Source organism: Ammodytes marinus (assembly GCF_949987685.1).
Source record: "Ammodytes marinus genome assembly, chromosome: 9".
In the NCBI taxonomy this organism is placed as follows: Eukaryota; Metazoa; Chordata; class Actinopteri; order Uranoscopiformes; family Ammodytidae; genus Ammodytes; species Ammodytes marinus.
Window position 1 is genome coordinate 7,587,390 of NC_137213.1, and position 71,622 is coordinate 7,659,011.

The 71,622-nt window shown below is 40.8% G+C and overlaps 7 protein-coding genes across 7 annotated transcripts in view; 4 read left to right on the forward strand and 3 right to left on the reverse strand.

The window, feature by feature from the left end:
- Window positions 1–1,271: 1,271 nt before the first annotated feature.
- Window positions 1,272–10,228, forward strand: hhatla (hedgehog acyltransferase like, a). Its single transcript, XM_080033473.1, has 13 exons — window positions 1,272–1,427; window positions 2,970–3,089; window positions 4,462–4,529; window positions 4,691–4,804; window positions 5,259–5,279; window positions 5,491–5,685; window positions 6,150–6,359; window positions 7,101–7,272; window positions 7,698–7,842; window positions 7,961–7,996; window positions 8,424–8,625; window positions 8,749–8,890; window positions 9,202–10,228. The coding sequence occupies exons 2-13, from the start codon at window positions 2,984–2,986 to the stop codon at window positions 9,342–9,344; spliced, it is 1,554 nt and encodes a 517-aa protein (XP_079889599.1). The 5' UTR covers window positions 1,272–1,427; window positions 2,970–2,983; the 3' UTR covers window positions 9,345–10,228.
- Window positions 10,229–13,788: 3,560 nt separating this feature from the next.
- Window positions 13,789–19,184, forward strand: LOC307255914 (kelch-like protein 40a; the record flags this gene model as incomplete). The annotated part of the gene is made up of 6 exons (XM_080034744.1): window positions 13,789–14,910; window positions 15,026–15,186; window positions 15,482–15,589; window positions 16,138–16,323; window positions 16,661–16,810; window positions 18,911–19,184. The coding sequence occupies 6 exons, from the start codon at window positions 13,789–13,791 to the stop codon at window positions 19,020–19,022; spliced, it is 1,839 nt and encodes a 612-aa protein (XP_079890870.1). The 3' UTR covers window positions 19,023–19,184.
- A 2,685-nt stretch (window positions 19,185–21,869) lies between these two features.
- Window positions 21,870–41,919, reverse strand: LOC307255867 (vasoactive intestinal polypeptide receptor-like; the record flags this gene model as incomplete). Its single annotated transcript, XM_080034679.1, has 13 exons — window positions 41,785–41,919; window positions 40,095–40,188; window positions 37,775–37,888; window positions 31,877–31,983; window positions 31,648–31,745; window positions 30,298–30,427; window positions 26,771–26,924; window positions 25,766–25,826; window positions 24,356–24,422; window positions 24,175–24,266; window positions 23,830–23,959; window positions 22,206–22,247; window positions 21,870–22,061 (listed from the first exon to the last, which is right to left on the reverse strand). Exons 1-13 carry the CDS (start codon window positions 41,842–41,844, stop codon window positions 21,870–21,872), a joined length of 1,341 nt encoding a protein of 446 aa, XP_079890805.1. The 5' UTR covers window positions 41,845–41,919.
- A 5,922-nt stretch (window positions 41,920–47,841) lies between these two features.
- mul3 (mitochondrial E3 ubiquitin protein ligase 3) lies at window positions 47,842–50,469 on the forward strand. Its single transcript, XM_080034628.1, has 5 exons — window positions 47,842–47,935; window positions 48,061–48,185; window positions 48,297–48,384; window positions 48,497–48,617; window positions 49,020–50,469. The coding sequence occupies exons 2-5, from the start codon at window positions 48,069–48,071 to the stop codon at window positions 49,510–49,512; spliced, it is 819 nt and encodes a 272-aa protein (XP_079890754.1). The 5' UTR covers window positions 47,842–47,935; window positions 48,061–48,068; the 3' UTR covers window positions 49,513–50,469.
- Window positions 50,470–50,567: 98 nt separating this feature from the next.
- Window positions 50,568–57,004, reverse strand: eif2b5 (eukaryotic translation initiation factor 2B, subunit 5 epsilon). The gene is made up of 16 exons (XM_080034745.1): window positions 56,822–57,004; window positions 56,444–56,568; window positions 56,173–56,358; window positions 55,616–55,793; window positions 55,447–55,527; window positions 54,864–54,941; window positions 54,443–54,755; window positions 54,191–54,336; window positions 53,321–53,462; window positions 53,132–53,233; window positions 52,940–53,041; window positions 52,559–52,649; window positions 52,343–52,466; window positions 52,121–52,246; window positions 51,862–51,972; window positions 50,568–50,845 (listed from the first exon to the last, which is right to left on the reverse strand). Exons 1-16 carry the CDS (start codon window positions 56,978–56,980, stop codon window positions 50,783–50,785), a joined length of 2,127 nt encoding a protein of 708 aa, XP_079890871.1. The 5' UTR covers window positions 56,981–57,004; the 3' UTR covers window positions 50,568–50,782.
- A 1,663-nt stretch (window positions 57,005–58,667) lies between these two features.
- Window positions 58,668–64,572, reverse strand: LOC307255029 (crystallin J1A-like). Its single transcript, XM_080033628.1, has 10 exons — window positions 64,505–64,572; window positions 63,194–63,260; window positions 61,679–61,855; window positions 60,756–60,854; window positions 60,576–60,668; window positions 60,334–60,490; window positions 59,615–59,730; window positions 59,265–59,342; window positions 59,022–59,161; window positions 58,668–58,927 (listed from the first exon to the last, which is right to left on the reverse strand). Exons 2-10 carry the CDS (start codon window positions 63,258–63,260, stop codon window positions 58,829–58,831), a joined length of 1,026 nt encoding a protein of 341 aa, XP_079889754.1. The 5' UTR covers window positions 64,505–64,572; the 3' UTR covers window positions 58,668–58,828.
- Window positions 64,573–67,956: 3,384 nt separating this feature from the next.
- casq1a (calsequestrin 1a) overlaps window positions 67,957–71,622 on the forward strand; it is a 9,079-nt gene continuing 5,413 nt past the window's right edge. Inside the window, exon 1 of the mRNA XM_080034465.1 lies at window positions 67,957–68,329. Within this exon, the coding sequence (XP_079890591.1) occupies window positions 68,093–68,329 (237 nt within the window). The 5' untranslated portion in view covers window positions 67,957–68,092. The remainder of the gene's footprint in view (window positions 68,330–71,622) is intronic.

Sequence of the window (71,622 nt, forward strand, 5' to 3'; positions counted from 1 at the left end):
ATAAAACACGGCGCAGTGCAATGCTGAATTAAGTTAAAACGCTAGTCCAAGACTGTTGTTCAATCACCTTAGAAACACAAAAGCCTTGCACAAGCGAAGCAGCAATTCACCCGGTGAAACTCAGTGACGGTTGGTAATGGTCACAGTGACACCTCGACGCCCGCAGCGCAAAAAAACTCTGGTTTGACGGCTAAAATGACAAAAGGAGATATCCCTGTTGGGGGGAAAGGCTCCTACGATCTGATTGCATTTCTCGAGCCTGAATACACAGAGCCATGTCGGCAAACTGACTGCGCAACTAAAGAATATGTCCATTGAGCATCCTCCCCCGTTAGTTTCAGTCTACAGCCGAAAAAGTTACAATCACCTCCTAAGGATGGACATCGTTTCAAGCCTCTCATTGTTATGATCAGGGCTTTGATGCAAATTCTGAAGTCTGAACATTACGGTGGGAGCTGTGGTGCACTTTTTTTTAGAGCAACTCAACCTGCACTGCACTGCAAAAAAATATAAAAAAGGCAATAAGTCGATCTTTTTGTAGATTCATCCCCATATAAGTCAAGGTACAAATCAATGAGTGGTTCACAATTAAATTCTTAGTAAAATGTTAATTTTACTCTTAGATTTTAAGGTTTTACTATTTCTTTATCTATTAGTGTTGCTTTTTAGTTGTAGGCTATGTTAGAGGAGAACATTTGGGAGTTCATGTATGCAATGTTGGAAGAATTGGCAAAATAAATAAACAAAACTGCAAAAGCCTCTTTCGGTATTCGGTTTCGGCTATTCGGCCAACTGTTTAATTTTATTCGGTTTCGGGCCAAGAATTTTCATTTCGGTGCATCCCTACTAATAAAAAACATAGGCCTACTTGTGAAAATTACATTTCATTTCTTACAAGTCTGAAAAAATACTAAGAAATTCTACACACTGCACCTTTAATTTGATAAATTTTGTGATATATAGGCTACACCTTTCTGAAGTCTAATCGATTAAATTGTTTTTTGTCTGGAGAATCATCAGAGGTATAGCTTATGGCATGTCACCCTGGCGGTGTGGCTGCTGCTATTAATTTCTGCAGCTGCTTTCCTCCAAATGTTTTGCCCATTGTCACTAGTGTTTTTTGTGCTCCGGGAAGATCTGACGGGCTCCGCGTGGACCACCCCTCACTGCGGTACAGTAGTGAAGGATAAATATATCCCCCCTCCTCCTCCTTCTCCCCCGCCTCCTACTCTCTTCGTTGGGTCCGCAACATCCTGACGGGCCGAGGCTGGTGATCGCAGGCAGCGGCAAAGCCCCCACAAGACGGATGAATTAGAAAACAAGCTGTTACCACCGCCACCCCCTTTTCTTTTATTTATTTTGCTGAAGTGGAGAGTCTGCCTGTAAACACTGCCGCCCTCATCTTGACAGTGTGAAGCGGATACAAGGTTAGTAAAAACATGTCTCTATTATTTGCACATAGGCTTAAATATCAGAGCGAACATGACAATCAATAAAAATAATAAAAATGCAGGAGGCCTGTGTGTTACCGGCTCTAAATGCATGGAGTTTCACTGTTGGTGACAACAGTGAAACTCATTTTGTATGCAGGGCGCCTTGCTGGGGGTTCTGCTTAGCCATGGTTACATCTTGGCATGGACAACATTTTTTTGTCCAACTCCTTCTAAACTTCAAATAACAGTGTGCAGCATGAGCCTGAAACACACAACTAGGCTACATAATCATAATACATAATCAGGTACAGGTACGTTATTTTCCATTGGAAAGTAACTGTCTAGCTTTTTCTTACTCCGATGCACCATTCTTGGGCATTCCGTCAGTGCTAATTATTCTGTGAAGTGAGTCCCCCCAGCGCCTCTCTCAGATCACATAGCACTGCAGCTGCCCTGCTGTACAGCAGAGCAACTGCACAGGCTATAATAGGAAGGAGAGGTAGGGTTGCGCAGCTGACGATGCTGATTCTGAGCTCTGCAGTCCTATTTAAGTCCCTGTCCTGTCGATCCTTAAGGCTTAATAGTAAAATGCCACCTCTTGAAAACACCTTGGTCTGTATCTTGCATGAAAAACTTTGGGATTGGTGTTGGCACAGGGTATATTATTTTAACCACCATAATGTGTGTATGTGTTTGTTTTATCAGCCCTTCAACTGTGAGTCCAATTGACTGTGATGTAAAATGATTAAGTCCTGCTTGTGAATCTACAGTTTAATTATTAAAATGAATATAGGCCTACATGAGATTCAAAACATGTATGTGCTTCACTGAATTAGTCCATTTATCGTGAAGCCCAAACAGTTATAGTAATACAGTATTTGACAAAGCTGTCAAATAACCCATTAATTGAAATGTATAAAACAAATTCTGGTTCAGGATGTAAAATCCTCTATTCCAGACTCAAACACTGAATAACAACAAAAGTAATAACTATAATATACAAGTTTGAAATCACAACAATTTCATGAATCCCATTTATTACTTCAATAATAAATTAACAAGATGTATCTATTCTTGAAAAGGTTAACTGAAGGGGATCTCACCTCTTCTTCTGGAAGCTCGTTCCATGCTTTTACCCCACACATTGTTTCTCTTTTCACACAAACATGTTTTTGGGTATTGATTTAAAGAATACCCTCTTGGATTTTACCTTTTCTTCCAAAAGTGGAAGAAAGTCTCAACAGTCTTATCAATTCATGGACAAGCTTTTAAACCTAAGTCATGTCTCCTTTGTATCCACCCATATCTTACATCTGACTATAAAAAACATTTTATTCATATTAATTAATAACATCAGAACATCCACCATAAACAGTGCTTCAATGAACCCTAAACCCTCTTGCTGACTTTTCACAATCCTCCTTGCCTGGTTTTAGATGTGCCGGTTTTTGTCTCCCCACTCATGCTGTTTTGCTTTCGCTTGGTTCTAATATTGGGTCTATTGACTGATTGCTTTTCAACCCGTTGGACTTCCAGCATACAGATTGACTATGGGGATCAAGGCTGCCCTCCCCAGATATGAGCTGTATCTCTACACAGCTGTACTCGCCGTGGCCGTGATATGGGCAGGCAGTTGGATAGTTGAAGCTTCAAGTGGTGAGTGCACAAAATGTCAAGAGATGTCCAAAGCACATACCACGCTGTCAGTGTAACTCAGAGAGGGTTAAAAAAGCAATATGCTGACGACTGTCAAAGTTCACAAAAATCCGTTCGTATCTCTTGTTTTCGAAGTGAATTGGCATTTTCCGAGTGGCTGCTCCAGAGATTTTTTTCACTTCATGATTAAAAAAAGACTCTTTTCTACTCAACACTACCAGTCCATATACATCTTAATGAATAATCATGTAGCCTATATTTACCAAAGGGAAATATTTTTCTTAAAATTTGCTCAGAGAAACAAGCCCCTTTGCCTATAACACTGCTCTATTTAAACCTTCGCAGAACAAAGTGCATGAATCAGAGTCAAAGCAACCCTCCCCTCACCCCTAAGGAATTCCTGCACGTTTCTATTAATATGAAGACAATTTGAAGATGATCTAATTACTTGCATGGTCTTTCGCGATGAAGTTATTTCAGATTAAGATTCCGTTACAGTGAGCCAAGGAATCCCAAAAACATTTTATCCTGAGAAAAATGTACCAAATGTGTGCATGTATTCAGACAGTCACATGCTGAAACCATCCTCCTCACACACTGATCTGAAGGGACTGTAGTGTAAGCTGTTGAGTGGTACAGTCTGTCACAAACATGTGCAGTCAGAATGGCCTGGCCAGAGTCATGTCCTCATTTTGTCCCGTTTCTCTTTCTTCAACACTCTGTGTCTCTTGAAATGGTCATTTTTGGCAAGACTGCTCAGGTCTGCATGCTACAGTAGCACTGTACTGTATACTAGTAATAGAAGCCTGGCTGTGTTCCCAGAAGTAAGAGGCTTTCCCCTGACTGACCCATTACATTTTGAGATCCTTTTTTCACAGCCATTAGTGTAATCAGGTGAAGCCGGAAGGGAGCTACTGTCCTGGCGCTTGCAAGTCATATGTGTTGCTGTGTATGGAATGTCTCAACATCACTGCCACAATTCTGATTATTACCCCACCTATTTAACATATTTGTGTTAGCCTTTCATTCAGGTTATCAATGAGTCGCAATGAGTACATTATGTACTTTTTGGATGATATCAAATGGACTGAATTTGATAACCTTGAATTCATTGTGAACAATCCAACAATCACACCAAATGTGTATGAACACAGACACGTACAAGACCCTTTTCTCAGAATCATTATTTCATAAATCCTCACAGTTCATAGACCCCCCAAAATAAAGCTGACTAAAGTCTTGACTTGAACATGTTGCGATACATTTAAAATGAATGTTTAATTTATGGTCTTATTGATAAATCACTCTCTCAAATGCACAGTTTCTTGCATTTTGTTTGGTGAAAATCCTGTATGTTTCCTTCTGTGTTCAGAGAATGTAGACAGAAAGGCGTTTAAAGAAAGTGTGAAGCCAGGATGGCATTACTTTGGCAGGAAAATGGTAAGTTGTTCATGTAAAGTCCCTTAATGTGTCTATAATGTATCTATCTGTAATGCGTGTGTGTACAACTGTATTGTACATATTATGTTCTATAATTTGATTCACTGATGCAAGATGTTAAAACAGACCGTTTGTTACTAATACATCTTCCTTTGCCACAGGATGTTGCAGACTTCGAATGGATGATGTGGTTCTCTACATTCCGCAATCATATCCTTTTTGCTCTCACCGGTCATGTTATCTTTGCCAAGATATTCTCCCTGATAGCGCCAAAGGTGCGTGCATGTGTGTGAATGCTCACGAGCAAGCACTGTAATCTCGCATTGTGTGTTTGTGTATTTTTGTTTTTGTCTAAGTGTGTTTTCGCACTTTGTGAATGAACACAAGCTTTGCTGCAACCAAGGCCATGAATGACATTGCATTGAAACGTGCTATATGCACATTAAATGCAAGGCTACATTGTACTGATTTGAACAATCAGAAAAGTAAACAAATCAGTGCAATTGCATTCTACTCTATTGAGCAAAATAAAATACTTTAATTTTTACCCCAAGGTCTAAGACCTAGTGACTTGACGCATGAGCATGAGTTGCATTATCTTGGACTGTGGTGCTGTCTGTTGACTGTTAAGTGCACCAGTGATTCTCTCTTGTGAGTACTTTGACATATTTAAAACAGTTCAATATGTTTTAAACATGTTTTCTGTCTTGTTCCATGCTCACAATGAAGATGGGTATTGATGGATGTAAGGTAACATTAATAAACTTGTGATTTTCATAAAATCTTTCATGTGTTTCATGTAAACCATTCGTACATGGATAGTAGATCTTAAAGTATATCCATTGTTGTAGATACAATGGATATATCAGCTTTGTTCAGCTAACTATGCTCTTTGTGTGTTAAATCATCAAAAGTAAAAAGATCATAACGTCACACTAACGGTGGCCCATTTTCACCACAGCACAGATCCTTGATCTTTGGTGTGTACGGTGGTTTGGCAGTCCTGATCACGATGGGCTGGACCTTCATGGCTCTGGTTCTGTCTCACTGCATCATCCTCTACAGCGTCGGCATGTTCAAGAGCAAATTGATGTGCTTTGCTGCCGGCCTGACAACACTGGCCTCCATCAAGCTGGAGCCGTATAACTCCTGGCAGGTGAGTGGGTGGTTCCACAGTTTAGATGCTGAAACACTCAATGTTCCAACGCCTGATTTACAACAGCCTGTGAGATTCAGCGCTTGTTGTTCAACTCTATACTATGGTAAAATATAAATGATATACATGTAGACATCTTTAAATCACAAATTACTTTTGGTGAACACATTCATCAAAGTAGCTTGGAAAAAATATGTTAAAATGTATGGTGTTATAATGCATGTACTATGACATATATTTAAATGAAATTGAAAATAATAATGTAATATACTTTATTATGTAGAGGATGTATAGTGTAATGTAGTCTTAGATATCTACTAAATATTCCACTACTCCTAATACAATTCTAATAAAAGGTGTATTATTGTAAAATGCTTGTTTCAATGGGCAACCGTCAAGCCAAACACTCGGTGGTCTATAATGTCGATATTTGAGGCTCAGATTAACTCTGCCTCCCTATTCAGGAAGCCCTGGTGACTGGCTCTTTCGACCTGCAAGACATCCTGTTCTACGGAGGCGTGGGCTTCAGCATCATGCGCTGCATGAGCTTTGCATTGGAGAACTGTGAGAAAAAAGATGGCAGCTACACATTCTCTGACCTGCTGAAATACAACTTCTACCTCCCCTTCTTCTTCTTTGGACCTATCATGACCTTCGACAAGTACCATGCCCAGGTGATTGACAGTTTTAAAATATCTCAGTTTAGCGTACAATTGGTTTTAGGTTAGCATATTCAAATTTCTTCTCGCCCCGAATACAAGGCTGACTTCTGCTACAGCAAATTCTCCTCCAAACTCCGTATAGGGACTTTACCAATCACCATTCTCCATAAAGTAACACACTAACTATGCCTAAGTACCTGATACAAGCCCACTTCAAAAATACTGAACCATCCCTTTGAGCCATCACTCCTTTTCACCTTTATTTATACAGGCAAGTCATTAACAACAAGTTCGTATTTACAATGGTGGCCTGACAAGCGACAAAAGCCACTTAGGGGAAGGGGAGCAGGGCTGAGAGATTAAATATATTATAAATAAATACAATTTAAAATAACAAAAAATGCAATTTAATGTAACTAAAATTGACCATGATAACACAGACATTGTACTAAAAAGTTCCTAAAGGCTCATGTAATAACCACACGTTAATAGACACACTTGTAGTTTGTGTGTGTTCTATTATATATAATAATAATTGTTGGGACTAACCTACTAAACCCAAGGTTTCCTAGTACTTTAACTTCTATTACTTACTAATAACCATTTACTGCGCCAAATACTCAACAATATCACTCCAACTAATATATTTATAATTAATGACTTAATATATACTAACATATATTATACGCTGGGATGGCCATATAATATTACAAACCGATGGTGCCTGTTAACGTAATGTTTCTAATTGCACAGGCAAACAACACCCAGCTGACCCGCAAGGAACGAGAGATGTGGAACATCACCACCAGGGCCTTGCTGCATCTGGGAGCCATTCTGGCAGTGGATGTCTTCTTCCACTACCTCTACATCCTGACAATCCCCAATGACATGAAGCTGGTCACCAAGCTTTCTGACTGGTGTCTGGGTGAGTTTAGATATACAGTATGCTATTATGATGGGCCTCGTGCAGTCCATTCTGAATACTACTTGTTGTTTTGTAATATCAATGCTGATAGTTGACTTTTTCCCGTCATCAATCAGTATCAACTCTTCAATTTATAAACTGTAGAAATACAAGTTTTTACTGTATCCCCTTAAATGGATTTCCTTTCAGTGTGGACATGTGACATTAAAAGCTTTGAGAACATTTTATATTCGATACAGGGCTTATATCTAGTATTGGCTTTTCATCATTTTTACTCTATTTTCAAAATTGTTGCACAGTCCAAGGATATGGAACGTGAAAATCTATTACTTTGGTTGAAATTTGTATATCAATGTTTCTCAACAAGTAGCACAAGTGTACTTATTGGAAACTAAATGTGTAACTCCATTGTTTCCACTTTGAAGCTGGTCTGGCTTATTCCAACCTGGTGTATGACTGGCTGAAAGCAGCCGTGATGTTCGGTGTCATCAACACTGTGGCTACACTGGACCACCTGGACCCTCCTCAGCCTCCCAAGTGTATCACCATGCTCTATGTCTTCGCTGAGACGTACGTGTGTGACTTGCTCTTGTGGGCAATCTGAAGAACTCAACTGTGTAGCCTATTTTCTTGACCATACTGAATTATTAAATGATATGTTAAAATGGAACATTTCTGTCCTTTTCAGGCACTTTGACAGAGGCATCAATGACTGGCTGTGCAAGTGAGTGTTTGAACTGAATGTCTAGGCTTTAATGGTCACCTATTGTGCAAAATGCACATTTTCTTTCAACATTAATATGGGTCCCTGGTGTGACACCATAAGGGGAGAAGCCACGTCTTTACCAAACTAACTTAGCACTACCTCCACCTGTGATAAGCACACTCCCAGATACTTTTTGGAAGGCGGGGCTTAAAAAGACAAGCCCTACTACGAAGCGTTTCAGAAAGAGGCTGAAGAGAGGAGATTAAGCAAAGGGCACTGTGAGAAATATAAAGAGTTTTTGGACACTACACCATGAAAACGGTTTATATTAGAAACCCAAATTACTATTTTGATCCTGAAAATGAGCATAATATGTTACCTTTAAATGACACAACATGATCATTTTAATTATTCATTAAGTTTAATGTGAGTTGCATGTTTGCAGGTATGTGTATGACTATATTGGTGGAGATCACGATAAAATCTTCAAGGAGCTGCTGGCAACCATCTGCACCTTCGCTGTCACCACCCTGTGGCTGGGCCCATGTGAGATTGTCTATATCTGGTCCTTTTTCAACTGCTTTGGCCTCAACTTTGAGCTGTGGGTGGCCAAGTTATTCTCAATCCCACCATTTTCCACCATAGAGGTGAGAAACATTAAGATAAAAGCACTCCTTTTGCATTATTTTAGCCCGCCATCAATACATGTAATTATGCTGTGTGTAATTATATGGGCTATCGCTTAATGCATCTGTGTCTTCTGTACGTAGCGTCTTCTGGGTGAAGGCATGTCACGAAGGATCCGTGGTTTGTTCAATGCTGCCAACTTCTGGACCATTGTCCTCTACAATGTCCTCGCCCTGAACAGTTTGGATTTTGCCAAACTGGTGGGAAGACGGCTGATTTACAAAGGTGGGTGACAACAAGGGTATATTATGTAAAATAAAAAATGTGTCTTTTTTTTCTGCCTGTTCTAATCCTAACGAGAACAACACAGTCAGACATCAAAAGCAACAGAATCTCAAGGCGCACCATCCTCCAGATATGTTTCACTCACAACTTTACGTCATCTTTGTTGCTTTCTTTCACATAGATAAAACAATCTTAGCCACAGCGCGCCGGCAAACAGACAGGATTATACCATGAAAACATTTGACCTTTAATTATTTTCCCTTTTCTCCCTTCACATCTCATTACTTTGCCTCTGTGTGTTTTCCTCCCAGGTTTCCCTCTGTCCAGCCTGTCTGTGTTACTCGTGACCTACTGTGGCGTGCAGCTGATAAAGGAAAGGGAGAGAAGACAGGCCCTGCTCGACGAACCGGAGCCAGTGAAGCCAGTAGAAGGTGGCAAAGAAAAAGCAGAATAATCAGACCGAAAGACTGACTTTCATAGACTTCCTGGACAACAGCCCCCCCCCCTCACATTGTTCCATCCTCGGCCTTGCGAACATCACAGAAACCAGAGTGTAACAGCCAGTCATCACCTGTATTGTTCACAAGCCTGTGTTTTTTGCTTTTGTTTGCCAGAAGCGAGGCACTGTTTTGAACTGTGAAATATCCTCAAGTGCACTTGCTGTAGATAATCGCCACGTCCTTTGGCACAAACCCACCAATGGTGCATTTTGTATTTGTATTTTATCTGGGGAAAAAAAGATTGTTTAGCAAAGGATAGGCCTGCCAGATATTTTATGATGCTATAACTACAAGTATATATAAGGAAAAACTACTTTCTCTGTTCAATTGTCTTCTGTGTTCATTTATTATTTTCTCAAATTTGGACATTCTTCCTTAAAAAAAAAGTCAGAGTCAATATTTCTTTTTGTCAGATTGTGACTTCATTTTGACTTCGACACATAAGATCCTTATCCTCACAATGTTTAACCACACTGAAAGGGTTGAAATCAGGGTGCAACATATGAAGTGCAATAAAGAAAGTAAACAAAGGGTGCTGTGATAATAATGTATATTTGCTTGAGCAAAATACTAGTCACTATAGTATGTATAGATGGTCTATTTTAAAGTTGACTGAGATTGTATCAGCTCTGTATAAGCTCTTCTAATGATGAAAAACTGAATGTAGGCCAAACGTCCAGACAGCTTCGCTCCACCACCGTTTTATCTACAGTAGATTTCTGTCGTGACATTTCGGTATCTTCCTTCCGCCCTCTTCCACATGATCCAGGCCCCCAGTTCACTTTGAAAGGCAATAGGCCTAGCAGGGAATATGGGTCACTGTTATCCTGCCTGTCACCAAAACCTGCTGTATGTCTTCAGCTTGGCAGGCAGAGAGAAGAAGTCTATGCAGATTGCGATGCCTTTTCTCATTGTAGGGTTTTGATTCAAATGTGGTCATTTCAGCCATTTAACTTGAAATAAAGTTTGGTTTCAACCAAGATGGTTACAAATACAGCTGTACGTTTGTTTTGTGACAGCCTCTAGAAGAGGTTAACATGGATGAACTGTTCTAAGTACGGTCTGAATTAAAACCCTCAAAACTATTTCCTTTTTTAAAATAATTTTAAATGTTTTGGTGAGTTTATAGAGTTGGGTTTCAGTGAAACAATGTCATCTGTCACCACAAGATGGCCCTGTTTGATCAAAGCTGATCATAAAACATGGGTGATTGAAAACCATGCCCCTCAAACCCATGTAGATACTGGGCTCGATTCTCCAGAAAGGTGGGGAAATGTACACCTTTTACACAAAAGACATGTTCTGCAGTCTAAATCGCATACTTTTCATTTTTTACCATACTACATGCTGCAGCTCTCCATGAAAATATGTAGTTTGCATGGGTTATGCATACAATTGAGACATACTATGACCGTCGGAGTCATATGACATCATTATCCGTTGCATTGCTGGTCGTTCTCTCAGTCGATATAAAGTAAAGTATGCTGGTTTGACTGTATTTGACATCATGAGTTGGGACACATCCAAACATTTTTTGTGTCATAAAAGCAAGGAAGTATGGGGATTGGAATGCACACCATACTGTAAGTGTTGATAATAAAAATGAATGTTGGCTGCATTCCATTTGGTTCAATGTTGCTGAGCTGTCAAGTGTCCCTGGGACAATTATTTTGCACGGAGCCAACGTTTATGTTATTAGTAAGACTGTGGTTTTCCCCCTGTGACTAGTCAAAATGCTTGCTGTGAAAAGGGACTGTTCTAATTGGTGCATGTTGTTTGCTGACATGTTATTTCCAGGATAACTTCCAATCTTAACCCGAGCAGAGAGCTAATCTGCAAGTTCATAACATGTAACCTGACAGAGGTATTTACATTATTGTAAATTAAATAAAAAAGGTGCCACACTCTTTTATACCCTTATTTTTATTTTTATTAGTCGCCAAAAAGGATATCTAACCCTATAGATACAAAATACGTGGACAAAATGCCATTTAATTATGAAATCCTAGTAGATACAAAGGATCTGATTTACTTCTGATTGTGAGAGCACACAGTATCAATTCATTCAATTTATGTGATTCATTTATGTCACCTCCCTTCAGTTGGACAATTAACTCTTTCACTTACCATTAATCACAACATTGCAAAGAGTTTTGCCCGAGGTGAGAAAAACCAGGGAATTACAATTTGATTCAAATAAACAACATCATCAAAATGACACGTAACATAATATAATCCATGTCTATGTACACAAAGGTTGTGGGTTTCATCTGACACATAGGCTGTTTCCCCACTACATATAGCTGCTTTTTTAATTTCAGATGGGTCAAGGGGACCTTTCAATTTCAGCCAACAGGTGACAGTGTTGCACATATCTCTGGGACCGTATCTCTGGATCAAGTGATTAAAAGAAGTCACACATATCACACTTATGTGAAGCGTGTATGTCCTACTAACCTCATTATTCCCATATATAATGAATGGTGTTAACACTTTGACTTGTTATCTGTAATTTACCCTTTTAGATATTTTAAAAAATATAGGGGAGACTAGCCTAAGTTGTGCGGTTGGGGAAGTGTGCCATCCCTTGTTTCTAGAAAACCATAGAAGAAATTGGAAATGTGACCACATATTTAAGAAGAGCCATCCATTTGACTCATCCTGTAAAGAAGGGAGACACAAGGAATAAGATATAAGCACATTTAAGCTTAAAAAACTGTTTTTTGCCTTTCAAAGTAAAATTTCCATGATCATGGCTTTTTGATTATTGTGTCTGAATAATTATAGACATGTTTGAAAACATTTGACACATGTTTTAGTGCTTTAGTATGCTACACTTTGTGTCTATACAGTTAGCACAATGTCAGCCCTAAACTGCTGCATCATGCCTATTATCCAAAATTCTGGGGTTGGGGTGATTTGTGCCAAAGAGCCTATGTGAGTTATAAGTAAGTAAGTAAGTAAAATATATTTATAAAAGCACATTTATGACAGTTTGCACTGTCCAAAGTGCTGTACATAGTGCATTCAGTAGATAAACAATGAAGCTAAAATAACAATAACAAAAATAAAAGACATAAAGCCCATACATCCACAAATATAAACAAAGATAGTAGTGCAGAGGTAAGATATTTAATGGGGAGGAAAAACCAGGGTGTAAAGATGGGTTTTGAGCCTTGATTTAAAGGCAGAAATGGAGGGGGAATCACATTTGTCAGGTGGCAGTCACAAGCACGGAGCAACTAGTGCGAAGTACATTTCTGAGAGTTGTGCCAGTGGCATGGCTGTATACGCTGGTCACCAAAAAGAAAGTGATTGTCTACAGTAGCTCAGAAGAGACTGACATCTCCATTCCACTTAACGACCCCACTGATGAGAGTTCAGATGGCCAGAAAGATGATAATGGTGACTTTGTCATTGTGAGCTTTGCAGGCAAACCACCTAGATCTGCTAGGCCTTGTTTAAGAAAATTTACCTTCAATCTTTGTAAAATATTTACTTTAAATAAACCTTAAATAAGTAATTGTCTTATGGATTTGTCTTGCATTACAGTTTATGAGATATATATCAATGGCACAATTTACCCCATGGTATTCTCTCTTGTGGCACAACTTATACCACACCGGGGGCAAGTTGTGCCACAAGACAACTTTTTTTCCGAAAGCTATATTTCTTAAACAGTTTATTCCAGATCCAAAGTTTTTATTGCCAGGGATGCACAACATCCTGAAATATATGTACATACTTGAGTTGGAGACATAACTGTCAAGGCCTCACTTTAAATTCACTTTGAGTAAAAAGTTGCACAACTTAGGCCACTCTCCCCTAGTAAGGTATACATTTATGTTGAATTAAATGTGTTGGAACTGAAATTTTCATTAATGTTGCATACATATATGTTTATAAATGTAAGCAGGACTCTGGCTATTCAAATGGATGGGCATATAGAGTTTGTCACACATTATACAATAACTAGAAGCACGTCAAGTGACGTGAAATACACATTTAGTGAAGTGTGTCATTTGCTGTGTTTGTATCATGAGTAAAATATCAAAATAAGAAGAGACCATCATGCTGCCTATTGAGATTTCCTGCTGGATTTAACACCCCCATGCTTAGTCATTCAGCTGTTTGTGGGGGTCTGTGTGGTGCACTAGAAAAGTCCCCTCCCTTGTCCACCAAAATGGATCCCTCAGCTTTGTGACAGCCCTGTCTATAAATACCTCTCACTTAAAGAGTGACTGACAGCCAAAGACAGCTGCAGCCAACCAGCCAATCTACCAGTGGTGACGATCAACAGCAATCTGAGCAGCCCGGTGAATGCTGACAGTCCTGCTCTGTGTTGGGGAGTAAGCACCGTGCGCACGGATCCCAGCCAGGACAAGGAGACCCAACAAAATGGCTGCCATGACTATAGACCCTGTGGAGCAGCCTCGGATGTACCAGCAGACTCTGCTTCAGGACGGACTGTGTGACCTTTTGGAGAATGACAAGTTTGTGGACTGCGTCCTCAAAATTAAGGACAAGGAGTTCCCCTGCCACCGCTTGGTTTTAGCAGCCAGCAGCCCCTTCTTCAAGGCCATGTTCCTGTCCGAACTGGAGGAGAGCAAGAAGCGCGAAATTGTCCTCAAAGACGTCAAGCCAAGTGTCATGGGGATGATCCTGCGGTATCTATACACCTCTGACATTAATCTGACAGAACAGAATGTCCAGGATATCTTCATGATAGCTAACATGTACCAGATTCCCTCCATCTTCTCTGTATGCGTGACCTACCTCCAGGAGAAGCTGGTGCTGGGAAACTGTTTGGCTATCTTCAGGCTCGGGCTGCTGCTGGATTGTCCCAGACTCGCCGTTATCGCTAAGGAGTTTATCTGTGAGCGCTACCAGGTTGTGGTCAGGGACCAGGACTTCCTGCAGCTGGGCCCAAGTGAGCTGGCCATCATCATCACCTCGGACGAACTCAACGTCGACAAGGAGGAGCAGGTGTTCGAATCCCTGATGGACTGGATCAAACATGACGAGAAAACCCGTATTAAGGACCTTCCGGAGCTGTTACACTGCGTCCGCTTCAGGCTCATGGCTTTGGATTACTTCAAAGAGAAAGTAGAGCGTCACCAGTACATCCGCTTCAGCCAGGAACTCAAGAAGGACCTGGATCTGGTCAAAGAAGCTCACAGAGGGCGTCTCCCAAAGCCCAGGAAGCCCGGCGGCGAAGGGGCGAAGGGGGGTGAAGGAAATGAAGAGGAGGAGGAGGATGACGAAGGGTACCTTCCGGGTATACTCAACAACAACCCTCGCTTTGGAATGTTCGAGATGGACCTGATACTTATGATTAGTGACACAGGTACTGTGGGCTATGAGCCTGTAAAAAATGAATGTTTCGTGGTCTCAGAGTCTACAGACATTCCCAAGAACCACTGCAGCCTGGCGACCAAGCAGAACCAGGTGTTTGTTGTCGGAGGACTTATCTATAACGAGGAGGACAAAGATGAACCATTCAGCTCTTACTTCCTACAGGTAGCGTATGAGTCACAAAGACCATGAAACCATGTCACTTCTCTCTTTCTGTAAAACACAAAATATTGAATTCTTGTGCCACTTACTAGTTGTCTGGCGTTTTTCTCGTCTCCAGTTCGACCCAGTAAGTTCAGAATGGTTAGGGATGCCCTCGCCATCCAACCCCCGCTGTCTGTTTGGCCTGACCGAGGCTGAGAACTCCATCTTTGTGGTGGGAGGAAAGGAACTGAAGGAAGGCGAGCACGTCCTGGACTCAGTTATGATCTATGACAGACAGTAAGTGTGGATACCAAATTAAATATGGAACTTTGTACACAAGATCTAAATGAAAACGCTCTGCTATTTCAAGGGAATTATTTTAAACTCATCCATTTGTTCCTTAATCAAGCCTCCTTTCAAAAAGTCAGTGATGTTCATTAAAAAGAAAAAAATCAACACATTTGGAGATACTGGCTGTTCTTTAAACAGCAAAGTGACCTAAAGAATTCTGTCTGTCGATGCACCGTCCTAATTCATACAGTCTGTTTATCATGATTCATGATATATGCACATCCTCTTTCTTTGTTCACAGGTCGTTTAAATGGGGGGAGTCCGATCCTCTGCCCTATGGAGTATATGGCCATGGAACTGTATCACACAAAGGTCTTGTCTATGTAATTGGAGGAAAGTCTGAAAGCAAGTAAGTGGCACAACAAATAAAATAGATGGTTAACCATTTAATTACAGCCCAGGATTCTATTTTGGGGAAAAAAGTTCCTGTATGAACCTTTACAATATAAAATATATAGTGTTGTCACACTGCCAACCAAAACCTTAAAGGTATAATTTATTCAAATTTGTTGTAACTAACTGCTTTTTGTATCACTTTGTCACAGAGAAATCATTTGACATGATTATAGAGCTAAACCAATTATTATCAAAAGGGTATCTCCAGCGATTTAGTTATGCATTTTGTAAAGTTGGGTGGTCAAAATTGAAGTAGTAGAGGCCAAGTTTTCCTGTCTTTAACTCTCAAGTTTGTGCTCCAAAAACACTGGTTCCTACACTTCCGATGATGCAACTCTTAAGCCTTTTTCTTAAGAAACTCTCTCCCTCCTAAACACACATTTCTTGACTATGTCACCAGACCAGGGTTATTATGTCCACACAAAAATAACATTATACAATTGTGTTTACGGGCTACATATACTCCCTGTGAAGAGTAAACTGAATTTTGGTTTTATGCAGGAAATGCATGAGAAGAGTCTGTGTCTACAACCCCACTAAGTTTGAGTGGAAGGACCTGGCTCCTCTGAAGACTGCCCGCTCCTTGTTTGGTATTACCGTCCACAAAGACCAGATCTACGTGGTGACTGGAGTCACGGATGAAGGCCTCACCAGCACTGTGGAGGTCTATGACATTGCCACCAACATGTGAGACAACAGTTTTTTTTTATATGACCCACTTTATCTTGTTGATATGAGGTGAGGCATCTGTCCACAGAAGTGAAATTACTCATGGAGCGGGAAAAGCAGATCATTAGCTCATAAAGTGGCACTCTTTAGACTGCTGTAGGTGTCATGCAGTAAAATAGCAGCTACACCATCATCACATCCCTCGTGTGTGTGTGTGTGTGTGTGTGTGTGTGTGTGTGTGTGTGTGTGTGTGTGTGTGTGTGTGTGTGTGTGTGTGTGTGTGTGTGTGTGTGTGTGTGTGTGTGTGTGTGTGTGTGTGTGTGTGTGTGTGTGTTATTGTCCTGCTGTGCTCCAGGTGGTCTGAGTTTACAGAGTTCCCTCAGGAGCGCAGTTCTCTCAGTGTGCTGTCTACGGGAGGTTTCCTGTACGCTATCGGGGGCTTCACCATGATGCCAAGTGAAACCAGTGAGAAGCCCGTGCCAACAGAAATGACTGACATCTGGAGGTGAGATCCCCATTCATTCACTCCATTTAGTTTTTATACATACTGTTTTGTTGGTTCAAGAGTTTTACTTACAATTTACATGTTTCACACACCCAATGATTTAGCCACTTTCAATGTTTGAAATAAACAGAACAATTGAAACATAACAAAAAAAAAATCTCATGCCACACTCAGATTAATACGACATGATCCTTTCATAGACTTTGTCCAAACAAATTAACTTTATTTTGTTTTTGTCACGCATATCAGTAGGGGAGAGTGGGGTAAAGCTAGACACTTTTTACATTTGCTCCCCTCTAAGCGAGCTAAAATGATTTATCAGTCAAATGTACACATTTCACATTAATTCAGGATGTTTCCTAGCAATGGAAATGATCAGAATGGCAGTATGGCAGTGAAAATATGATTGTTTAAAAAAAGTTGTCTTGTGTCTCACTTTACCCCAGTTTAGGGGTAAACTGAGACAGACCAGATAAATCAAGGGGGTAAACTGATCCACCTACTTTTTCCACTCTGAAACTACCATAACAACACATGTTGTGACAGTTAGAATCCAGACAGCTAGCTTGAAACCACATATTCCAGAACTAATGTCTGACTAGTAACAGAATCATGGGGTTTGGTCAATTAAGCAAAATTAAAATCTAAACACTTGAAAGTAACTCTTATCAAATACAACATATAATTCATAATGTTTTAATGAACATTCAAATGACAGATAGAACCAGTTAGATTAAAACACAGTCTGGGCGTCAGAACACAGGACCCTTAGAGCCAGAAAGTGTCTGGGGAACATAGCAAAGGACAATCAGAACCAGCTAGCACAGCCTGGGACTCAGAACAAAGGACTAGACCCACCTGTCATTTTCCATCTTTTGAGTCTTTGATTTATATGTTTCTGCATTTGTTTTATTGGGATCATTCATTGAATAAAGACATATTACTTAGAGTCCATTGATGTTAAAGGTCACTTTCCTGTCCCCCATATACATATCTGCCAAACCATGCCCTTGCTGACAACCCTTCAACCATTCAACCCCCACCTCCGGCCCGCATTGTCTCTTTTCAAACTAGTCTCCTTGCTACCTTAAATATAATGGATTCATTAAAAGAGGGCACAGACACTTTCTCACTTTGCCCCTCAGCATTTGTCTCACTTTACCCCACTGCCACAATTTGAGAAAAAACTACCTCTCTTAGCAATTCATGCTAATCTTCAGTTAGCATCATCACATGGTTTGTTGATAGTTCATCAACATGTATGATATAAATGTTTCTACCTGAATCAATTTGCTATGGCACAACAATTGATGAAGACGAAAACAAGAAAATGTACTTTTACTTGCTAAACAAATATTTTTGTGAAAAAAAACATGCTTACAACCGCACAATGAGGTCCTATCCTTCATGGCCAAGGGGAAATGGGAGTGGCTTGAAAACATAATGCTCACATGACCAAAAATGTGTTCCGTTGCTTAGATACAGGGGGTGTCTCACGTTACCCAATGTCTCACATTACCTCGTTCTCCCCTAAAAGCATACATTATTAATCAACTACTAATAACTACAAGGATAAGTTTGGTTATGTAATATGTATTTTTCACATTAAAATCAACAACTGATTAACTAAAATAAGTGTTGCTTGTTGGCCAAATATATAACGTATTGCTATCATAGAACAGTGTATTAATCTGCAACTGAAAATTGAACATAGAATATGACCAGACTCATAATGTATTATTGTGGCTCCATTCAGGTTAGGTGTTTAAGTTTAAGGGTCCTGGTGCTGTGCATGTTGACTCACTGTGATATCATATACCTAAACTGGAACTGAACTATCATCAGTAATGGTAATTTCCTGCTACAGCAGTTCAATATTCATGCTATGAAAAAGGATTATTTTTATACATAAACACTCGAGTCCATTTGGGTTTAAAATGGAGGAAAAAATCATACACTTATCCATTTCTTCTTCCAAAGAGACATTTTTATGTCAAATCATTATCAAATGTAAAATTAGCATTTTGTATTTGTTATGACTCTATTCTATCTCATGATGCCATTACTGCCCCAACACTAACATATTAATGTTTCCCACAGGTATGATGAGGCAGATAAGTGCTGGAATGGAATTTTGCGAGAAATCAGCTATGCAGAGGGATCCACTATTCTACCAGTGCGTCTCAACACTCTGCGCCTCACCAAGTTATAACTGAACTGAGCTGCTGGTGCCATGATTAGTTCAACCGTGTAACATTAGAATGGAAGTAAATGAGTGTTCTCATAACGGACATTAGCCCACAATTGTCTGAGAGTACAGAATGTTTCAGGGTAGAGATTGAATTTGGTGTCGGAGGATAGAAAAGAGCTATGAAGACAGCATTTTTGTTGCAATTGTGTTATCTTATGTTTTACAGCAGGGGGAGACAGATACAAGCAAAGTCCAAGTGTAGAGGTGAAGGCATGAGTTAGAAAATCACACCAAATTTATTTTATAAAGAGCAAAAATGTTGATTTGTACATCTGTTTTTTTTGTTATATTATGTTATGAATATTCTTTATTACATGTGTCCTTTATTTAATGCAGCAATAAAGATAAAGGTTGATTGTATTACGTTGAGTCTCACTTTCACTTGGTATGACACAGGGGGCCTGTCCACAGTGCAAATGGCTTTATTCATCTTTCTCTGACATCTTGTTCAAACACATCTTTACACACAAAATTTACATGGCAACAAATAAAGAGAAAGTTTATTGACATGATGCAAATAGCAAGAATGAGAAGCGTACAGTTACATAGGCCTATGTAAACATCGATTTCCAGTTGACACCTGAGCACTATAGGTCATCACCACAAAACACCTCAGAAACCAGTTCTTTTGACCGTATTTACAATTTCACATTATATACAACAGCTGTTTGTGATGATTAGTCTGAGGTACTTTAAGTTAGTTTCAGTTTTAAACACACTGATAGAACAAGGAGGGGAACTACAGTAAAAACAAGCTCCAACAGGACTACCACATGAAACGCGATACTGTCACTGCTTCTACATATTAACGCATGCAAATGTCTTTTTCGAGCAGGGGGCGGCCTCAAATAAATGTCTGAAAACATTATCAGACAAAGACAGTCACAAGCATCACCACACAGTGTCATTTAACTTGATAAATCCTTTAACATTGAATGTGATTAAGAATCTATAGCCAAGCTAGGATCTGTGGGAGGCAGTGCTTTGAGTTTAGTTTAATGACAATGCTAACATGCATGTTTTTAGATGGTACAGTATAATGTAAATCATCTTCACCATCTTTATTAAGCATGTTAGAATGCTAATATTTGCAGCTGATGAAATTTTGACCTATTGATTACACTAAATGAAAAAGGTTAAGGCATTACCATAGTATATTCATCATTAAAAACATACATGTCTGGCAATTCCCATGGTACAAAAGGAAAGTCAGGGGATCTCCAATCGTATTAGGATTCATCTATTGGGAACACTCGGAATAAAGATCATATATTTTTTTTTTAAATCATGTCCCAATCCATCTGGTAAACAATGACATATTTCACTTAAGTGGAAAATTTGACCCGCTTGAGGTGCAAGATAAATAGCCAGGGGATCACCAGAGTCATTAAGATTGATCCACTGGGGGCCATGAATGTCTATGCAAAATGTTATAGCAATCCATCTGATAGTTGTTGACATATTTCAGCCATGCTACTATATGGCAACAAAAAAAAGGTATGGCATAATAACAGCGTTATTGAATCTTTAAATATAGAATACAATACAATAGAAAACAACCATCTACTTGTCATCTGTCACTGAAATGAATTTTCCATGCAATCCAGGTAATGGTAGTAAACCACTGCTATTATTCACAATATTGTGTGTGGACTGATAATGGAAAACATCTGGTCCATTAGTTGCAGAAATAGTAAAAAATGGGCGTCTGCTGTGTGACTGTGCACTCATACAAAACTAAAAGCCTTTGTAATCAGAGATACATCGCACAAGCGAGGGCTTTAGTGTCTCCTCTGGAATGTTATGCGGCGGCAATTTAGCAGAGTATATGCCCCATATTAAACTGTCATAGACAGGATAGGGAGATAAAATATGTTAGTTATGCTATAGATTCCTCCTCTGTGGCTACTGTTCATCACAGCCACACAATGTCATTAACATTGTTACTGTTGGTCCCCTAAGCAACAAGGGCCATTAGGATAAGTGCTTGGTGTAAGACACCCTTTTAATAAACATCTTGCTTCTTATAGGATACAGCCATAGACTGTATAAAAGAGGATACAGCTCGACTACAGGCTCTATCCATCTATTGCTTAACATCAGATAGAAAACGCTGGACCAGAGGCTCTGTTTTTTCCTTTAACTCACATAACGGCGGTCAGTTGATGCTGACTCACAATGTGATCTTAACAAAGCTGTGTTGTGTGAACGAAAGTGTTTGCTTATAATAATAATTGATAGGATTTATATAGGGCTTTATTCCCTAAGGACTCAAAGCGCTTACATGGTTCCAGGTTCAATTCGTTCACACACAGTCATACCGGTGGTGGTAAACTACGATAGTAGCCACAGCTGCCCTGGGGCAGACTGACGGTTATATGACGGCTTATGTACCAGTGTGACACTGGAATTTATGTAAATATCAGATCAGTCAGTGTGCTCAGCCTCGGATACAATGAAAGATCCTTACTGATCAAACGGAGAACAGTCCGTGACAACTGCCACATTCTTGTTTGTGATTTATCTATGTTTATGTTAAACATTTTTAAACCCATTCACTAAAACAGATTCTGCATTTCTTTGGTGGTTCCAGATGCCTTTCCAGCATGGCAAAATTAAACGCATAAATCACTTGGCATCTCTGACAGGCAATGGATGACGTTACAATGAAAAAAATATTAGCCTCAGTAGTACTAAAACGACAAATTGATCTTCAGTAACCAGCATCGACTGCTTTGCCACAGTGCATGTGAGCCACACAGTCATTACATAATGATGAAAGCAGAGAGGGGAGTGAGATGAAGAGGTTCAGATGGCAGAGAGGTGCTCCTGACACTCAGATGCCCGGTGGGAGGCAGGGCTGCATTTGGTCAGCATGGTGAACTGGGTGCTGAAGTTGTTGCCGTTGCTGCCTATGGAGGGCTGCTGGTACTTAGTGTCAGCCCCCAGGAACCTCTGCAGCATCCATCTACGCCACTTGCGCTTAATCTCTGCCTGTACCTGAAGGGGAGAGGAGGAGGCGGACAAACAGGATGGAGAGGGGGTGTTAAGAGGGTAGGACAAACATGAGATGGGCTTTAGCGACCTAACAGGAAAGTAAACATCTTAAAGAGCTGTTTTTTTTGTTTGTTTGCGTTTACTTACTTCTCCGTTCAGAAAGCAGTACAAAACTGCCACCACAAATCCCTGAAAAAGAGAAAAGCAGATAAAATAGGAAATCTTGTTGAAAAGACCAGTATGTGATAGTGCAGCTGGGGAAACACTCAAGATATTTTGGTATGAATTACGACGGTAAGATTATGACCTACTTCAGTACTCAGACAGGAGGTACATCATTGAGATTTCTGGGAAAACTTCCCAGGAGATAGCATTCTGAGCTAAAATGGTACTAAAATATTAGAACTTACCATGGATCTCATCATTGCACTTGGTTCACAGCATGCACATTCAAAGTAATACTCGTTAACCCATTGATGACGGCTGCTGCGCGATGCCACATTGCCTCTCCTGCCTGATGCTGCATCGTGCAGCATTGTTACTTTATCTAATTTTCATGGCATGCGCAGCATATAATGCACTGTCATTGGTTCAAATACACATGAGGTGGGTTTTGTTGATTTTTTAAGACCACGTGACCACCCAAAAGTTGTGTGGTTTGCCGAAAATCACATCAATCAAAAAAAAATAAATAAATAAATAAAACAAAATAATAAAAAAAAATAAGCCGGCTGTGTCAGCAATAGTGTATTACAGAACAGTTAGTGCCGTTTGGTGCGCAGAATCAAGGTCCACTATAGGCTACTGACGAAAATCACACTAAATATTTTATATTATTTATTCTTTTTTTTCTCCCCCATCTAATTTTGACGATTTTTTGAAAAATTTGTTGGTGTGTAAGCGCTAAGGGAGCATGTTTAAATAAAACCTGTGAACCTTAACTTTTAAATGTATTTTATTTCATGTTTCTATGTGCTACACAGGCTTAGATATTAAGGTTTTGGTAGACTTGACAATTCGTACTTTTTTTTTCAGAAAACCCTCAGGCATTAAGGACATGCATCCTAGATTGCCATAGTCATCAATGGGTTAAATCAGTGGCATCTTTTATCAAGTATGCAAAATGAAACAAACTGTCTTCAAGCAGCCAAGTTGAGCTCATGTGACGTTACTGAATCGAGTGGCTTTCACTTCCTCTTTCTATCTTGTGCCATATTTGTGGCAAAAATGTTTCCCTAAATACCAGATGGAAAACTGGTAGATGTCAAGAGATGGATTGGGTGGATCCCTTAAAGGTCACCTAAAATGCAAAATGCGCTTTTTCATGGTTTTTCTTATGCTTATGCTTATGATGTCATAAGGGGAGAAGCTATGCCCCCCTATTACCAACCTCACTAAGCATTACCTCCACCTGTAATAAGCACACACCCAGATATACCCTTGAATTTAACTGGAAGTTAGATACAAAACCGGCAGTTAGCAGTTTCAGGGCCAATCAAAGGAAACTGGGTTTTTTTGGAAGGCAGGGCTTAAAGAGACAGTTTCTAAAACAGAGCGTTTCAGACAGAGGCTGAATAGACGAGATTTATAAATGGCACTGTGAGAAATATAAAGGTTTTTTTGGACACTACAACATGAAAACAGTTTCTAGTAGAAACCTATTACAATTTTGAACCTGAAAATTGGCATTATATGTAACCTTTAATTAACCAGGAAGTAGTGCTGCTTCTGTGGGACATTTGAAAAGTTGTATACAGTTATGAAATATTACCTGAAATGACCCCAGAATAAGATCAAACACCATCCTCACTTGCGGGTGGATGTGTTCAGGGATGAACGCAAAAATGATGTAGTTAATGCCAAAGAGAGGTATCAACAGCAGAGTGGATTTAGCCAGTCTCCTAAAACAGTAGAAAAATTGAAAAATTACAAGAAAGGCTTGTGTTACTGCATGTTAAAACCTACACAAGTAAAGACTGTCACTATGCAAGAGGTATGATTGCTCACCACCAACAACGTAATGGCAAAATAAATAATTTAATCAATTTCACCTGATAAGAAATGCTTGTAACCTATACAATGATAGAGGTGTTGATAACCTGCACTGAAAACCTACGAGTACTGATTGGATTCCTTTCTTCCGATATCGGGGCAATTCATCTTCTGTCGCAAAATCCGTATTATACAGATGAAGAGGAAAAAGTTCACCTGCCAGGAGATTAAAAGACTGGTAAATGTGATAGCATTATGCCCAGCTGTACAGGAAATGTTACATAGGAAAGGGCGCCGTGACTCACAAGAATGGTGACTAAAATAGGTGTTTTGATGATCCACCACGGATTGTCATCGATTGTGTCCCAGCAACTGTCAGAGGAGATACGAGAGTATGGTACAGCCAAATTCTCCCAAAATAAAGAAAATGTGTAAAGACTGGAGAAACCATTGAAGTGTGCAACAAACACAGTAACCAAGGACGTTATGTGAAGATGGGGGTAAGAGTTAGTTAACCAAAGAGGAATTACAATATCAACAAGCAAAATGTTAATTAAACTTCATCCGATCTGAGATTTAGATAAAAAAATTATCTTTCTCACAGTAGGGGAGAACGGGGTAAGTAGGCACACTTTTTACTCTAGTGAGAATTGCTCATCACCAAAACATCTGTCAATAGTCATTCCTACATTAAATTGAAGCTTAAGGTGTTGGCTAGAAATGTGTGTCTCTCTTTTTTTCCAACTTATTGTAATGAAGAAGTAATTTACCATCAAAGACACTCTGACACATTGTGACAACCAACCCCATCAAGGGGTCGGTTGTCACACACTATGGGGTTGTTTGTCACAATGTTATCTTAATGGGAAAAATCTTAAAAAGAAGGCAAGGAGGCAGAACCAAATTTGAATGTTTAATTGCATTATCAAGTTGACAAATAGGCCTACATAACGTTCTGTAGCCCTGGCAGCTGGTCTAGTTTGGGATGCACTGGGTTGTTTTGATTTTGTTGCCCTTTTTTCTTTTGCTTGCTAGCTGCCTTTTCCTGCTCTATTCTTTCCTTCTCTGGGGTGTCAGTGAGGATACAGCTCGACAATTTCTTTCGTTATTGGGTTCCTTTTCTGGCTGCAGCCTTGAGATAACATGTGACAACCAACCCCCCAAAAAATTTGACGACCAACCCCAACTTGAATTTCTTGCTAGCATCAAGGCCAACAACCATCTGACAACTAATTAGCTTGCTAACCACAATCTAAACTATAATTTACCCTTCACACTTTCTGAGGGTAACAAGTGTTTTGTTATAAACCCATTGTGTAAAAGCCTAGAAGAAAAATACTGAGAAGCAAAATATTTTGAATTTGACATGAAAAACACAAAACATCCTCTCACCTGAAATGCAGCAGTCTAACTCCAAGGAAGTCTATGTATGTGACCTCTGATCCCAATTCTGGACCTTTTTTATATCAACATTTCAGAGCTGGCGCGCTCTGGTGGCGAGATATAACGAATGTGACATCCAACCCATGTGACAAATTACCCCGTTCTCCCCTATTGTAGCATGACATGCTTAGCTCTGGTCGAATGTAATAACTTTGCAAGTGACAGAGTAATAGTTAACCATTGACCACCACTTACACCATTAAATCAACACACAAACCCAGATGTTATTGTTTTGAGGGAGTAGAAGTGTTTGTGCGTCTGCTCAAACTCACCCAGAATGATTTAAATAAACCTTTGTTATCACCCACGATGAAATAAAGATGGCTGGAGCTCCTGCAAACAAGACAAATGAACAGAATGTGTTGTCAATTATTTTAAGATTAGAATAATCTTTATGTCACAGAAACTATTCATTTTGTCTAATGTTTCAAACAAGCACAATGGTGACTCAACACCACCAAATATGAGGTGTGTGAGCTCTGAGCGTGTGTACACTGTTAATCTTTTGGATAATTTTTTATAGCTAAAGTAATATTGCATTTTGGATATGCTTATCATTTTAAACTGGACTCATATACTCTGTGCCAATATTGGCTCATCCTGGGTATCTCCAGGAAAGTCACCGGCTTGTTTCCATTTTCCTGCCGTCAGACACAACATTTCAGGCCTATTTATACTGTAGAGTAACTTTATTCGGAGTGATGCAGAACATCAGAAATGTGGGGAATGGTTGTTGCATATACATTTCAAAGTCAAGTCCCATTGGAATGTAAGGACCCAAAGGCAAAAAGGCACTTTAAGGCTCTCTAAGGCTCTCAGCCATCTTGATGATTATATGTATTTTTATAAGAGCTTGTCAAAAGAGCAATCTAATTGCCAACATTTGTCTATCTATTAAAAGATCTCTTACGTCCAGAATGAATACATTTTATTCAAATCATACTTCTTGCATACATTTGTTAAATGAGCTAAGAGCAAATCAGGACTATAAGAATGAATAACAACAGCAAGAGCGGAGTGGCAGCTGCCTGCCTGCCGCTGCTAATCTAGAATTTTCATAAAAACTAATTCATATGCAGATGTAAAAGGCACAGCATTATGCATAAATCGTACTTAAGTTTTAATTCACATAAGACCATGTGTGTTGTGGCTGTCCTAGTAAAGACAAGCTGGTGTCTGGATGCCACTTCAGACAAATCCAATCTCCTTCAAATGAGCTTGGGCGAGCAACCTGTATTCATCAACAGATGGTAAAGACTCTGGAAGCTGGAACGTACCCCAACCAATGAAGATGTACCACCAGAGGAACTTCCTCTCAGAGAAGAAGGAGACGGCTAACAGGGTGTGGAGATACAGGCCCTCCACCAGCAGCCAGAAGTAGCTTGCCATGATACCGTACTGGAAGAAGACCACCGCGGCCTTGCAGCCCACCTGCAGGACAAACCAGTAGTGGCTCATTGCATTGCCAGTGATTATAGTCATATGCAGTTCCATTACTATTCAAATGATGAAGATACATCTTGTTGCCAGGGAGCAAGGCTAAGCAAAGAATGTGTTTAGTAAATTGCTCTAAAATTAGCATTGATGTCTCATAAGAAAGCAATCTGTTAGATGTGACAAGTCACTAATCAAAAGAAGACATTCATCACAATCAATATGAGCACAAAATAATTAGATGAAATTCCACAGGGAATACCCTATGGTTGTGCTGATTATACTAATTATGACTGCAAGACTGATTCACTCAGCAACCCAAAGTGCATTTAAGATTCACAATAAAGCTCACGATTAGGCAAGCCTGGCACCGCCCGCCTACCTACTTCCGCTCAATTTTCATTTCGTTCAGTAGTCAGTCTGGGTCCGTGGTATATTCGCGGGTTTTTCTCAGTTAGATTTTTTGGCTGTCCAATCAGCGAACAGAGGGAGTAGCTGAGAACAATGACGTTGTGTTTCATTTGTAGTCAGAAGCCGGCGCATGACATACGTCACGACCAAACGGTGTGCGATTGGTTGGCAGATCCACAGTGGCACTGGGCAGATCCAATAGTTTTAAACTTCAACAGACACCCGCCTTGAAGTGAGTCTACAGCCCCTTTTACACAGAGATTGCGGCATATTGACGGAACGAAAGAGCGGCAATTTGCCGGCATGTTGGCGCATCAGTAGCCCCTTTTACACAGCGTTCCGGAATGAAAGAGGTGCTTGTAAGCAGCGTCAGGTGTGACGTAAACATTTAGCGCCGCGCCGGTCAGCTGCTTTACAACAACAACACTGGCCGATGAATTGAGAGCAGAAGTGCTGGAGCTTGCAGTAAGAGAGGGCCGTATTTTACTGTCCCCGTGATGTGCCGATTGATCTCACTACGCGCTGAGTCCAACATCTCTGGGACAGTTAACCAAACTGACAAAATCACTCCGCTCACTGCGTCACCTGTGTGTGTGTGTGTGTGTGTGTGTGTGTGTGTGTGTGTGTGTGTGTGTGTGTGTGTGTGTGTGTGTGTGTGTGTGTGTGTGTGTGTGTGTTTGTGTGACAGGTTGGCTGTGAGCGAGTCTCTTCGAGGGCAGCGCTCTGCCATTCAGACATACACATACACTTACACACAGTGTGTGAAGTCACGTTACTGTAGACAGAAATATAGTGTGGATATACGCTCAGACTTGGGATAATATTAGCGGCGGCGATCCGGTCGCAGCCTAGCTTAGCCTATCCTAGCTTTCCCAATTCATTGTACAACTTCCCCCGGGCAGAAATACACTCATAAACTCTGCAAAATGAAGCGTAGGGGTTTGGATTGAGCAGCGGACTTTATGACCAGCTAGATTATACGCAGTTCAGATCAGGCCGCCATGGTTAATGTTAAACACATGTCCTTCAACTGCTAACATGGTCGCATGTTTAGAACGTAGGCTATGGAACGTCAAACAACAAACTGGCTGCATTTATACAGAGAGGCGGAACAGATTGTGTCTGCAATTTTACTACCCCCCGAGGTAGTAAAATTCCCGGAACAATCTGTTGCGCCTCTCGGCCCCCGTTCTGCAACGGTCGCATTTATACAGCAGGGCGGAGGGCTGAAATTCCGGCATATTCCCGGCTTTCACTGGCTGTGTAAAAGGGGCTTACGTTTGTCGTTTGAGGGATTCCAGACCTTCTGTACAAATGAAATTAAGTACTATGGTCTGGTAGGACCAGTCTACAGTTAGGCGGGGGTAACAGCAAAGTATGACAATTCCTCAGCTCAAATCTAGTCTATGCAACTTTTACTGAACAATGGCTTATGACACTGAGGCCACAAGTGACAATCATGGGGTAGGCTAAGGGTAAACTGTTAGATGCAGTATAACAGAAGTAACACAAGGAGTGTCAGCGAATCAAAATATCTAGATTCATTTAGCTAACATTAGCTAGTATTAGAACACATTAGCTACTGGCTACTGGCACAATTGAAGGAGAAAGTATGACTTTAAGTCAAACCCACCAAATCCTGGATATTTCATTAAATATTTCCTTTGAGTTAAAGTGCCCATTCATTTCAAACTCCATAGTATTTTCCATCGTTTCAAAAGTTTAACCAAATATTCTAAGATTAATTAAATGATACTACAGAAGTTGCTATTAGAAACCAAGACCTCTGTGACCTTAACTACATTACTTAACAACAAAAAGGCAACATATTAACCACCAAGAAACCACTTCCATATTGATGATGCAAAACGTGTTCTTCTTATGCAATGATTTAACTTTTTGGTTGCAATCCCCAGTAGCCTACATAAAAATGGCCCCAATGTTTGTCACTCAGGTTCTATCAAATTGTATCCATTAAAGGTTGCTGACAAATGAAAAACCAAAAATGCAAAGATATGCTGTTGTTTTTAAACAAATGACCATACATGTCTGCGCAAAATGAAAGGATACACAGCATAGGGTTTTGATCCTTGGCCTGAGTTTGGAAGTCTGGAGTTCCCCTTTATTAGGCCTATGTTGCTTTTTTTTTTTTTTTTTTTTTTTTACAGACGAGAAACCGTTGAGAGGGTTAGCAGCTGTGTTTGGACCAGCACAATGTGAGTACCCAAAAGTGGAACTATCTAAACTGAGCCATTAACAGTCCGCACTTAGAGATAGTAAAGTAGGTGATTTACAATCTCCTGATCTAATCCCCTCTTGTAATAAAGCAGCGCATTCAGCTGGAGCGACATCTGAGAAATGGGCAATGACGTTGGTGATGTGTTCGATTAAATAAAACTAAAAAGGCCCAATAATACCACATGTGAATCCAATCAGTAACTTTATCTCCAGTCCTTTTCTTAACTGAGCACTTTTAGCGATTTGATATTGTCGCTGTGGTCATGTTGTCGAGACCCTGTCATTAAAACTAGATCTCAAAACTATGAATGTGATTCATTTTCAAAGCTATCCATAGTTCAAACTTAACGTTCAGCAAACAGGAGCTGTCACGACATCCTGTTGGAGAGATGAATGAGGGAACGTCGTCTCAGGAGTGGATGGGACTTGGCAAACACTGCTACACCCAGGAACACTTGAGCGCCCACATGTTAAGCAAACTCCCAGACAAAGCATTAAAGTCGGTAAAGCCTGAGTGAGTAATTAAATGGATGCGGTTTGTCTGTGCTAAGGACAGGAACTAAAAGCCTCCTGCTGCTCATACATCAGAGGGACAAGGTTAACTTAATCCATGATGCGGGGCTTTTGATCACGCAGGGAAGAAAATCAATAAAATGTACGGCTCTGCTTAATAAATTGGACATGTTGGCGAGCGAGCAGGGGGTGCGTTTTGCGTACTCACAGATGAATGGCAATTCTCTGTCTCGCCGACATCATACAGCACCACGTCCTTGATGAAAACAGCCACAGCTTTCAGCATGAACGACACAAACAGGTGCATGTGGATGTAGTTTCTCGTGCAGTGCAGCTTCCTGTGAAAAAAAAAATGATGATTTCAGTCAACGCTCATAATTCTCTTAATGAATTCTTTCTGATAAAGATCTCCAATTAACTTTGCACATGACCTTTCCCCCAAAAAAGTATCTAATAGATTATAAATATCAAAAAATATTCATCAGAAACAATAATGACTTGATTTTATAGGAGGAAAACATTCACAGACATAATGGGTATTTTATCTGAGGAGAGTACTGTACATAGCTCATTCCTAAAGATGTCTTATGTGCTGTACTTTGTTAACAAAATATCAGGCTACGGATAAACCCTGCAATTTTCAAGAAAAGCTATCTGTATTTCATACTTTATATGGATATGGGTGTAGATTCCCAGGAAAACATACTTATCAGACAGAAACAAATGAAGGGAACCTCGTCTTAACATTCAGCACAGAGGTAAACAAGAACAAATCAGCGGTTCAACGTGGAGAAAAATGTCACTAATGTAAATTCTCTCTCCTGGGTGTTCTCAAACAAATGCCTTCCCAGTGAGCTTATGATAGGGGGTGAATTGTGTAAACCAATCGGGCGATTCCGATTCCTCCCAGCAGGAAAGGGTGCGATGACACACAGCATCAACCAGCTGCCTGAACATGGCGTGTGCAGCCCAAACGTAAACAGCATGAACCGTTCACATCCTGTGTCTCTGCTCCACAGTCCAAAACATTGGCTTTTCATAAGCCCGAGGAGTAAACGCATGCCTCGCTGTTTAGCCCATGACACACAAACGCTCCAAATGCAAACACACCCCACTGAACAGACTGCGCTGTTTACAATATTACAAGCTGCACGCACCACCAGCCACTAAAACTTCTTCTAATGAGCATTGTTATGACACACACACACGTGCGCACACACACGTGCGCACACACACACACACACACACACACACACACACACACACACACAGCAACCCCCACAACTGAAGGTCAGGACAGAACATGCTGTGGACAACAGTCCATCTTAAGTGGTTTGATTTTATGGTTGCTTGCAGTCAAGCGCTTAGTACGAGATAATGTCCAATTTGACATTTCACATGAATGTGTGAAAAACACTGTAAACCCTCTATAAAAAGCAGGACGTACAGTGTAAGAGGAGAGAGTGAAAGGGTTTAATCGCTCTAAACGATAATAAAAGGTGTTTCATTGTCTTTAAGCAGGGGCATTAAGTAGCATTTTGATGATGGCTCTCCTTACCGAAAGAGACACAGTATGATGATGGCGATCGTCAGAGAAATGAGCGACACGCTGTGGCCAATGGTGTAACCCACTTTGATAGCGTAGAAAAATTCTCCCTGGAAAAACACATTCAGTTAACACTCACTTGACTACAGTTCACCAGGTAATTGACAAAAAAAAGAAGCCTCAGCTGCAGTAGCAACGTATAGGGTTGCAGGAGTTTCGAAAGCCTGGTTGCCATACTGACTGTATTATCATCCACGCTGATGTTGGGATTGTATCCACAGTCCATTATGTAGGAGTCTATGCTGATTGGGGTCCAACCCTCCGCAGTGCAGGTCTTTGACAGGTTCCCTAATGAGAAGAGGAGCAGAGGGAATATTAAATGTTACTCTTGAAAGAATATGTAATATATGTAATATAGGGTATGTGTGAATTTTATTCAAAGTTATTTCAAAGTGGGAGTGGCTGAGGGGGTTTGATCCACAAGGCAAAACCTCTCCTACGTTTCCTTACATTTAATTAAGTCACAAGATGTATACATCCTCACAAATACTAAAAGGAAATGTAAGGAATCACTGTAGGGGATCAGGCGTCCCACTGGCTCAGAGATGTCGGGGCTGTTCCCATGTGGATATGCCTCCATCTATTTCTTAATTACTACTCGCAGGCCACACACACACACAGACACACAGGCACACACAAACATGCGCGCACACATGCACACACACGCAAACACATACACCGGGAGGCCAGCAGTTGAGCAGAGAGATATATTTAATCTGGCCTGCATGTGGGGGCAGAAGTGAAAGGTCCAAGTGCATCAGACTGACCGTGAGAGGAGAGGGCACTTTAATCCAAGAGGTTAGAGGAGCAGAGCGGAAGTCTGAATAGTTAAGCGCAGTAGAGAGATTAGTGTGCAGTGTAGTACAATGGACTTGAACTCAGCAGAAAAGACCAGAGCTCTGTATAACTTTGTAGAGTTCAGTACACAACAGTAGAGATCAGTTGACAAGAGCTCCGATGAGTTCAACAGAGAATAGTGCAGTAGACTAGACCGCAGTTAAGATTATTTTATGAAAAAGAAAAAAATATTTCTGTATGTATTATTTAGTTATTATATTACATATTTAAGCTAGTTTTTATGTTAGAATAGATAGATATCAAACCTTTATTGTCATTAAATAATGTACAAGATTTAAATGAGCTTATCCTTAAGGTGCCTAAAAAAAGAACAGACATCCACAAACAACAGTCAACATACAGTACATTCACACCAATACATTATCTGCTAAAATTGTGCCAGTGTATGTCCATATAAATATATGTAAAATACTGTATATTGCACTGTTAAATTCATTATTGCACAAGGTAGTTGGAAGGGGGGGTGGTGTGTGTGTGTGTGTGTGTGTGTGTGTGTGTGTGTGTGTGTGTGTGTGTGTGTGTGTGTGTGTGTGTGTGTGTGTGTGTGTGTGTGTGTGTGTGTGCGTGTGTGTCATGGGGTCAAATGTGAGGCAGTGCATATTTGAGTTCAGAGTTGTTATAGTGTATATGTGTGCACATGTGAATCACTAAACCAGCTTGAATATATTTTGTGGTAGCCTTAAGATTAGTGAACTTCTTTGTGCCTTGTGCCTATTTCCTGGTTATTTCCAATACAAAAGCTAAAACGCCTTAAAAATAATCTTAAGAAAAGATTGAAAATTGAAGGAATTAAATGGACTAAATTGTGCATAACTTACAATAATAAAAAAGCCTGTCATATGAAAAAGGATTTAACCATTCGATGATATAACTTCCTTAACAAGTTCAGATTTTCTTTAGATAGTTTGTATTCCTCCCAAAACAGGAAGGAAATGCATCAATGTGCAGATAAAGATTAATCATTCATTCGACTGAAACCTGTTTTTTTACGACACTCTTAAGGCCAACTAATCCTGTGACCAGCAGTTGAGAAGCACACATTGACAGCTCCTGGATTTTGCTCAGTCCCTCATTGTGTAATATTTATTTGTAGCATTTCCTCATCTCCTTTCATGTCAATAAAGAAAGGGAAACTGCGTGTGTTGTGGGAGAATTAATCCGTGCATGCGCTGAATACTGCCGTAGATATCTAAACGACATTCCTCAAATGTCCCAATCGTAACACTCCACAGCCACTATCGAATCACTATCGGAGTAGTTGGCAAATGACCAACAATCCAAAGTCTTAGAATGTGTTTGGCATTCAAATATGGTGGGCTCACAAATACCTGAGTGGCGTATTGGGGAGAAGACGGAGGCTTAGCTTCCTCAAACAACATGACGAGACACAAAGGCCATGATAAGCCCGTGCTGTTTTAGCCCATGCCACCACTGGATCTGGCTTCTTTGAGGGATTGCCAGAAGAATGCTTTCATCATCCCCCAAAACATCAGTGAAAGGATTTTCAAAGAGTCATGCACAACGTGGACAGCTCAAAATAGTTGATCAGCCCGTCATTGTTTTGATATCCAGGTTTTTTTTTTCTTAATTCTTTTTTGAATCTTTTGTGTACATGTTTAGTCCAAGGATTCATCCTTCCTAATTATACCTTGGTGGAAGATTCAAATTAGCATGCAATGATTAGCTCACCTAATCCGAATAATGTGGTATGCGGGTAATAGCATTGACAGACAGGCTCTCTGAGCTTGCAGGGAGAGTGAGTCGCCATGTTATTGAAAAAGATGAATGACTGTGTGTGTGTGTTTGACCTACTAGGTAAAGAGTTCATGAGAATGACTAAATTTATGACTTGGCCCTGAATCTCTGTGGCGCCCTTGTTTCGTAATGCTTGTTTTTGTGTGTTTGAGAGGCTTACAGAATGAAGGGCGTGAGATGTGTCAATAACTGAAGTCTTTCACAACTTGGCTGACAGTGGGCTTGTTTAAAAAATGTATATACATTTATTTGGGCAACTGGAGTACATTCACACAAAGGGCGACTTCTTGAAAAGCCATATTAATTTGACCTATTGGGGTTCTGCTTTTCAAAATAAATTGAATCAATAGAAAATTTAACAGTGGGCAAGCTATACTATACATATAGCTATACATACAAGGCTTTTTTTATTAGCTCCCATTAAGAGATACAAGGTCCCTACATTCCTATATTTAAATGCCCTGCAGCCCATGCTGTTTATCATCCCTTAATTAAGTCCTTCTTACATAACCTGAGGGCAGAGAAGATTTACTAGAGGAGACCTGCGCCGATTTGTTGATTTACTGCATAACTAATATCATGCACATCAGTGCAGCACAGTTCCCTTTTGACCCCTTCTCTTTCTCTTAAGGCCCCTTTGCCTCATCCCGGTCCCTGCCCAGTGGAGGCTTGTTGATCTTGTGAACCTCTGACATGTCTGTGAAATATACTTCTTCTGCCTTCAACCCTGCTAATCTGGCTATACTTCATCATTCCACTCTCTCCCTAAAGCGCTCTCCTTTCTCAGGTCACATTATCCCTCATCTGGGTCACATCACAGCTTCCCAGAAAAACCCTCTTCCTTGCGCACATGCTGATGATAAATCCTCAGTTTGAGTCCCTATCATGTTGTAAATATCATGGGGAAGATAGCTGGCTAGGTTACAGTACATGGGGGACGAACCCACTCACCATGTCTGCAGAGGCACTCAGGTGTGTGAAAGCAATGCAGTCACCCACAGCTCATGTACAGCAAAGATGGAACATCTATATGGGTTGTACTGTATTAGTTTAGTTGTTTTTGTGCAGCGAGAACGTCTTTGATCTTGAACGAGTCATATACACAACCAAAGACAGGTGCAATCTGATACGCTTTACGAGTTTTCATTAGCGGACCAGGTGAAATGTTATATAGAAGAGGTATGTGCATCTTCATACACCAGAGCTCCATTCAGAGAATCTAGCCACTTTTAAACGAGACATTTGACATATCGGCATGTCTGTTGAAGCCAAAGTGTCTGTTGAAGCCAATGTGTTGCATATTTATGCATCCAGCTAACAAAAGCAACATTAAACCATTGATGACGGCTGCTGCGCGATGCCACATTGGCTCTCCTGCCTGATGCTGCGTCGCGCAGCATTATTACTTTATCTAATTTTCATGGCATTCCCAGCATATAATGCATTGGTTCAAATACACATGAGGTGGGTTTTGTTGATTTTTTTAAGACCACGTGACCACCCAAAAGTTGTGTGGTTTGCCGAAAATCATGTCAATCAAAAAAATAAAAAATAAAACAAAATAATAAAAAAAATACGCCAGCTATGTCGGCGACAGAACAGTTAGTGGCGTTTGGTGCGCAGAATCAAGGTCTACTATAGACTACTGACGAAAATCACACAACACATTGCATCTATTTATTAACAATATTTAATATTTTTCTAATTCATCTAATTTTGACGATTTTTAGAAATATTTGTTGGTTTGTAAGTGCTAAGGGAGCATGTTTAAATAAAACCTGTGAACCTTAACTTTTAAATGTATTTTATTTCATGTTTCTATGTGCTACACAGGCTTAGATATTAAGGTTTTGGTAGACTTGACAATTCGTACTATTTTTTCAGAAAACCCTCAGGCATTAAGGACATGCATCCTAGATTGCCATAGTCATCAATGGGTTAAACCATTTTTAGAAGGTGTGAACATGTGGGGGGTAAAACTAAAATGTTAAAAAAGGTTCTGCAGAGATTATTACCTCTAATGCATAATTCTCGGTTGGTTTGTGACTACAACGGACACATGGCATCTGATTCATTATTATTATTAACTTAAAAAATATATGCCAGGGCTTTTGGGAGCTTACATTCCAATAGGGAAACATTTCTCAAGGCTCTAAGTTGAAATCAAAGTCGCTCTGCCAGCTGTATACAAATTAACAACAACTCCATCAACGCAGTGTGGTAATTAATCACTAGATATAAGGGAAACTCAGAGGGGAATACTCTTAAAAACTACAGTACAAACACATTGCATTAAGACACACTTTCTCTTGAACGTACATTCTCAGGAGAATGGCTTCACATACACATAATTAATATACTGCCAGGCATTTCGCAGATTAAAGCAAGCTAGTAAACAGAATGTGTATTTGGTAGGTGGATAGTGTTGAGATGAGAAGTTCTATCTCTGTGGCTCAGATACGCCATGTGTTTTGAGATATTGTTTGACATGGAAAGATAGAAACAACAGAATGATGTCATGAGTGAAAGCCGGTGGGATGCTCAGTGAACTTAGTTCCTATTTCTGGTCTCAAATGAGGAGAGTGATGATACTGACAAGGACTCAACAGCAGGGAATGTTTGGAACAATGACAAGAAAGGGGAATTTAAGGGAGCGTCAAGATGAGCAGCATCTCTGGTACACTTTGAAATATCCTTCCCCCCATAGACAGGCATCTTTACGTTCAGTTCCAAGTCAATCTCTGACTCAAAGATATGTATCTCAAGACTGTGGTAATAAGGTATAAATACTGTGTATCCTAATAATGAGTCATATTTGTTGGGCTTTCTTAATATGCTTACACCTGTGTACAGAACTAATCTATAAAAAATACTTTTCCGATTTCAAAGATGAAACATTTACATTGTTATGTTTCAAGGACATGTACGTTTGGCATGGCAAGTGTTATCATTATGTACGATAGAGACAGCAGCCTTAACCATTATGGATACATTTAAGCAATTATTCAGCCTTTTCCAGTATGATGACAGACAGACACAGACAAAGACAAAGACACACACAAACACAGACACAGACACACCCACATACACACACACACACACACACACACACACACACACACACACACACACACACACACACACACACACACACACACACACACACACACACACATGTGACTTGGCCCTGACGCAGGTTTATATATCAATACTTATGAAGACACTTGCACATTGTCTTAATTTATTCCCCCTTACTGTACCTTAACTTTAACCATCATAACTAAATGCCTAACTCGACCCTTTCACTAACATTAAACTGATTCTTACCTGAACCAGAGTCCTCAAACAGCACTTTGAAGGACTGACTAAAATAAGGACAGGCCAAAATGTCCTAATTTGGCAAAACTGGCCTCACTCACTGTGAGAAAGACACATATACAACCTATTTTTTAAACTTTGTTCTTACGTGTAGGGACGTCCCCGGAGAAATAAAATAGATATTTGGGGCAAGGGATGGTGACCACCTCTCCAACATCGGCACCGGGCCAGCAGGTGATCTTGTCCCACGTCCCACTGCAACCTGACCGTGAGAGACGGGGGAGAGGCCAAAAACTGTCACACATAAAGACACCATCATGTACCAAGCTAACAGCACAGCACAAAGAACACACAACAATACAGAACTGTCATTTTTGAAACTGTTAATGTCTAAAGCTGTGAGAGATGACTCAAGTCCATGCAGTGACAAATGGGAAGGCGCTTTACAGGTGGAGATAGAGCACTGGAGTTCCCATGGCAGCCAAACCGTGGGGACTCAAGTCAGCTGTCGTTACATCCCTGGGTCCAACAGCAGATGACCTGAGGTAACACGCCCCCACACCCATGAATAATGAAACAGCTGCCCTTCCTTCGCTACACATTGTCATTTGAATTTACCAGAGAATCAAGTCAAAGCACACCCACCTGTTTGCCACTTCATCAATGTGACAAAACTGTTTAGAAGGTGATATTTGCATCATTGCCCTAAGGATTTGGAAGCACAAACCTTTTAACGCATTCCAAAGGAAGCAAAGTGGGTTCTTACTTCAAAAGATAATGAGTGTTTAATGACTTTCTCATTGTTTGGTAAGAAATAAAGTCTTGTGGCACCTTGCAATTTAGTTCTATGAGGTTTACGCTTACGCACAGAGGTAACAGAGGCTCAATGAGGCATCATTATCATCCGTATTATGTTTATGTGCTACGTGCTGTGAGTATGCAGCAGCCCACTTAGCAACAAGCAATTCTAGCTTCATCAACAATAAATTAAACAACAATCATTTACAATAATTTAATCAAGTTTAAAGAAAATTGTGAGGTAGAATTGGATCAACTAGTAAGTTGACTTTAAAATTCAACTAAAGGCTCATGTGACAAGGGAGCTAACATCAGGTGGAAAAGATTGTTCAACGATGGTAGGTATAATGTCAAGCAGGAGTAGAGTTTGGAACAGCTTATGCTGGGCTTACACTAGAGGACTTTTAAAAGACTTTGAAAAGATTGAAGACTGAAACCCTCTTACATCTAAAGACAATCAACTCACACCTGAAGACAACTAGTCAGTAGTTTTCAGTCACAGAGTGAGATTTTGAAAAGACAGGGGGTCTCATATTGCAAGACTACAACTAGATTCCTTATGAGATTTATATTATTTCCGCAAACGCGATTGTGATTATTTAATTAAAAACAAGTTAATTCAATATTCCGAGCGGGGGACTTCCTTTAGTTATTTGACCAGCTTTATTTGCTGATCTTGTCCCCCAATAACTTTATCTCCTAACCCTGTAGGCTATTTGACGATAGAGTGTTCAGGTTGCGCGGCTGTCAGCCTGGTTCTCCACCGGAAGCCGGAAATGATGGGACGGCTCTCTAGACCATAAACATAGATAGAAATACGTATTTATATTTATGGACCATAAAGAGCTCCATTTTTAGCAGAGAGTGTCGAGCATGGTGTCGAGCAGTCAACAAGGGTTGATGCATGTGAGTACTCGCTGAACGAAACAAACAAACAAACACATTAAAACGATGGCTAACTGTTGTTAGCTGTTTGTGCTACCCGCCTCACTTCCGGGCTTCACTGATTCGCTAGCCCTCCACAAATCAAATTGCTCCAACTGAAAGACTGCCCGCCGCCCAAAAGAAGCCCGACGACATCTACGACGACCGATTTCACACACCAAACAGATTCGTGTCCCCGCCCCCTCCCGACTCTAAGACGGCGATTATCGGGCCGGTGTGTCCTGGCCTTAAGCCCAGCATTAGTTGTCTTTAGAGCTCATTGTGAAACTCAGAATTTAAAGGTGGAATCAGCAATTCTGGTAAAGGATTGTTGTTGAAATCTGTGAATATCTCCTCACGATCTGCTACCTGTCCATGATGTGGGTGCACTTAAAAAAATGTGGTGTTAATACACAGCCTAGGCTGTGTAAACAGGTATGTAAACAAATGATATGTAAACAAAGGGGGCCCACCGTGGCTAGCAACATGCCTGTTTACAGAGCCTATGGGCTGTGTATTTACATTGTCATTTTCTTCCATGACACACACAGTACAGACAGGTAGCAGATCTTGAAGAGATATGCATTGATTTTGACAACAATCATTCTCCAGAATCGCTAACTCCACCTTTAAGTGTGGATTAAGCAAATTAGGATGAATGAAACAGAGAAAGTGCTGAACACACACACACACACACACACACACACACACACACACACACACACAAACAGAGGTGAACCACGCACCTGTCGTTCTGTTCTCCATGCGATCATAACACATGTCCCTCTCCCTGTCGATTTCCGTCATCATGTCACACATCTGATTCTGCCCCGAGAGCACCTGTGAAAAGAGAGATTATTCACACATTTCCCCATTTGTTTAAAGTGTTAGTCACTGATCATTTGTTTTATCAGTGGAGCGTAGAAGACTGAAAGAGTTCGACAGCTTGGGCTCACTCAACAGGTCGCGAGGCAAACATATCTATTGTCCCCCCCCCCCCTGAAGTCTCCCACAGATGAGCCTGTTCCTGGGCTATACCATTAATCTCCCAACCCACAAAAATCAATCTTTTTGATTTATGACATCCATCCATCGCAATCCTCAGATTTACATTTTGCATGTCATGTTTGTGTTTTTAGGCTGTGGAGTAAACTCTTCAGCCAAGACTTGGTTCTCTACGGAGCTGAAGAATGTGGGTTTACTTCCAGAGGATGTGTGGACAATCTGCAGGACCAGAAGATTTATTGCCGTTACTTAGGTGGATGAGTATTCTCTCCTTGGGCATTAATCAGAAGGTCTGAGTCGTATGTGCCTATTGTTAGCATCAAAATGAGCACATATAGGTCTACCACCCACACAAGGTGACTCTCCCCCATTTAGGTGATGATTTATCTGGCTCCTTCGGGCCACGCAGCACGTCCTTTGTCACTCCACCCGCACTATGACTGTGGAGAAGATGTTGTCAGTGATGGATCAGCGTCGCCTTAAGCAGTGTGAGCCGGAGTACCAGGAGAAAGACCCCTCTGTAGTCCATCATCGTGATCTTGAATATGAAGATCATCACTTTTAAATTCCTTGCCAGCAGCGACAAAACTATTTTTATTTTTTTGTGGCTTCATTTTCAACATCAAGGTACCAGTTCAACCTGTAACTGCGTACAATATGTGAATAAGCCAGTATGCTTTTCTAAACAGAATTCCAGCATGAATCATACGTGCCTTTCTAGAGGAGACAGTTGTGGATAAGGATGCTGGAGACTGCACAGCGCACAGGGACAAGACAAAAGAGCTATTGGCATGGTGTCGTCTTGGGAGAAACAGCCACCTTGTGAATTCAAATGGTGGTTCACCTTTACCTTAGTCATGAAGAGATCAGATAGGACATAAAGACATGGTTGTCACTGAAAGACTGTCTGGCCCACTGCTTTGTTTTGATGGCAAATGCCATTTAATCAAACTGCAGGTTTTGCCCCTGCGACCTGTGGAATTGAGGATATTGACACACAAAGCACCAGCTGAGCCAGGAGTGAGGAGGCTGCAATTATGATGATGAAGAAGAGGACAGCCTTGTTTTAAATGAAAGAAAAAGAAAATCTATAAGCTGAAGTTGAAACATGTGTCCTAAAATATCTTAATTTAAAAGGGCCTAAAAAAACGAAATCCAAACATTTCTTCGGTCAAACTAAATTACAAACAAATGCACTCCACACCGAGTCCATGCCCACCCGCACACGTTGACCGCACGTTAGTGTTGGTGCGCCCTGCATCCAGCACGAGAGCACCATGTGTGCGCATACACTTCCATGAAAGATGTAGCCTACGTGGTCACTGTTGCAAAAATGAGGCGGGCAACTGACGCATGCTTGAAAACAATCTTGAAAAGTTTTTTCTTTTCGTTTTATATAAAATGTCACAAGTGTTTAAATATGCTACTCACGGGCTCCAGCAACATGCAGGAGAGCAGGATGAAAATGCTCATTGAAACTTCCACCAACATATCTCTTTTGGGGTAGTTGATCCGTTAAAAGAAAAATGACAGGTTGTAGCTGGAAGTAGAAGGGTTGATATTTTGCTGTTAATCCACCTTAGGTTCGCGGTCCCCCTCACTAACTCCGTGCGTCCTTACGCTCTGAATGGAGTTAACAGCCCCGTTTCTGAATTCCTCCCTCCTTCTCCTTCTCCTTCTCCTCCTCCCACTCGGATTTTTATCTTGAACAACCAACTAGTAACCAATGAACGATTGTATGTGAACGTCATTAGGGCGTACACGCGCAGATAGAAAGAAGGAACCGCTGTGTCCGAATGTTCAAGTGCAGCCACGGCCGAGCCTTTTGTTTCATTTTGTAAAGCCTGTTTGTGATAAGCAAAAATGTTATCTGTAGGCCTACTGTAACTAAAGTATATTGTTATCACTCGTATATTTATTTTGTAACTATGGATACAGTCATGTGTATCATCACTAGGCCTACAGCTTGTTGCATTCCTATTTCCTACTATTAATAGGACATAACTGCAAACCCGGGGCACAAACTGGTGAACTCATCCAATAATTCACAGCATTAAAATCCAAATAGGCTACATGAAACACATTAGTGTAGCAGCGACATTGTTTTCTCCCATCATCTCACAGCCCATCAGGGTCATTATGGGACGCATTGTGGGGGGCCTGACCACTAGGTTGGGAGCCACTTGAATTAACTACCTTACTGTATGTAAAGGTGTTTCAAACAACTAATATGCACTTCTAATAATGTTATGTTTCAGAATACATCATTTGACTAACACTATGATTCTGACATAGCCGTTGTGGCTAGCCAGTTGAGCTTCTATTCTTCTGTTTATAAGCAGAACATGCTCGGGTATACGCAAAAACGTCACATCCCTTTGGATTTTCGAGAGAAAATACGACATGACTTGAAAAAAAAAAGTTTTTTTCAGTCTACTTTAAGAATGTTATCCACATTGCGACACATTTTCTTTTTAAGCAATTGATGAGAGAAAACAGTGGAGCCCTGAACCCTGAACGTGACTGCTTTCCTTATGTTGATCTGTCATGTGTTTCCTCCTGTTTAATGTCCTGTTTTGTGAAGGGTCTTTATTCTAGTTTCCTGATAGAATCAACTTATTGAGTAAACCCCTGTATAAATATTCTGGCTGGCAAACTGAATGTTGTCAGTCTCTTGAACCAACTTTAGGTGAAGGAGCAGACCCTGCTCGGCCGAACAGTATGTTTTTGACTCTGTTTGTTTTATCCTTTTTATTAAAATACTTAAAACTCAGTTGAGTTTTGGTTCTTTTTCTTACAAGTTGTGGATATATCACATTTCCATAACATAAAGGATCTAAGTGTGTCCTCTGCTAGAGCTGTAAACCAAACAACCTAGAATAATGAACAACCACAGCAAAGTGAGGACAGGTGACAAACTGAGGGAAATATCTGAATAAAAGTGTAGAGGACCATAAGGACACAGGATGAAAATCTAAATTCTAAAACACTTTCCTGGGACAGCTTATGCTCTTACACCCATCTGTAAAGTGCACAGCTGAAAGCTGAGAAATAGGCCCATAAAGCTGATTTATGTAGACCAAAAAAAAAAACAGCAAAATACAATCCATTAAAAAACTACAACAAACCAACCACCCTTCAATTCCTAGAAAGCTGCTTTTGTAAATACGGTCATCATTTTCACTTTACATTCAAGGTCAAACAAAATACCAACTGGAATCTCTTTTTATGACCAGGCCATATTTGTGTCTTCGCGTTTAGACTATTGTAACAGTTTGTTTTCATGTCTAAACAAGAAGGAACTGTCTCGCCTGCAGTTAGTGCAAAATTCTGCAGCGAGAATTCTGACCCGCTCTAATAGGAGGACTCACATATCCCCTATTCTAAAAGCTCTGCATTGGCTGCCAATGTCCTTTAGGACCAACTTTAAAATTCTGGTTCTAACTTTTAGAGCACAGCATGATCAGGCTCCATCCTATGTCAGTGATCTGATTCAGCCTTACACCCCTGCTAGGGCTCTGAGGTCTGTGGAGCAGAAACTGCTGATGGTTCCACGTACTCGTTTTTTGCGGACCAGAGGTGACCGATCCTTCCAGGCTGTTGCTCCCAAGCTCTGTAACGATCTTCCCATCTCTCTGCGTTCAATAGAGTGTTGACGCTTTCAAACGTCAACTAAAAACCTATTTATTTGTACAGGCTTTTGCCTAATTTGTTATTGGGGCTGATGTTTATCACTGTATTGTCTTGGCCTTTTAAATGTATGTACAATTTTAATCTGTTGTTGCTTTCCATTGTGAAGCGCTTTGTGATCCTGGTCTGTGAAGGGCGCTCTATAAATAAAGTTTACTTACTTACCGTATACAGTAGACGGTGTTGGGTCAGTGGGCTCACATAAGTGGTCATAGCTACGCTGACACACTAGACTCTCCGATAAGATAATGCTCAGGTGCATGTCGCCTATGTGAGGTGCCTACCATAAACTGCGGAGAGTTGTTAAGCTCATAATTCATACGCAACAGTGTGGGAAGACTGAAAGGAAAATTTGCCTGCTCCCTGTACTAGGAGTCTGTCTGTCTGTTAGACCGTGGTCAGGTGATGGTTCTGTCATCGTGCATTCACATTAGTATGCAGTGTAAAGAGGTGGGCCTAACTTCCAGCATTTAGAAATATATGTTCGGGAAACAATGCACAGAAGCTATCTTTAATTATTTCCCTTGGCCCTGACTCCTTAACCATACGTTTCAGTATCAATGGATGACTCACCAAGCCTTATAAAAGATTTGATGGAAGTCAGAATAACCTTCCTCTATAGGATAAAAAAAGACAAGTGTGTGGGCTTTTTTTTTATATTCTGCTGGATGAATCTTGCGGAACGTCAGTAAATAGCTCCTTTCCATCCCTAGTTTCTTGTGCTCGTCCATAAACTCATTTGTTGCTTCCTGAGGCTTGACCTGTGAGTTCACCTTTCTCTTACCTCAAAAAAAAAAAAATCTGTGATCTGTGGTCGTGTACAACCTCATAAAACTCCCAGCATGAGTTCATTTGTTGGCAATTTGAAAATGAGTAGTATTTCAGTATCTCAGCCAAAATAATTCTGCCAAAGCTGTCATTGAAGCAAAACGTTTGTTGACATCACCAGTGTTTACCACTTCCTCACTAGGGTTGGCATTGGTGTTTTATTGCCATCGTCTCGAAAATGAAGGGCACGTTTCTCATTAACTTACCGTCATAAAGGTTATCAGTGGGGGATAAACATGTGTGGACTTTTTCTAATAGTCACCTTTCTTGACTCAAAAACTGCGGAAGCTATTAGCTCAGGTCCGCAACATCTTCCCGTTTTGTGCCATAAAGTAATCCCAGAAATGCCCTACGACATTTAAACATGACAAGCACTGGGAAATATGGTGCCAGGCATGGGTCACAAAAGTCCCATTTAGCCAGATTAAAATGGTTGTGGGAATCGCTTATTGTTGGTAATTTCCACACACCAAAACGTGTCTCCTCAGGGATGAGGAGAGTGTCAGTTGATCTACAGGCTGCAAGTCTACACTCACAACTTTTAATGGAGCCAATGATGCCAATTATGAAGGTGCACCAAACTCATCAAACTGAAACGAAGATCAGACAGTGAAATTAGGTTGATGAGAATGTCCATTAATCCGAATAAAACAATGAGACGAGGAATATTCGCCTATTTCATTTTGTCACGCTTGAAATAACAGATAGGCCATCTTTTCAGGATCTTTTGGTTTGTTGTGAAAAGTGTCTTTGTTATCAGGCTATATCTTGGCCTTGGGTGATGGAAGTGTTCCATAAACCGTTTGAATGGAGGATTTTCTCTACCAAAGTGGAAACATGAAGTGACCAAAGCAGCAGGTAGGCCTCTGTTTTAGTAGCAATGTGACTCTTGGGATGTCTGGGTCTGTCTAATTTGCAAATATTAGCATGCTAACATGATGCATTAAGAAAGTGAACATACACATTCAGCTGAACGTCCATATCATTGTGAACATGTTAGCTAAAGTCTGACAGCCTCACAGTGCAGTCTTCATTTAACTCAAACAAAAATCTGACAACTGAAGCTGCAAGTAAAGATCTGAAAAAGAAAATCATCACCCTGTCTGAAACATTGGACACTAGAGCTTGTGAGGTGCAAAACATAAATGTAGACAATTGCGTTAACTGGCGTTTAGTATTAGATATGTTCTCTAGCTGCTTTGCCACTAATTCTCCACTGTTTCAGATTAATTTTACACAGTCACACACACACAAAAGTAAAAGTGCAGCGAAATAGTTTGGCAAAAGCATGCGGGCTGGCTGCTCTGAAGCAGCGTGTCTTTTGTCTGCTCTCACTCATCATTCTGAAGAAGGGCCAATGTGTGTGCAGCCCAAAACAAATATGAGAGAATTTAGAGTTGTGGAAAATCAGAAGGGGGATTCAGGAACATTTGTTTGCAGTTTAAATAAGAATAACATCTATTCATTACTCAAAAATGAGAGGGTTTCATTTGGTCCTGATCTATTGCTCTGGTTTCCAACAATAAGAAAATTGACGTCATTATTTTGAACTGAATGCTGCAGTCAAGGACAGACATATTAAAGACGAATGGAGCATAGTATAGTAGAGGGTTAAATAAGCTCTAAATAAAGGTATTCTTTGGAATATCTCTTGACTCTTCTCTTCAGTATGCATCAGGTGTTGTATTAATTAATGGTAAAGTCAAGGTGTTGGTTGCTGCTATATCAGTGGACTAACAGAGGAATACATTTCCATTATGTCCAGCAATTTAGATACATTTTCAATTTCAACAACTTTTTCCAGCCTGAAAAAAAGCATGAGGAGAAGTACAATAGGTGTATTGAGCATTTCAATAGCAGGGGAAAATATGACTACGTACAGTATTCATTACAGGTGTGCATTCAAGTCAAATCATCTTATCAGTACACACAGTAGAGAGGGAGGCAGAGAAAAAGGAAGCCGGCAGTGTCTGTGACGCTTTACCATATGATGCATGCATGAGTGTATTACGTTGGTCGACAGTGGCAACTTTAAGAAAATACATTATCAGCTGATTAGCTCCTTTGGCGGTGAGTATATTTAGGTGATCTGGAATTCGCCAGGGGAAAACAAATCTCACAGGTCATGAGAAGAGTAACAAGATAAAAAAGAAGAAAGATATTACATCGATGTGCTTTGGATCCCTGATTACAAAGGGAAAGAGTTGTGAATAGTTTAATTGAATTGAAGGATTTGTGTAGAGATTTTTCACAATATTATTTTACTACTGATAACTTGTGTTGTTTTTGATGTGAAACTTTAAAGTGAACATTTACTGTCACAAAACATGTTTGTTTTTTTTAGCAGGGGTGAATGTTGCAATATTTTATGCAACTTTACAGTTCTACATAACTATATTTTAGAGAACATTATTATACATTTTACTCTACTTGTTTAGTGGGTACTGAAATTAAGGTTTTACATAGCCTACAAAACCTTGTTGTCATAAAAAGAACACTGTATTAAACAATAAGAAGAGATACAAAGTAGTGCCACCTCGAACAACAACAACATTGTTATAGGCCTTGCATTAAAAAATTAAAATAAAGAGAGAGAGAGAGAGAGAGAGAGAGAGAGAGAGAGAGAGAGAGAGAGAGAGAGAGAGAGAGAGGCCATTCTGCAAGTGTTTTAATGGCCTACAATATGCCTACATGTTGTTGCCAATACTTTTGTACTTTTCTTTAAGTCAAATTTTGATTTGAGGGCTTTCTCTTGCAATTTGTGTTTTTATGATGTGGTCTGTAAGACACATAGCTAGGATGATACTACATATCAAACTGGACAGTATCAATTTAAGTTTGCGAGAAATTGATACATGTTTCAACGAAGACTGTATCAATAAAGGTTTCATAGGAACAGTGCTGCCACCTGGTGGTCATCATTAGAAAATTACTGCCTATATCCTATTGGCTCAGGAAACTTGACGCAGCGTGGGCAAACGAGGAAGTGAACCCGACGTAATTGTTGATGCTTTTGTTTTTCGGTTATTGTGACTGAATTACCCATGTGCTTTAGATTGAACAGGTAAGTCTCGGTTCAACTATCTTCTCTTTATTTAATTATCCTATTACACACGACACACTTGTAGTTTAAAGTGTACACAGCAGGGTATTTACCTCACCTGTGTTGTTTCTGCCCTCCTGTCAAAGACGCAGACATGAGTGACTTTCCTGTGAACCCTCTGGTTTTAATCGGTGTCGGGTCCAGCTTCGCCTTCTCTGGACTTTTCTATCACTTATACCAAGAAAAGAAAAAAGAGTTGCAAAAGCTGAAGGCGAGTATACCTTTGTTTGAGTGCAATTCAAATATTAAAACAGCTCTACTTTGGTATAAATGAGAAATGCATGCTTTTTTAAATTTTTTTTATTTAATTTTTTCAATTTAGGAAATACCGACTTTCAAGCCAGATCAACATTTAGTCAAAGTACTGAAAGCCTCTCCCCACAAGCGCCTTCAGTATGTTGCTGTAGAAGGTAAAGGCATTACTTAGGCTAAATGAACACTTTAGTGAATGAAGTTTGGTTGAGTGGGGTCATTCACTGAGATCATTACAAGAGGACTACATTTCTTCATACCTGTGTCTAGGTTTGGTCCAAGCAGATGGGGAGCCTCTGGCCAGCCAATTTGTCCCACGATGCTTTGGCGTGATTCAGAAAATCGCTGTGGAGGAACGCTGGAAATACTGGAACTCCCTCAGCCGGACCTGGTAAATTAGACTACAGCATACAACCTTGAATGACCCTTTATTAAAAGGTGGAGTCAGAGATTCTGGAGAACGCTTGTTGTCAAAATCACTTTATATCTCCTGGCGATCAGCTACATGTCTGTACTGTGTGTGCGCTGAAAATAAGAATCTGATGTTAATACACGGCCTAGGCTCTGTAAACTGGTATGTAAATAAAGGGCATGTAAATAAAGGACCCTGTAGCTAGCAAAATGCCCGTTTACTAGGCTGTGTAGTAACACTGGATGTTTTTTTCAGCGACATATACTACGTAAAGGTAGTGGATTGTGAGGCAATTTTGGACAAAAAACATTATCCAGAATCGCTGACTACACCTTTAATCCTAGCAATCTGTTAATAACAGTTGGATTACTCTCCCACCAGGAATTCTCGGACAATGAACAGAAAGGAAACCAACAATGCGGTGCCTTTCAGCCTGGTCAGCCCCGGAGGCTACATCAACGACTTGTTTGTGAAGGTCCAAAACCCCCTGGAGGCCTCTGGGTGCTACCTGGAGAGGGTTTACTTCAAGCTGAGGCGTGCCGAGGAGGGCTTGGTGGAAGTGGTGGTGCAGGGCCTCAGCGGGGAGAAGCCAGTGGCCATGGAGGAGAGCGAGGAGCTGCTACGGGTGGGCAGCACCCTCACCGGCTTTGGGGAGGTGGTGCTGGAGGGGGGCCAGGTCATGAGGCTGCAGGCCCCGCAGGACGGACGCAAGTTCATCCTGGTCCCCACAGACCACCACAGCTTCCTGGACCAGCACGAGAGGTCGGCCAGCATGTGGAAGACGCTGAGCGCCGTCACTGGCCTCACAGGGGCTTCTCTGCTAGCCAAGGTCATTCACCACTTGGTGAAAAAACAGGACGACAGGTCAAAGTAAGCCTAGGGTGTCCCAATACTCTAGAGAGGTTAAAAGGTGTTTGACCTGTAGATTCCATAGCACCATCCTGATGCTAAGATGACTTGGCTTAGATTTCATCATGTTGTAATGTGCATCAAAGCCTGCAGTGCGGTGGCAATAAGGGGCCAAACATGACATTGGACAAAACATATTGGGAAAATAAAAAGCACAACTATTTCAAACCAGAACTGAACATGTGACATTTTACAAAAGTTACATATTCTCTAAAATGTTGGAAAATGTTTTTTAAAATATCTTGTCCATTGTTGTTGTTTGGCTCCTTGGCGCGACCGTACTTGAATGACCACATGAAATATATTTTTAAAACTGTAGTCTCCTGTTGAAGTTCTACATGTAAAATCATACCCCTAATGATGTGAGCACAGTCAGACTGTGGCAGTGTGAGGACAATGATGAAAAGTTCAGAGTCCACTTAGTGGGGATAAGTGGAGCCTTGCTACAAGGTAAATTCCATGTCTACCTTGATTCGGTAGCATGTCAAGCTGTCATTGGGCCTGAAAAGTGATGAAACAACTCAGACCAGTGTACATTACTTAATGTGAATTATGAGCTTCAGAATAAAATAAATCAGAGCTACTTTACAAAGGGAACATTATATTTTTTGTAATGAAATTGTATTTTTTATATAATTTACTGCTTTAGTTAAAGGAGTTATGTGGTGTACACTTTTGATCACAAGATTTTAACTGCAATGATCGTTATTGAATCATCGTCAGTCCAAGTTTCCAGTCATCATGTACACACAGGATGGAATTTATATTGATTTGGACTGAATCCATTTAGCAGATAATACTCTACCTCTTAGAAGCTAGATCATGTTGTCGCTGTATTGTTTTATTTCCTGCAGTCGGTGTTCAGTTTGTAGAGGAAAATGGTTCAAACACTGTTGAACACTTTGTTGGTGATGGTTTTAGTTTTGTGAGTATTTAATAAACTCCTTTTTCAAAACATTTTCATCTTGAGTGAGACTGTTTGTGTTGTCAATAAAACTTCAGGGCATTTCCAATCAGTCCGCGGGTTTACCTTCTTTATTTGGATAGCACATTTCATTTGTAGCACACGGCCCTGACATGGCACTATGTGATCAAATGTATGTCAGTTCTTACTGTACACAGAAGATCCTGATGGAAATTGATATAAGCAGAAAGCTGCTGTAGACGGTAAAACCAGAATCCCTTTATTCACACAAGTCCATAAGTGATGTTTGTCATTTGTTAAGAGCTCCTCATTATTCTCCTTCCTCTTCTGAAGACTCCTCTGCCTCCTCCAACCACTGGATGAACTTCTGAAGCTGTGGGAGAAATAACATACATCAGAGCAGGTCTGGAAGAAATGCATTACTCTGTTTCGTGAGAACTGACATGCCGGGCTACAACTTTAGTTACTAAGAATTTCAAGGTAAGTTTAACAATGCTCACAGGTATGGAAAACAACACATTTCTGAGAAAGAATAACAATATCAAGTGAATTCAGAAATGTATAAATTTCACAAATTGCATGATGCCATTTATTTACATAACATTTATAAATGGGAGTTGAGAATATTGAACTTTTTGCCGCCGGCCGCGATAGCCAATCAGCGTTGAGCTCCTCCCGACGTCACTCGCTTCGGGACGACGGACAGAGGAAATTAAGATGGATGAAAACATAATAGTCACAGTTTGCTCCCATAAGTTCTGTGAATAGCCTATGTGTCTGTTGCCTGCTGTGTACAGCTATCAGTTTTGCTTTATGAACCAAGTTAGCACCGGTTAGCTTGGGTAAAGCACCATCAGCACAGCAGACTGGTCCCCTCAGCACCGGTTAGCAACAGCACCAGCATATCCCATTCATATAGAGAATGCTACTCTGGTTGGACGGCGGGCGGCGGACACAATATGACCCAATATGATCACGTGGCGCGGAACCTGCGATTCGCACCGCGGAGTGCAGTGTGTTCGCACCTTAAGGGCCAGACAAGTAGTTTACCGACGTGCGTTCTTTTTAATGCAAACAGTAAATACAACATATCTATAAATATATTGCATACAACCTGCGTACAAGGGCATAGGATAGGTTTCGTTTCAACAATTCATGGCTTAACATCCTGAGCTGTGGAACTACAGCAGACATCCCTAGCGGTAAGCTACGCGAGTGTTTATTTATTTTTTTCTCACCTAAATTGATATGCCAAGGATTTTAATAGCAGCGGCGGGGAAAATATAGCAGTGGCGAGCCGCCGTTGCTGTGTGAACGTGGGGGAAACACTGGAGTGTTACCACATAATCCATCTTTCGATGTGTTTGGCTGAGCGGGTCTTGTACCTACCCCCTGGTTCTTGCGCAGCTGTCTGCTCTTGTCCGTGGTGGCTCCGGTGGAGAACCAGCGCAGGATCATCTCCTCCTCCAGGATCTCCAGCTGGTACATGTTCATCAGGATCTGGATGGGGAAAACAAACAGCATATTCAGGCATAAGGAACATATAGCACACACTGCAGAAATACATGGACCCTGGTGCTGCACCATGACCGACATCTTAGAATCTAAATGACAGAGGATAGATTACTGAGTGTTGATTGGCCCTGACCTTGACCATAGCCGCCCAGTGACTCTCCTGATCCAGGAAGTGTTCCTCAAAGGCAGACAGACAGTCCAGATGATCCTGTGCTCTCTTCACATAGTTCTTAAACACCGGAGCCCATTTCTTCAGTAACTGAGAGGAGAACAAAGGGAAACCTTGATTTAGGATATTTACTTTTATCATTCACTTGCCTAAATGTGCTTTAAATGAAAATATAAACGTATTTACAGGTAGGAGCAGGCCGACGTATTGTGACGTGGTGATCTGTGGGCCCTGCTGCTGGAGAGGGTACTCCAGCACCACTCTGGTTAAAATCTGCATCACCTCCTTCAGGGTGATGTTGTAGGCGTACCTGAAATCAAATTGAATGTGTAAACAGACAAACAAACAATTGTTTTAATGGGAAGCGACAGAACTGTGGGCAATTTAAAATGTTCTCCTTACTTGAGAGAGTTGATCTCAACTACAAGATTGTCAACGCTGATGTTTTCCTCCAAACCTCTCTGCAGAGTCCCCAGAACCTCCAAATGGAAGACTACACGTGAACACACCAAAGAAAAAGAGTCAGAAAGTAGGCTGTATATAGCCATATTTCACATGTTATTTATTTCTTATTCTAATTATTTATTTTCGTAATTTTTCCGCGAAAGTTTCCTGAAAAGAACCGTTTCATTTGTTAAAAAAGAGACAAAGTTGGATTGATTTCTAGAGGATAGACCCATTCATACCTTAGCGAAGACTCATCTATTATTCATTTACTATGGGAAACGTTTTACTCCATACATGTTGAATTCTGCCGATTAATGTGAAAGTAAAAACTCTCACCCTTGACGTCGTCCATCTCTGGGGAGGGGATGACTGGATCGTCAGAATCATCAGGCTCGCTGTCTTCACTGTCACTCTCAGGGTCAGGGTTCAACACCAAACCTGTAGACAGGTAAACAAAAGCCAGGCTGCTAGGACACGGACTATAGCAACACAGGTTTAACAGACTCTATGACAAACTGCCAACCTCACCCCAGAGACACTGAGACAGCTCTTCATCCTCTGTGTCGTCCAGGCTGCTGGCCTTCCAGATGTAGCCTTTTCCCTCGGCTCCAACCTCCGCTGGGTTAAACGCTGGAGGGCAGAAGAAAACACCACTCATACACACTTGAGCTTTTTCTTCCTTTATGTACGTGTCATCAGCACGGTGGGGATACACACCTTTCAGTTTGGTTTTGTCTTTACTGTGACCGACTTCCGTATCACTCAGGAACTCATCATCATCCTCCTCATCCTCCTCGTCCGGATTGTGCATGGACACCACGGTGCCCTCGGGGAGAGAGACGCTTGGTCCTATCACCACCTATTAAAAACCGTTCCCAGCAGATTTAGTTATAAGATCGAGAGAGTGTCACATATTTCACCGAGTTAGCAAGTGCTCACAATGGACTGCTCTGGAAACATCTTGGAACACAAAGTGGTGAATAATTATTATGATTTAATATATGCTGCTAAAACCTAATAAAACAATATCACGCAAGTATAGAACATTTGATCAAATGTTTTTTTAGTCAGAAAAACCTTTTAAAGAGCATTTCTTGTAGTGGCTGACAAATTGGCACTGTCTCAACATGATGATTTTTCAGGCTCTAGAATTTAAAAAAATATATATATAAACAAATGTAATATTTTCAAATTCTTAGCTTGTGGGATGTTGTACTGAAGCTAAAGTGGAATCACTTAAGGAGTTGAGGGTTTTAAAGTGTAGCATTGGTGTAAGAATTGGATGGCTTGGACATGTCAACTACAATTTAAGGCTACTGATTGAAATCTGTTTACTGTAACTTTCACAAAGACACAGGATTAAATAAGAGGAAATGCCAATTGAAAAAGTAAGATGTAAGCAGTTGGATCATGGTTGGACGCGTGAGTGGTTAAATAAAGTAAATGTCAGTTCATGTGGAAGCAATGGAGACATGTCATGTTTGCATGTGAGATGTACTCATCGCATCTTTGACATGGAAAGCAGTTCTGAAATCAACAAATTAAAATCAAGAATAAACACTGATACTACATGCATGTGTTTCTTACATTATACGCCAGGACACACTGTTTGTTCAGCTTCACGCCTTCTTTGACCTCAACATTGTCACAGACCACAGACTGGTTGATCTCCACCTTGCTGGCAATGTGAACATTATTCCAGATGTAGGCATGGTCCAGTTTGACATCGTCACCTGTTGCAATAAAAAATAAGGGGGAGACCGTTAACACCACTTTTATTAAGTACCAATATAACATGTTCTTTCTTCCAAACCCACACACACTGGAAAGGGAGCTCACCTATGGTGCAATTGTTACCAATTACGCTATTGGAAATGTAACAGTTGGCGCCAATGCTGGTGTCGCAGCCAATAAGCACGTTCTCCTCCATCTGGCTGCCATGGCCCAGGCTGACTCCTGACCCTCGGTAGACGTTGTGGCGGGAGTATGTGCAGCTCCGGCCCTGCTGGTCGATGAAGTTAGCCTCGGGGGTCAGCGGGTAGACCCACCGCCGCACAAGGTCTGACGACACCGAATCGTACATGAGAAGATTGGACACCTGGACACCGTAACCGTCCTTGGTGACATGCATGTGTATCTGGTTGCCCAGGATCTGAAGAGAAATAAAATCGATCGTGGCTTAGGCTTCACTAATTGGCATTTTGTAGCATAACATTAAACAAAGCTTCAATAAAAACAGCTGAGGCTGCATGCGTGGTACCTCTTCATTGACCAACATCCCTCTCACAAAGTCATCCCTAGTTTGGTAGTCAAAGTTGTCGGTGAAGAGCTCAGCAACCTGAAAAAGAAAAAGAACCCTTGTTGGAATTCAATTATGAGATTGGCTTTTTCCACTTGGCAAACAACTGTTCCTCTGTACATTCTTACAAAAAGATGCCTATAGGACCAATGAACTGGTATTATATATGTTGTTACCCACTCTTGTATCCATGTTTTATTTGTTTCACTGCTAGTGTCATGTATTATGACCTTTGTTAAGAAGTTAGTAATACAGGTAAATAAACCAATATCCTGTTCACACACACACACACACACACACACACACACACACACACACACACACACACACACACACACACACACACACACACACACACACACACACACACACACACACACACACACACACACACACACACACACACACACACACACACACACACACACACACACACACACACACACACACACTTCAGTACTATTGTTCTCATAATTTTTGTTGTCGTTTTAATAAACTAAACTACCTCGGATTATGAGATCCTGTCTCTGTTTGTAAAACTAACCTGTGGGGAGCAGATGCTGATGTGACAGTCCAGGAGGTCGTGTCTGACTTGAAACTCGTCACTTCCACCGTGGAAAATGTTCTGTTGAGACAAACAGGAGCGCTTTGTCATTCATCAATCCAATGGCGGAGGAAGTTAAAGATGTGACAATAATGTGAAACTCTCTCACCACTGGGAACTGTAGCCTCTTCAGCCCGTGTGTCTTCTGGTAGTGTAGAATCCGCTGGCTCTTGCTGTCCATAGCGACAACGACATCGTCCTCCTCACAGCGCGACCGGTGACCTGGGGACGATTCCTTGAACATCATCGTCATCACAGAGATGTTCTTCTCCACCTTTCGACGGTGCCTGTGAACAAGCAAAGTGACGCACAGTCTGAGAGCAACGCAGTAATATTGTAGTACCCAGTAAAGCTATAGTGTGTAACTTGAATGTTGGTTACATTCAAGTCATTGCCAAACGAGTTGACACAAAGTTGATTTAGCCTTTCAGCTCCACAAAACTCTCTCCGTATTTCTCAGAAGCACCCACGGATGTTTGTTGTTAATTCTACTGCTAAGCAGAAACCTGGAAGAACAGCATAAGGAATACAATCTATGCGCGATCACCGAAGGATTATGTAGATGCACCCACTGTGTTGTTGTAATTACTCAGAATTACTCATGGGGGCGGCATAAGTTACGCACTAGCTTTAACTGTATAAAAAGAGGTGTAGATGGTCTCTTACCTGTGCTCTTGCACTGCCTGACTGATGTCAATATTCGACACCACATCTCCATAAACCAACAAGAAGTCGGAGCGCAAAAGGGACTTTGCGTCAACATCCCTGAGCACGTCGCCCAGGGAGCGGTACTGGTCCGAGGTGATGATGTGGACTGTGTTTGGTGAGGTGGGTCGACACCACTTGGACTTCCTGTCAAGACACAGCGACGGGGTCAACATCTTTCATGGGGACCAATGAATGTGCACCACGGAGAAAGAGGCTCACTGAAACTTACTGCAGGTGTTCCTTGATTTTACTGGCCATCCAGCAGCAGAAGACAAACGTTTCCTGCACCCCGGTGGAGGTGAGAAACTCCAGGGTGTAGTCGATCATGGCAACGTTACCCAGCGGCAGGAGAGCCTGTCATCATTCAACAAGTGACAGATGGTGTGAGTTAAATAACTGTACAGCATCATGCTAGCAAACTCAATACAAGTCCCCCCAAGCAATGTAAAACATAACCAAAACATCAGGTCAAACAATGGCTTAGAAGTGACGCGTGAAGCTACGTTACAATGGTGCAGTCAGTGTCAGTACAGCCCTGTCACTGTTTACAGCATGGACACAAGTTAGCATACATAGCTTTCAGTTAGCCTAGCTCGTCGCTGCCTACCCTCGGCTGGTCTTTGGTGACCGGGAAAAACCTCCGGTTGAAGCTGTCAGCGACTAAAACGGCCTGCAACGGCTGCTCCTCTTCCTCCTGGTCGCCAGCGCCTTTTCTCCCCGAAAGGCCAGTGCCCGAGCGACTCTGTTTTCCTCCTTTACCGGCCATGTTTGAGTGGCAGGTGCTAATAACCAGCTCTGTCGTCAGACGAATCTACGGTGGCTGCGCTGCGACAGTCTTCTGGCGGTGCGGGTGTTTCGCACTCAGATGATTTGTCCATTTACATTTTTTTTTATATTTCAGATATGGATTAAATGAAACTATAGGGTCGCAGTAGTCCAAGTCAGACCCTTTAGAACACAAACCGAAATTTAAGTCTCAAAAATGAGTTTTAATATGTTATAGCCTAGCCTATATGGTTATAGCCGATGTGAAATGTATTGTCTATAGAATTTGCCAATAAGGAGATAAAAGAAAGTAGTCAAATATAAGGCTATATTAAGTGGAAAAAATACTGAAATTATCCAATACAATAACGACCACGTTGGGTTGAAGCACATGAGACAAATAGCATAAAACATAACATTTACATTGCTGAATGATTGACACTACAACCTTTTTGTCTTAACTACATTTCAAAAAGTTTTGATTGCTTATTTAACACACCAAAAGAACAATTGGGAAGTGCTTTCGTTGATAAAATATACGACTATAATCCATATTAATTTTTTATTCTTTAAAGTAGGCTACATTTCTAACAGTACATTAAATATCTTAAAGAGGACCTATTATACTACTTTTCTGGTCTTAATTTCTTGTTTTACACTGCTATAGAGCAACCTGACACGAATCACATCACAAAAAACTATGTAGATTTTCGGGAAGCTCTTTCTCTTATTTTGGCGATCCAGCACATCCTGTCAACACTTGAGTGTGTGTGCTTCGGCAATCTCCGCTCCCTCCGCCTGTGCATCGGCCATCTCCGCTACCCTCCCCCCCCCCTCCTGCAAACCCCACTCCGTTGTGATTGGTTACCTTCCTTCCGAAACACTTTCAGTGGCGGGAAGCGCGAGCATGGACCTATAAGGGCGCGAGGCAGACGCGAACAGGGAAGTGACAGCATTACCATACATGGAAACATCCGCGTGGTCACATCACCAATTTTTATGCGACGTCACCAATTATGAAAGGGTAGACCGCTTTGAAGACGTGACTTCTCGACTGGCTAGAATAGTGTTTAGTGCTCTGCACAGACACCCCAGACGGTCAGCAGGGAATACGTCGAAATGCATGTAAGTCATTATTTGATAATTTAGTATGGTTAAGCATGACTATGAATCATCATAACAACGTTTATAGGTCATAAAAGTCAAAAAGCATCATAGGTCCTCTTTAAACTAATCTTGTTTTTAGTGTTGCTTATCCCATATTTCTCAGGTTCTATTCTTCAGTAGGTTATGTAAAAGGAGCTGACCATAGATACTCTGACAGGCCAGATTATGGATTTTGTCGTGACCCACTTATGATCACTGTATTTTGTACAAATGTGAAATGACAGTCACCTACACCCAAAATATGTAACTAGAACCCAAAATTTGAAAAACGTCCTCTTCCTATCATAAGAATACTGATTGGCTCTCTGTAGGAGTACACAGATTATGTGTACTTAAGATACGACTGTATTTTTATTTATTTTTTTACAATATGAGTGTATCACTCAACATACATACTCTCAAGGACTGAGGATCTGAAAATTATTTCAATGAGAACATGTACATCATTTATAATTGGTTTTACCTATCATAGTTCAATCCAACTAAATATTGCACAAAAAAAATCCATCATAAAATGTATTTCTGAATGACTTTATTGTAACATGTTTAACTTTAACAGAGACAAAAACATCTGGCTCCTGCCGTCCAACAGTTTAGACAAGAACCTTCATCCACTGCTCTGGAAAAGCTCAACAGTTTTTTTCAGATTGTAAAACACGTCATACTGGCAGAAGAAGAATAACTACTGGTGTTGTTTGGTTATCTTCTTGGCATGCTCCAGCATTGCCTCATATCGCAGGGTCCTGGATGTCCAGGAAGCTGGAACTCCCTCAAGTCCAATCTATGAGAAAAAAAAAGAAAAGGAAAAAAAAAATACATAAATCATACGGTACTGGCATAAAGCTAAATACAGCAAGATTAGCACACAGTCATACCTGAGCCCCAAGACAGGCCCCGATGAAAGATCCTCTGCTACTGGTGCACCCCCCACAGCTCATGGTGTCTCTGATGGCCTGCTCATAGTGCTGGCCTGTCAGGACTCCATGCAGCGCTGCTTGGAATGCACCGGGCAAACCTGAGAGAACAATCATGAGTTTTGGGAGGATGACTGATTATTGCCTATTAAAAGTGATGGCTTCTGATAAAATAGGTTAAATGAGCTGTGTGTGTGAGCATACCTCATGTGTTTGGAAACACAGAGGGGATTAGCTCCTGAGGAGTCTTCGATAAATTCTCCTTCACCTGATGAATGTGTCCTGGAATCATTCAGAAAAAAAAGAGGATGAATCGATGGCTACTCACATATAATCAACATGACATAATGTACACAAATGTAAAGCCACATAAAACATGTGTTTTTGCAGACTATCTTTAGCTTCAGTGGTGTATTAGCACACCATGTCTGCTCAGATTAGTGCTAACATAGTAACTATACAGTATGTTAAACTCTCACAAAGTGAGGAGGAGTTAACCCTTTAGTCCCATGACTTTGGTGTGGTGAAGCAACAATGCTGCAGGCCTCACATACCAATGACTGCTCTGTCCAGATCCTGGGGATGCTTTCTGTTTGGGTCACTGAGCTGAGCCAGCACCGAGTCCAAGACTTTAGGATCAGGACCATTCAGGATGAAATGTTCCAGGATCCTGTGAAATAAGTCAACGTGTGTGTGTATATAAAGGATTGTTAATTACTTATACATTTAGTCCATGATTTAGCTAATGTTATGTCAGAGATATGCTGCAACGGTAGCTAGCACATAACATTTAAATGCAATTTAACACTCAACATATCATGGCAACCAATTTATGTCTGCCATGCATTACAAGAAATAGCTGAGCAAATTCTATAAATCAAAAGACAGCGAAAATGTACAAGAAAAATAGTCCTCCACTGCAGTGTTTCCACCTGGGTGCTTGAATTACCCACCCTGTCATTGCAACTTCCTGATTATCTCAATATTAGAAGTATAGACATGATAAGCATGTTACACCACCCTGTATTAGGCCGTGTGTTTTGTTGTGTCTGTATTTGGTCAGCTGTGCTCAAGTACATCTGTGTCCTTTTCTGCTGCAACTAGTGTGTCATGGTGACACATTCAGGGTCACAACTGATTATTACCAGGTAAAAGGTCTTTGCACCTGTCATTTATTAGTGGTTTCAGATCCCAGAGACAAACATGAACAGTAGCATTCACCATTAAAATAGTAAAAATAGATTAAATGCGTGTATATGCAAAACACACTGACCTTGCAGCTGCCAGGGTCTCTGCCACACACTCATCGTTGTTCTGGGTGACACGGACTGCCAGCTCGACCTTTTCCAGCATGTCGGGCTTTCCTGCATAAAAAGCCACTATCGGCGCCAGTTTGGTTATTCCATCAATCTGACAGTCGTTCTCACAGCCTGTGGAAAATACAGCACGTTAATTTGAGCCGTTTCTCCAAGTTATGTCTTATAGTACTCTCACATTGAAACTAGGTTTGTTTACCCGTCTCCTCTTTGCCTGCGTCCACGTTCTTTATGAAGCTCTTCAAACTGGCATGCCTCCACGGCCCCTCGATAGGCAGCTGTGGTCTGGGCCCTGGTATGAACAACATAGAAGTACAAAACATAAGCAACATTTCAAAATGACTGAAAGAACAAAGTCACAGATGGATGGTTTTCCTACCTCCTCTATCTCTGTACGGATCGTTGACAGGCGTGTCATACTCCGACCCCGGCCCAAAGAATTTCAGTGTGCGCTGCTTCAGATCGTCAACATTCAGGCCTGGCCAAATACGGGACAAACTTAAAACTCACACTGTAAAGTCATCATACAATAATAAAATGAATATATGTGATGAAAGTGGTTAAGAAGAAACAAACAATTATCTTATATCCATTTTTTCCTATTTCCTATTTTTTTAAAGATATTTTTTTGGCATTTTTATGCTTTATTGACAGTGTAGAGAGAGTTGAAATGGGGCAGAGAGGGGAGTGAAACGCAGAGAACGACCGCGGGCTGGAATCGAACCCGGGTCCGCTGCTGGCCGAGGCCCATGGGGGGGACGCCCTACCAACTGAGCTAAGGGCACCCACCTATTTCCTATTTAAGGTGAGAACGAGCAGGTGAATATTGCGAAATGTTAAACTTATAGATATATCGTCATGAAACTTTGCCAGTGGATTACTTACATTAAAACAATTTCATTATTTTCTTCAGAAATGTAAATTTAAACCGTATCTTACTAATTATGCTTACATTTAAATATTGTTTAAAAAAAATCTAAATCTGAACGTTTAATAAAGGCAGAGTTAAAATCTTTATTCAATTTTAACAACATATAAGTGTCCAAAGTTTTTACTGAACAGATGTTGGACACAATTTATTTTACGACAGCTTACAACATTAACAAATCCTTCTGTAATAACCTTCTAAATAGTACTTAGAATTAGCATGGAAAGTTAAGTTCATTCAAATTGCTTTAGGAGTTGAGATTCCAGGTTCAGAGTATTAAAAAAATAATAATCTTGAGACTTTACACAGATGTTTAAGTGTCATTTGACCATGAGACAGTCTACTGGGTGTGCAAAACTTAGAAGCCAGCCCACCTCCACATTCAGACAAGGACTCCAGCAGGACGAAGGCTTGGTCTCCGTAGCAGCTCTGCTGGCCCGTCTGCCTCCTGTAGAAAGGGTTAGCCGACTCAGAGCGGAACTCAGGGTTTGGCTCCTGAGCCAGAATCCCCTGCAGCTTCTGGAGGTCATACACCCAGTGGAGGGGCTGCGCTGTGGGGGTCATCAGGTCAATTCAATTATGATCTCAACCACAAGTTTAGGGAAATGAAATGTCTAGCTGAGTAAATAAGAAGTGCTTCAACAGAACCACTGGTATTGTCTTAAGGGTTATACTACGAGCTGCAGTTTGGTCTGGCTGTGCGAGACTGAGGGTGTATTCACACAGGGAAAGTCCGCTAGTTCACTTGCTTTGGTCCAGACCGAATAGAGTTTAGATTTTTTTTGTTTGGTGTGGTCCACTTTCATATTGCCCCTTTTGTAAGTGAACCAGCATTACGCAGCAAAACCACACGTGATCTGAGGTCACTCATTCATTGGACAGACATTCTGGGGTGGAGAGAAGCAGGAAGAACGAAGTAAAAACTGCAAAATATATCATTGATATAATATGGAGTTAAAAATAATAAAAATGCCTACATCTAGCCTATAAATAAAGAAGAATATCAAATTATTGTTGTTGTTTCATATGGTTATAATATGAAGGTCTATGACAATGCCACGTTATGTGGCTTGTAGTCTACGATGTGAAACATAATTTTTACTGTATTTTTGCTGCTGGCCGTGCGGCTCGCGAGAAGAATAGGCTCATGCTGACACTCAGCTGATTAAGCTGTGTATCAGCTGGGTGTCAGTTCGGCGCAGTTCAGCTCCAAACTGACACGGGGATAGTATTGACGGTCCCGTACATGGGAAGCAAAATAAAAACACACACTTCTTGCGCATCGTGAATCTGTTGGCACTGTGCGGGACGCTCCCCTCTCCTTCATCTGATCGCTGAACACATTCACCTTTTTTACGCGTCCTCTCGATCAAATGTAATATATTGTTCTGGGCTCCCGGTCAAACCACAACGTATCGTCCTAACAATGGCAACAACACTTTACCATAATGTGAAGCTGACGGCAATTTATTAAAAAAGAAAAGAAAGAAAAGGCACAGTGCCTCCTGCATTTGGGTCGGATCGAGTCCGGACAAATTCACACCACAAACGAACTGCAGCAGAGTGCGTTTGGAAACGCACCGAGACTACCTATCCAGCTGGGTCTCGGAGCGCTTGTTTGGTCCGCCCCCGAGTGTGATTGCTGTATTCACACCTACCTGAAAGATGCACACCGAAGGCGGAAGTGCACCAGAGTTCGTTTCAACCGAACTAAACACGGCATGTGTGAATACACCCTAAGACTTAGGTTAAAGCAAAAAATTAAATTAAACTAGAAAAGTCTGTGTTGATGGAAAAAAATTAAAAAAAGAACACCTCCTGGAAAATACATTGAACAGCTTTATAAGAATCAGAACAAAGAGTATAACACTACGATACACTTTTCTTACCTGCTGCATCTGCCACAGCTGATCCTACGATGGCTCCCATCGCTCTGTTGGCCAGAGCTGCAGCCATCTGTAAAAACACAGTATGACAGGGATTAAGTACTGGATCCTTGATGCATCTGTTGCCCCCATGATGACATGACCCCGGAAAATCGTATCAAGGTGAGATGAGATGGTTATGGTTAATTTAATAGCTAGCATTGCAATTCGAAACAATCAATAGAAAATTAAAAGGGAACATTTTTCCTCATCATTTCATCTTTTATGTCAATTATCGAGCAGTAACACCAATATGAGGATGTTCTGCTCTTCTCTGATTTTCATCATTATGGTTAACTTAACAGCATTTGCACAAGTCACCCTGAGCTCTGGCAAATTGTGACACTTTACAAGCTAAACGAGGAATCGATCGATCAATCAATAGAATAGTCTAGAGCTGCAACGATTAATCAAAGAATCGATTATTAAAATAATCGCCAACTATTTTGATAATCGATTAATCGTTTAGAGTAAGTTTGTAATAAAAATTGTCCAAATTCTCTGATTTCAGCTTCTCAAATGTGAATATTTTCTGGTTTCTTCAATCCTATTATGACAGTAAACTGAAATATCTGTGTGTTTTGGACATAACAATACATTTGAGGATGTCAACATGGGCTTTGGAAAATTGATCAACATTTTTCACCATTTTCTAACATTTTACGGACCAAAACACTAATGGTTGATTAATCGAGAAAATAATAGACAGATTAATCGATTATCAAAATAATCGTTAGTTGCAGCCCTAGAATAGTCAAAAGATTAATTGATTATAGACATCATTGTTAGTGCCAGCCATGTTTGTAATGTTCAGAGAATATTTCTTAAATATTCTTTCTGCTGAACAGAGGTGAGTGAAGCAGTTACTAATCGATTATCTGACTGATTGACAGGAGGGCAGCTCGATTGTATCTGCACTCTACTACACTTCCTGTATTATCTAACAGGGTGTGTAGCCTACCTTGTATAATATGTCCATGGTGTGTAGGCCTACAGCTTGGACATTAATGGTTTGATAGATAGAAGCTTGAGGTAGGCTACATTGCAGTAGTCAGTGAGTAGGTTACCTGACTAAGTAGGCCTACAGACTTCCATGCAACACTGTTTGTTTTGATATTTTTTAACGACAAGTTTGACCGGGGCCACATAGCGGTCGCAGAGATAGAGGGACTTTTAAACAGAGTAGCCCGCTAGCTGACAAAAGCTAGATGCTGAGAATTAATATCTTTATCACTGATATTGAGGGGTCTTACCCATAGATAGTATAGGTCTTACCTTAAACTGCTCTGCTCAACTCCTGCAGCAAGTGAATGCTTTGTTTTGCCTCTTCTTCTGTTTGAGTTATATTGGCGGTTGTCAAACAATTTTCGGCACATTACCGCCACCTTCTGTAGGTCTACTAGAGTGTGAATCAGAACGGATATGTCATTATCCTAGTCCAGGGCTATTCAATTAGTTTTGAATGGGGGCCGGTTGGTGGAAATGATCCGAAATGAGGGGCCAGAAAAAAATGCCTAAAATTGATGAGCATCACATCAATAGCTACATATACTGTAAAACACTACAACGACATAGGAGTGCATATATTGTCTTTATTTTATCAAATAGAGTTCACCAGCTTATCAAAAAAAATCCCTATTTGATTAACATAGGCTGCCTGTTGTTTAAGTGTTTAACAATCTTATCAGTTCAGGAAAACACAATAGGTTAACTCTTCAACAGTGCCCCCCCCCCCCCCAATGTGTTTGTCAAGGTGTCACTGTACAGGGTCATGGGAGACGTGGCGCAGCGCGCCGCGGCGAAAATTTTGGCTGTATTTTGCTCAAAGTTGCCAATGCACAGTACAGAAATAAACAACTGCTTATTTGAATACAAAAAAACTACAGACACTGACTTTACAGTTGTGCAATTTTGTTTGCTATGTGAAGGTACAAATGTTGTGCAAACATGCAGACAATACCATGCAAAGTTCTACTGGTGCAATATTATGCAGACACACTAAATACAAATAATGGACCATGCACTTACACTGCTGTACAATCGCGCGCGCAAAGCCTCATACACAGAGCAGCTGATAGAGAAACGCTTGGAGACACATGTGCATATTTATTTACTGCAGATCGCGGCCTTTCGCGCAGTTATGACCATGCAAAAGCACACATCGCGTGTGCTAGTACATTAATTGTGCAACACTTAAAAAAAAAAAAAAAAAAAAAAAAAATCATAATTTTTTTTTTTTTTTTTTTTTTTGGGTCGGTCGGTAGTCAAGGCGGGGGCCAGTACATAGTCCTTCTCGGGCCGGAACTGGCCCGCGGGCCGCCTATTGAATAGCCCTGTCCTAATCTATATTACACCACTGTTCTATTCAGCTATTATCTTAAAACCTTAACAAGGCCCTGACATCTCGTGAACTCCTCTGTAACATTTCCCTTAAGTTAAGTGACATTTTATTCTTTAGGAATTTAAAGTTTAAAGTGCTCTAACATTTTGGACATTGTAAACATAAATGCTCCACTTTGAATGACCCATTCGTAGATTAAAACAAACTTTTTACGTTATAAGTGTTTTTTTTATTATTATTATTATTTTTTAGCTAGGCCTACTTGGCGAAACCAACAGGAAAGCAACAGTAGCCTATGAGGCAAGGCAAGGCCAGTTTATTTAAATAGCACAATTCAGACAAGATTCAAGATTAAAATACATCAAGTATAGAATACACATTAAAAAACGAATGTAAAATATGAATACAAATAAAACATTTAAATTAAATAAAAATTGCAGTTTAAAAGGGAAGCAGAAAAGCATTCAGATTTGATTTAAAAGAGCTGAGAGTCTCCTTGTTTATAACCCCGCCCCCTTTGGACACACTGGCCACGATTTAAAACTACTTTCTTATTGCCTGAATCACCCCAAAAGGTGTAAACTCCAATGCAGAGACCTATTTCATAGCAGACATATTGAACTTCCATAACAGGGAAAGTACAGGTGTTGCTAATGACATTAGTAAGGGCTCTGTTCCATTCAGTTAGTCATGACAGCGAGTAGACATTGAGTAGGCCTAATGCACAATAAACAGGAGCCTACAACTGAAGCAGCTAAAGGGATTTGAGCCACCATTAATTAAATAAGGAAATAATTAACTGATTTTTCAACTATTAGTCAACTTTCAAAAGTATGTGCTTGCATAATTAATTTTTTTCCCACTGATGTAGGAACCAAACATTTTTATGGGAGTTATCCTGGAAGATGTAATGTGACAGTTTGAGTGCAGTCATTCTGAACCTCTATCTTGTATAACACCACACCGATAGCCTACCTCATCACTTCCTCAAACACGGACAGACAGACAGACAGACAGACAGACAGACAGACAGACACACACACACACACACACACACACACACACACACACACACACACACACACACACACACACACACACACACACACACACACACACACACACACACACACAGTCATAGCATCTTTCAACTGCTTCCCTTTCTTCCGCTATATAACTGTAGGCCACATATCCTTTTTCAGAAAAGAGGGGTGTGTTGTGTACAGGCGTAACACAGTAAGTCACTGACACCACACGTAGCTATAGCCTACCTCATCACTTCCTTAAACACACACAGACACACAGACAGACAGACGGACAGACACACAGATAGACAGACAGACACACACAAACACACACACACACACACACACAGTCATGGCGTCTTTCAACTGCTCCCTTCAAACCAAATGTTTTCCGCTATATAACTGTAGGCCACATATCCTTTCTCAGAAAAGAGGGGTGTGTTGTGTACAGGCGTGTGGTGGGGTTCAAAGGGAGTATTACTATACCATGTGGCCTGTATTTTATTTATAGCGTATACCTCTTCCATTTCAATGAGTAAAGTAATGTGCATGAAGCATGTGTACTGTATGGACAGATGGATCCGACTCAAAACATTTAAAAATTTGCCACATGCCCCCCCGCCGCCCCATCCTGTAAAACTCTATGTTTCACTTTCTTCTCGAGTCAGGGTAAGTGACACCTATGCACTGAATCCTGAGCAGGTGCACCACCCTGTCCTCTCCGTGTCCCTGGGTGACCCAGCCCCACATTCTAGCACTGCGCCAGCGCCAGTAGCAAATTAGACACCAGCCCCCCTCTCCTGATATCTACTTCTCTGTCCTACATCCATTATTTTTAGCTGGGATCCAAGCCTCCATCTACACTTAATATGGGAAAAGAGTCCCTCATATTAACAGCCACCTCATATCAAACTTTGTTAATTTGGCACAAAGCAGCTGCACTCAGTACAAACATAATTATACACACACACACACACACAAATACACACCCCACTTTATCTCTGTATTCCTTGATGCACCATCTCCCTAAACTTATAAGTATGAGCCCAGGTTGGTTCTCATTTACTCACTCCACCCACTTTGCCATGTCTGCAGCACACACACAGACACACACACACACACACACACACACACACACACACACACACACACACATAGAAACAAACAAACACACACACACACACAACCCCACTGACACACACACAACGCTGTCACCCCAGCAACCACAGCGGCCCCCCGCCTCATCTTCCCCATGCCCCCACATAGACACAGATTCACACCAATGTCAAACTTAGCCCAACCCCTCCTACACCCTGAGCCCCACTGCTGGTAGCCCATGTGAGGTTTTTAATAAGGTGGATCCAAGAGTTGGTCTTGCTCTCTTCTGGGTGACGCGGGCTGGAAAGGGTTCTCCATACTTTTACCAAACTATTCTGTTTTTTTTCCCTTTTCACTTTCTGAAACCGCAAATACAGCTGCCGCACTTAGCAAGGAGCCATGAAGTGGACCTGGGTGCTTGTGGTGGTTTTACTGTCCTTTGTGGGTCTATCTCTGGGTACAGATAGCTTGGACTACCCAGAGTATGATGGCAAGGACCGTGTCCATGAACTCGACGTCAAGAACTATAAGGCTGTGATGAAGAAGTACGATGTCATGGTGGTTTACTACCATGACCATCCCGGATCCGGCCGCGTCGCCCAGAAACAATTTGAGATTGAGGAGCTGGCCCTTGAGGTGGGTTGAGATGGGAACTATGGGTAGAATAAGGGAATAGCTTACTGATGAGGAAGCTGACTAACTAGTGCTGGATTGATACCAAAAGGACAGTCACAGTCAACTTATAGTTGCTGGTAAGGGTCCAGTTGTATGCTCAATTAAATTTTTATTTTAATTGGTTGCACAGTTTTACAATCTTGCATCTGTGAAGTGTTTGCAGCAGTACACTGCTGCTTGCAGGACTAACATTTAACACATAAGCTTAAGATAAGAATACAAATGTTAAAAAAAAGTTTCTCATTTATAGGAATTGGTCTAAATGTGTGGTTGCAAGGTAAGGAAAGAGGTTGTTTGGTCACCGAGATTTGAAATGTGCTTCATGTAAAATGGAACATAGAGGGAATCATCATGAGTGGAAGGTGAAAAATAGATTTGATGGATTCAGAAATGCTGATAAGTGAAGTCCCAAAATTGTTTCGTCGGTGTTGCCCGGCCTAGGCAAAGGGCTGAGCTGGGACAACTCAATATAATTTATCATGGCAAAGGCTGAGCTTGTGTGTTTGTGTGTGTGTGTGTGTGTGTGTGTGTGTGTTTGTTGTGTGTGTGTGTGTGTGTGTGTGTGTGTGTGTGTGTGTGTGTGTGTGTGTGTGTGTGTGTGTATTGATGCCCTCAACACACTTCTATCAGCAGGCCTCTTGTGAGCCTGGATGCTCAGCAGTTTCCTCACATTCCTTGCATTGAGACATTACATCATCATTTCAGTACAAAGCTCTGAGTACACACATGAAACCATAACTCTTCCTTAGGTTACTTAAGGAACACGTTGAATATCAAATGTCACATACTACTGCAGCACATTCCTCAGGAGAAGTTCTACTTGCATTTCTTGTCCCTTTTCATATTCGCCTAGAAATACTGCAACCATTTAAAATTGGACCAAAAGCAGAAAGCAAAACGAAAGTTAGTACTTTGCAGACACACAGTGTATTCAATCTAACTTGTCCTTAAACAGCATTTTTGACAGACTTCATAATTTGAGTAAACATTGTAATCCGCTGTGAATGTTGAACTTCCATTAGAAAGTGATTTGAAGGATGTCTTATGGAATTCAGTGGTTCATATGGGACCATATTTTATGGCATTTAGCAGGGCAACTACACAGTATACAGTAAAAACTGCTTACTTATACACTTGCATCGTTGCATTTCTAAAGAGAGCTGGATGCACTGCTGGTGGCTCCTTTTAGAATAGATGAGCAAAACAGGCACGTATAAACAGTCTTGGCAAAAGTTCCAGGCATCTAGTCTGTAGGACGACACGAAGGGAGAAGTAATCAAGACTCAGCTTCTCGGACTAATTAATGACAGCTGTGACCCTACTATCATTTTACCTTCGTGGAAATTAAAAAGCAATTTCAAAATGTATTTTGCAAACATGAATACAGGAGGAATTTGGTGGAAACAATGTTATACAGTAAACAAATCTGTCAGTCAACAAACTACAGAAGTATCTTGTCAATGTCAATAAAATATACAAAGTGGGTGGCTATTCACAGTTATAGATCATTAAGAAAACGTGAATAACCAAAACAGAAAGAGAGAGAGTAAAATAAAGAGAGAGAGGGATAGATGTGGCCCTCCTCTGCATATCACATCATCCTAGCAGCCTCTGTCAGGGCTGGGCCCCGGGGCCAGAAGCCAGCACTGGAGGTTCTGGCTGCAGTAGTGCGGGCTCAGCTTTGCACCGTGATTGACACTTGCAGTACTGTACTTGTCAGCGGATCCCAGAGCGCTGAGCATCACAGCCACCACGCCAAAATAGTCCCTGGGCTGGTGTGGCTCCTTCGCTATATTTATACCCAAGGTGCTTTTGTGGTGGGTCAGGCTCCCTGAAGGCTTGTGTTTCTCCTTATGAATGTATTATTGATTTACACTTGATGAGGCTGTATTATTAGTAACAGACAAAATCTCATAGGTCAAGGAGCTCTCTGGCTGTTAGTGAAGGTTAAATGAAATATGACATGATGTGAGTGGGAAGGTCCTAATTAAGTGTTTTCTCACCAGATGAAGGAAAACTGATTTAATTTGAACTTTATTTGCCACATTAACATTCAAATTAAAGGGTTCTGCCTTGTCCAGACGGAATGCACCCTACTGATAATTTAGTTGATGTCCAAACAGATTATAGATTACTACACATGGATGTATTGTATACATTTCCTGGTTGGACACTTATGATATCAAAATAAATGACTCAGCAGTGTTGAATTAGCGGCAAAATTATTTTTGAAACACAGCTTGAATAACTTTCTCATAATCTGGGCAGGAAATAAGATTTAATTTGATATATCTTTTTAAATATGTTTTGCCATATATGTTTCCTTAATTACATACTGACTTGAAAAATGAAAAAGTATACAGTTGCAGTGCATTTGGCATTTGGTCTGGTTGGAAAGTCAGGCCATGAAATCCTATCCTGAGGCTGTTGGTTTAACTCTACATGTAGTTAGGGAGGTTCAGTGACCCTGAAGCAATCAGCCACATTACTGCAGACACACAAATTCAACTTTGCATGTTTATATTTGGAGGACAAGTAGATACAACGCTATGCAATCATTTTCATATTGCACCAATCGAAAACTACAGAAAAAAGGACATATAAATAGGGAGAAAACAAACAAAAAATAAATTTTTAAAGCATGAATTACAACCTGAAAGGTAACTACACAAATACACATATCTATCTATCTCTTGCAGATTTGTAATTCATCAGTTGAAGGAAAGTGGTTATACAAGAACATGGGGAATAATTAAGCAATTAGTTAACACCAGAGCTATTCTTACAATAAACGTCCTTCTGCACCTGCTTGGATAGTATCCAGCCTTACTCACCCCAATCCCTTGCCCTTTAATGGTTCATTATAGCCCATTTAAATGTCAAGAGGTTGCTTCTCCATCAAAATACAGTGCAATTCAAAAGGCTAAAGTAAAACAGTGGAACCAAAATAATGTAAATAAAAATTGAATTTGCTGTGGTAAATTGTGAAAAAAACTCTAAACGGCTTTAATGTTCCCAACACACCTGCAACTACAATCAAATGAAGAAAACATTTCAAGAAATATCTGCACAACAACCATAGTCAAACTATTTATGCCAGAATTAGCAGCTGCTCAAGATCTCTGACACCAGTGTGTGTGTGTGTGTGTGTTTGTTTATGTGTGTTTGTGTGTGTGTGTGTTTTTGAGAGAGAGAGAGTTTGTGTGTGTGTGTGTGTGTGTGTGTGTGTGTGTGTGTGTGTGTGTGTTTTTGAG

Coding starts and splice junctions, on each gene's coding strand:
- eif2b5 (XM_080034745.1), bottom strand. CDS start 56,980: ATGGCCGGTAAAGGAGGAAAACAGAGTCGCTCGGGCACTGGCCTTTCG. Junction 55,528..55,615: donor AGAGGCTACAGTTCCCAGTG/GTGAGAGAGTTT, acceptor TTGTCTCAACAG/AACATTTTCCACGGTGGAAG. Junction 52,247..52,342: donor ACGTCGGCCTGCTCCTACCT/GTAAATACGTTT, acceptor TTCTCCTCTCAG/TTACTGAAGAAATGGGCTCC.
- mul3 (XM_080034628.1), top strand. CDS start 48,069: ATGAGTGACTTTCCTGTGAACCCTCTGGTTTTAATCGGTGTCGGGTCC. Junction 48,186..48,296: donor AAGAGTTGCAAAAGCTGAAG/GCGAGTATACCT, acceptor TTTTCAATTTAG/GAAATACCGACTTTCAAGCC. Junction 48,618..49,019: donor AACTCCCTCAGCCGGACCTG/GTAAATTAGACT, acceptor CTCTCCCACCAG/GAATTCTCGGACAATGAACA.
- hhatla (XM_080033473.1), top strand. CDS start 2,984: ATGGGGATCAAGGCTGCCCTCCCCAGATATGAGCTGTATCTCTACACA. Junction 5,280..5,490: donor TGGGTATTGATGGATGTAAG/GTAACATTAATA, acceptor TTTTCACCACAG/CACAGATCCTTGATCTTTGG. Junction 6,360..7,100: donor TCGACAAGTACCATGCCCAG/GTGATTGACAGT, acceptor CTAATTGCACAG/GCAAACAACACCCAGCTGAC.